This window comes from Chamaea fasciata, unplaced genomic scaffold (assembly GCF_029207755.1).
Source record: "Chamaea fasciata isolate MVZ Bird 193981 ecotype frontalis unplaced genomic scaffold, bChaFas1.0.hap1 SCAF_4, whole genome shotgun sequence".
Taxonomy (NCBI): domain Eukaryota; kingdom Metazoa; phylum Chordata; class Aves; order Passeriformes; family Sylviidae; genus Chamaea; species Chamaea fasciata.
Window position 1 is genome coordinate 47932672 of NW_027094089.1, and position 72089 is coordinate 48004760.

A 72089-nucleotide genomic window follows, 5' to 3' on the forward strand; every position below is an offset into this window, starting at 1 on the left:
ATGGCAGCAGCTGAAGAGTGATCACAAGTTCATGAAAAGCTGTAAATGTTGAGCTAGTCTATCAAGCTGTCTGTTTGGCTTTATTGACTTACTGCTAGCTCATTTTAATCTCCACAATTCTTTTGTCGTTGTTGAGACCTTTATAGATGTTGAAGAATCTGATTTTTAATTCCAACAAAAATACAGTATCCAAAATTCCTGTGTTGTTAGAGCATCATGCTTGTCTCTCTGCTGCTTTTCCATCTGTGTGTCAAAAGAAGCTTCAGCTGGATTTCATGCAGAGCATTTATATGGACTCTCAGATACGTAAACTTCTTTGTTCCTTCTCTTCAGCAAAACAAAATTACTGTAGCTGTTTTTCTACAGCTCCAAGGCCAAAGAAATATATTCCACTACATTTAGCCAGACTCCAAGTATGTATCCAAGTCTTCCTATATCCACAAAACATGTAGCACCTACCCCTTAAAAAGAGGCCCAGCAGTTATTTGTAAGCAGAAAATGGCAGCAGTTCTTCACTGAGGGATAGTTGTATATTCAGCAAGACAGCAAGGCAGTGAAGAGCAACCACCTTTGGCATTCCCTGGTGGCTTACTTGCCCGCATACTTGATCATCCAGGAACCCTGTTGTATTACCTTGCTGCCATCACTGTATGCAACTCCAGCACAAATACTACATTTGAATTTCCCAGAGCTGCATGTGACCAAGGAGCCAGTCCTACACACACTTGAACTAAGCAGTGAATAGACATAACGGTTTCTTAGGATCATGGCAGTTGCCAAGTGACATAGCCTTTCCATAAGGGAAAGTGGTTAAAATCCAAATACAGCTCAGCATTTTATTGTAGTCAGCTGGAAGGAGTGTGTCTCTTTCTGGATGGTAAGCGCAAGTCAAGTTTGTAACCACAAATGATGAAGTGTCTGGAGGCTATACAGACTCTAAGACAATTGCAAGTGACTAAGTTTCTTCAAGCACCCACAGAAATTGGTAACAATCACATCAAATGCATTTAGCAAACCTTCTGAGCTACATGTAAAGACTTCTGAATAGTGTGTGGTGTCAGTTTAGAAATACAAATAGGACTTCATGATGCTTAAATTATTCCAGATACTCATTTGTCTTTTACAGTTAAAACAAACGGTGACAAAATATGCAGGCAAACCTTGAGGATTGTGCTGCAGAAATATATTGGTGTTGGAGATGTTTCTATTTTGCTGTATATTTTTCATTCTCTGCATTTGCTTTTACTTCCACTGGGATCAGTGGCAAAATTTCCTTTAACAGGAGAGGACAACTTTGCCTTGAGGCAGTGCAGGATGTTGACTGCAGCTGTCAATGACAGCTTTATCTTAGAACAACAATGTGAGTACAATTCAACACTGCCTCATAATTTGTACGATTATTTTCACTGGAGAAAACATTTGGAATCTTTCTGCACCTCTTTTAATCGATCCTGTTCTGAAGTGTTGCAAGCAATGCTTGGTAACAGATGCTTCTGTGGCATTCCATCTTGACCTCAATATTTTTTTTCTCTGTCCTTATATTTCAGGCTTGATTATCTTGTTTGGTATGTTCAAATATTAGAGTCTTTCTAACTGATTCTGAAAAAATGTGGTTCATCAAATATTTGTTTGAATTGCTGGTTGACTGTTAAACTGTGAGTGGGTTATGGTAGGTTTGTGTCTTACAGAACCTTCTGTCTACCTAACCTAGTCAGACATTTTTATTAGATATTTTATTTCTGCTTTACTTTCATGTATTGCTGTCATGAGCATGATAAAAAAAACAGTGTGTGTTGGGATACTGAGGTTTTAAAAACTGGTGGTGGTGGTACCATTATTGCCCTTAATAACTTCACATACACACTCATTCCCAATGTGACATTCACCCAATCTTGACTTTCTTCTCTCTTTCTTGTTTTGGAAAGATTGCTGTTGATCCTGGAGAGCTGGGGTTTGATTTTGTGCTATTCTGGTGCTTGCAATTACTGATCTTGAGCGTCAGTGTCCAAATCCCCAGACACATCTGGGCACATTTTTGGGTGCATTTTCAAGGAAACTCCCCTTTTTCCTATTTTATAAACCTGCTTTTCTTCATCTAAATATATGTATAAACACATGTGAACTGCCTCTAAACTGAGGGATTTGCCTTATGGAATGGCACATGCCTTTCTTTATTGCAGGATTTAGTCACATCACTTTGGTTTAATCCAGAGTGTTTCTATGTTTTACAACAAGCCTATACAGGTTGTAGCTAGCAAATAGCAGGCCTGTGCTTGAGAATTCAGAAACTCAGTTTTGGACATTCACACCTTATGTCTGTGGTTATCTCCTGCCTGTTGATGTTAACAATCTAAGGTATTGTCCATGATAGTTTAAAATACCAATACTTAAAAGATGTAAAGAACAGAAATTATTCTATGATCTTTCAGTTTTTCTAGTCTTGAACTGAAGAATCTTATGCTTACTTTCTTGTGCATTTTTTTGGTAACCTGCTATTAATTTTTTGCTTGGATTAATCAATTCTTATCATTTGTTTAAAAGCTACTCTGCTACGTACCCTATTGAAAGGGGAATAATGTGGCCTCGTGTCATTGCCTTGTTGCAAAAAACAATTGTACTTTTAGATGATGCTGAAAATAACCAACAGTTTCAGACTAAGCTCAGATTTTTTTAAAGGCTGGTTATAGCAGTGAGGTACCACATCAAGTATAACAAATGTTTATATTTAGGAAATATAAGAAAATACTCAGAATAGAAATACCAAAGAACATATAGTATTGCTTCCTCTTCAAAAACAGAGAAACACACCTCAAAACCAGGGTCTCTGTTCTCTCTGTTTGGCAGAAATATAAAACTTCCAGAGGGAGTTTTGCCTGAGATAGTAGCTTGGATTAATAGCTAAGAATAGTAATGCATCCAGGGAGGAATAAAATTGGTGGGCTAGAAATATGGCACTAAGAGCACTTAGTGACATGAATTTGTCATTTCTACAACACTTAACTCCACAGGAATTTGTCCCATACATGCCTTAAATCTTCAAGCAAAGCATAAGATCTGTATGACTTCACTGAATGAGGTTAATAATTACTTTCTTTCCAAAATATAGGACAAAGTAGCTGGTCTCCAAGGCAGAAGTGCATAAGAGAAATATGAGATATTAGAACTAAAGCCCAGGTGCTGAAAAGTAAGCTCTTTCCAGAGAAGTAATGAGGGAAAAATGGTGTGATTTTTATTTTCGTAATGTTGAAACCTAAAAATACTGAAAGAAGCATTGAATTTGATGAAGGAAAAAGGCAATGCATTTCCACACTACTAGTCCATTTTTTTTTTCAGGATTTATAAATGGCAGAGGAAGTAAACTCAAATATTGGAAGCAAGCATTAAATTTTCCATTTTTTACTCAAAATTGGCATGTAAGATTGCAAATTTTGTTTAAAAAAATAATTTAGAAATCTTGAAAGTTGTTTTCTTGTTCACAGACAGATAAGGAATCTATCAGTCATCATGGCTACTATAGCACAACAGGAGAATTGCTCTATGTTTTTTGTCTTGTTATAATAATGCATTTTACAAGAAACTTAACACTCTGCAGCGCTGAATCTGCAATTATCATGCTATTCTAATACTTGTGAAAAACACCTTTTCATATGTTTCATATATTTTCGTATGTTTCATACTGTTTTCATACTGTGTTCTATCAAGAAGCATGCAAAAAGTGGCAAGGAACAAGCTCATCTTTTACTAAAATAAATATTTGAGATCAAAACCTGTAGGAGGAGTTAATAGTCTTTTCATGTAACATGCCTGTCACTAATGAGTTCAAAGCAGGAGTGCTGCTAAGATGATGTAAGGGAGGTGGGTAAGCCACAGCTCTTTAGGATAGTTTGTGTTGGGTTTGCAGGGCACGGGTTTGGTGCCAAAGGAGCTACAGGGGTGGCGGCTTCTGTGAGAAGATGCCTCTGTAGCCTATCATGAAGACCATGGTGAGGCAGCTGCCTGCAGCCTGTGGAGGTCTGTTGCGAAGCTGAGATCTGATTGCAGCCCATGGAGACCTCCAGGCCTGGAGCAGGTGGATGTCCAAAGAAGACCGTGACCCAGTGGAGACTCCATGCTGGAGCAGGCTCCTGGCAGGACCTGTGGCCCCATGGACAAAGGAGCCCACACTGGGGAAAGTTTTCTGGCAGGACTTGTGACCCCATGAAGGATCCAGGCAGGAGCCATCTTCCTGAGGGACTGCACTCCATAGAAGGCATCCATGACAGAGCAGTTGATGAAGGGCTGCAGCTTGTGGGAAGATCTCACACTGGAAAAGTTCACATAGTTTTCACTCCCATGGAAGGGACCCTATTCTGGAGCAAGAAAACTGTAGCAGTGTGAAATTATTAGTTTGTAATTTTATGTTGAATGGTTTGTTCTAGACTACCCTGTGTTTTAACCCCTTTGGTTTTTCCCTAGTTGTGGGTCCTGTCCATCTCCCTGCAACCCAGCCCAGATGCTGGTGAGAGGCTGGGGTGATTGGCAGAGCCTATGACTTCTCCGCCCTGTATCATGTATCAGATGTCCTGTGTATTGTCTTTCTGTCTTGGTCACTCCCTCCTTACCTGGTACTGGTTATGGTTCACCCTTGCCCCTTCCCGCAACCCCCATACAAAAGCTGAGACCAGAACCCCAAGAGACACTCTCTCTGGATGTGGCCCTGTGGGAGCGGTAAACATCTAGCTTCAACCCCCGTGAGAGTCACTCTTTCTTCTTCCACGCCCTCTCCACGCTTCAATTGGAGGTTCAGACCCACCAAACCTAAGGATCTAAACTTTCCATGTGGACTGGTGAGTGATTGAGCTGGTAAACGACTCCAGACACCTCCACAGGGAACAGTGTGAGGAGACCTCTCCCTGAGGAAGAAGTTGTGGCAGAGACAACATGTGATGAACTGACTGCAGCCCCCATACGCCATCTCCCTGTGCAGCTGGTAAGCAGGAAGTAGAGAAGGGGGGAGTGAAGAGAAAAAGGGAGAGCTGGGGGAAATGGCTTTAGGATTTACTTTTACTTCTCATTACCCTACTCCAATCTCATTAGTAACAAGTTCAATTAGTTGCCCCAAGTTGAGTCTGTTTTGCCTATAACACTAACTGGTGAGTAATCCCTCCCTGTCCTTACCTTGACCCACAAGCCTTTTGTTTATTTTCTATCATCAGTTCATCTGAGGAGTGATTGAGCAGCTTTGGTGGGTACTTGGTGTCCAGCCAGGGTCAACCCACCGTGCAGTTGCTAGCTGACATTCAAGATTTTGTTTCAAATTTTATTTTTTTAAGATTTTTAATTTGTATGCACTCTTTTGTGCCACAGCACAGCTAAGGAAACAGGGAACAGTATATTGTGACCTGTTGGTTGCAGTGTGCTTTTCACCTAGGGAAGGAAAAAACACCATCCTTTTGGATTCTTTTTTTTTTTTGCTAGCAAGCCCTAGAGCACTTCCATCATTCCTTGCTGCTAAAATTCCCTTACAATTAAGAGACACTTTTTCATTTTAAGCCTTTTTTGAATTCACGGAAGTGAAGGTGCTCACTGGTCAAGGATATATTCAGTAATATTGCCACTGTCAGTTGTTTAAATTAGTCCTTGTAATTACTGTTCAGATGCCATGGGAGCCTATATACAGCAGAAGAAATTACTTGAGAGAACTACCCCCTCTGGCACCGAAGTTCATATGTGAGCCAAAGACTTGGCACACACTGATGCCGTTATATGAAGTGAACTTGCATTTTAGCAGCTCCCATGTGCTTTAAATATCTATGACAAAAAGGTCATTTAGAAGAAACACAGTGATTTCTTTTGATATCCCCTTTATGTAATTTGATGAGCTGAAATTCCCAATCTCTGATGGAGTAGGTGGAGTACTGCTGACCTGCAGGGCTATGAGCAGAAAGGCTGTGAGTGTTCCATTTGCTGATATCTACTACTTTGATCCTATCTGGGGACAGGTTTTCATGGCCTAGCATGTGACAAAGCACAATTTTTCAGTGTCTAGATGTCAAACATCAGCACCCGTGGCCACTAGAGAAACCCTGCTGACAACCTTAAAATGTGATCCAGTTGCATGCTTCCACTCTGAGATGATACTTCAAACAATATTTAGATATGCTTATTGCTAAACCTTATCTGGAGATAAAAGTTCAGTTTCCAGAGCATCTTTTGGAATGTGCATCCAAAATAAAGACCAAGAAACCCCGACTACATTACCTAGCTTCCACTTACCTGAGAGGGAACAAAAACCCCAGTTATTTTAGTATGTTCTAAAGATCCAAGAATTTCTGCGACACAATACCATTTAGAATATTGTTGAATAAAATGGGGTAGGTCCTTCTTGACCTGTTTTCCAGTATGTTACAGCTAAAGTCTGCCAAGATGACTTCGGGTATGATATGAATGCACAAGTTCATTGATTGCCACTTGCAACTTCAGATGGAAATTGCTGTCCTGAATGTGAGTTCATTACCCTATAGTTATTTTCACACTGAGTTGAGGTATCTCTTTTTTTTATCTGAGTGTGCAAACAAGGCAGCTAGCACACAAAATCTTGACCCCCCGATTGTCTAAACTATACACTATTTATACATTTCAACAAACAAAGGCATCAGCATTCATTGGTCACAGTTTCCACAGTTTTTTCATCGGTTAGTACTCAACCCCCTATTTGCTTGTTATATCTCTCACTTCTCATGCTAATTCGTCCTCAGGTGTAGTTCTTCCCTCCATTTGAGTCTGTGGTCTATTTTGAGTTGGTGGTCAATGAGTTGGTGGTCAGGACCTGCCACCGCTGGAATTACCTTTCCCCCAGTTACTGCTCAGTCCTGATTTCACTCCTGGTGACTCTCATTCATCTAGGAATTATCTTCACTTTTTCTTGAAACAAAATGTTATCCAAGAATACAGATTCGCAGTGCAACTGCTTAATCATAAATGTCCAGCTACACTACTCATAAATAACTAAAAAAAAAAAAAAATGTAAAATTTGATTCAAATCTTGAGGGTCTCAAATCTTGAAGGGCTTGATATCAAATGAATTTTGTGTGCTATAGCTCTGAAGATTGCTCTGACAACCCTTGCTCCATAAGTTTTAACTAATGAGCAGTTTTCCAGGTATTTTCATGTAAAGCATGAATCCAATCTTGATAAGAATGTCTGAGAAAACTAATTTGTACAAAGAGGACACATGTAAAAGCCAGTTAAGCTTTTCTGCTGAAAGAATAAATGATATAAAATTGTAAACAATGCTAAAGGTACAGAGCACAAATGAGGAAGCCATACCATACTGTTATTTACATTTGGTAGTTGTTAAGCTTTCTCAAAGACTCTGGAAGAGATCAGCCAGATGAAGCGTAATGTCACCCTGCAGTGATTTAATTACAGTCATGTCTGGTTTCAGTCAAGAGCTGGCAATGAGCCACTTTCATTTTCCCATTCAAATATTTCTGTTGAGCATTTTGTCAGTGTGCAGACTATTTTAAATATTTTGCTTAACAAGTAAACACTTCACTCTGCAAAAGCATCAGCCTTAGTCACCCAGGTGGTAGGAAGAAATTTTATGAGGCACAAGTTGCATAGACAGATGGAGTGAAGGTCTTGTGGTCTAATCTCAGGACATTTCCGTGCTCAAAGAAACTAATAAAGCTGCTTATGAGCAGAAAACTCTTAATCTGGAGACTGTCTGTAATACCTGCAGCCTGAAACATAAGTAATCTAAGGATGATTATGATGCAAGTGTGTTCGGTACCCGCTCTAATAACCTCCTGCCCCAAGTCCACTTGCTAACTTTATTAAGTACATCTGTAATGATGGTATTAGAAGTTATGATGTTACTTTACCTTTCACTGGAAGTGTGTTTGAAGGATGTTTTTGACTGAGCTATATACCAGGAGAAGTATTTCTTATATGGGAGAGTGGTATGGTAAATCTGTAAACTGAAAAAATGAGCCATCTTAGCAATGTGTATAAGCCCCAGAAGATGTAGTAGGTTACAGGGCAGGCATGGCATCTGAGACCTGGTATCCCTGGGATCAGAAAAAGGAGAACCTATTAGTGTATCTGTTGTCTAACCTGGCATGTGATAAGATATGAAGAACATATGTGAATCCTCAGGGATTTAAATGATGTAGTGTTATTGCCTAGGCTTTCTTTTGTATGTTACAATACACAGGGTTGTCCAAAATCAGAGGAGGCTGTAACAAGACAGCAGTCAGGAATCCTAGTCAGTCCCACTGGGACCAAGGACCAGACAAAATGTCAAGTGTCTCTCAAAGTCACATATTAGTCATATACTAATATGTTATAGGAATTGAAAATGTACTGTACTATCAATGGAGTTTGAAATGGGACAAACACAGCCCTTTAGTCTAAGCAAGGAAGCAACTTAATCAGCTTATAAATTCAAACAATCTCACTTTTGCCTACTATTGCATAACTGGTTTATCTCCACTTCACAAAAACTTAATTTTGGGTTCTTCTATAACATCATGCAGTTTCAACCTACCAATTCACAGGTGTACTTTCAATTGAACCTTGAGTGCATTATTAAGTATGGTAAGATATTGTCAAATTCCTAGTACCTGGTGGAGTATAATTTAATTTTTAGATTTTTAAAAATGAAAATGACAAAAGCCAGTAATTGTATGCATTAGTGTTAGAGGCATGCTTGAGCAATTTTTCAGGTAACCGCACAAAAATGTAAGCCCAACATTCAGGCAGAGAAGTCTTTCAGTTGCAGCATCAGCCCACAAATGTAATAACAATGGCATCTGGTGCAGAGAAGCAGGATTCTATCCTTCTGGTGTCATACTGAGGAAGAAGTGGCATCTGACTAAAGAATATGCACATCAAATGCTTACGGCTAATGGACAGCACTACTGATTAAACACAAGGTTCCTGTAATCAGTCACTACTTTTTCTGTTTGAAGTTTATGAATAGAAGTTAAAAGAAAAATACATTCAGACAAATCACAGTGGAATGGGAAGAGGAGATGAAATTCTAGTCACTGAAGGACAGTGAGATGTGTGCATTTCCTAATATGCCAAAGACTGCTTTTGCAAAACGAGAGGTGATTAAAAATATGGCATATGTTGACAGCAGCAAAAGATTCTGTACTAGATATGTAAGCAGCAACACCTTAAAACTGGCCAACAGAAAATTAGTTGCTAGAGTTTTCAGTGAGTACATTTTGCTAGCAAGCATTTGAGAGGTGACCAAATTGCAAAATATTAACTTTGATGCATGAGATCAGCACTTCTGCTGGGTCTGATGGACTGCCATATAGCTTGCCCACTTACACCAGAGAAGGACAAGTCCTACAAACAACATGTCAGCGGTCAGATTACACTGAAAATGTATAGATTTGGTTACTACAGTGGTGATATCATAAGCCTTGGCCAGCTTTCCACTTTCTGGTCATTAAAATGCTTGCACTGCTATATGAATTACCTCTGCTTAACAATTTTCACTGAGTAAGGGGCACATGTCCTGATAGGATTCAGGCACACTACCCTCACAGCAATGATGAGTTAAATTTAATTGGAGTACCCTAGCACACAGAAAAAATAATTGTTCATATTCTTACTTTGTGATCATAAAAGCTAAAAAGAGTGTAATGTGGCAACTAAATATGTATATGCATGTAGGGAATTACAGATCCTTATGATTGGAGTTTGTGGCAGACTGATAAAGCAGGCCAATTTTTAATTCAAAAGCCTTTGTTAAATACATTCATTAACAACTCATTTTGTGCTAATGGTTAATACTTAAACAATATTAGTCGTCTTCACTATGTATGCAAAATTGTATGTCCTTGGCATAGATATCTCAAATCATTGCTGTTATGTTGTGCCGTGACACTGATGGCATGAAGTCTGATGGCAATGTCCTTGGTAGTCTTGGTTATGGAGGTGGAGGCAATAAGGCTGGATAGCTCTTCCATAGGGGAAGTCTGGTCATATGTGGGCCTGTCCTTTCTCTTGCTGCCTGATGTTAATATGCTCTTTGCCTGCCTCCTGAAAGAGGGATGTAATCTACTTCTCTTACTGCTTACCTTGGTTGTGGTCAGTCATTCTTCACTTGTATGCATCAAGATGTCCTTCCCCCCTGCAACCTTTTGCATCTATCTTTGTATTTATCTTTTTTCTTTTCTTGAATGGATGATTCCTGTGTGTTGCTGTATGCATACTTGTTTCCCCTGCTGGTGGTCACATTACTCAGATAGATAGACAAAATGTATATAAGAAGCTTATAAGCTGCTATTGGTTACACTTTTAATTATATTTATATTGGGTTCAAGGCAATTTGATGTTAAACCCTAAATAGTGCATGCGCAGTTTCTAGGTTTCACAAACCTCTGCTTTGGCTACAACGAGCTGAATCTTTCTCTTCAGCTGGAGTAGATGTCTGTCTATTTTGGCATAAGAAAAGCTGCTTTGACTTCATGCTTGTCAGTCGCTAGAGAAGAAAACAGGCTTTAAAGGCAATGCTCTTGAAAAGGTACTCTGGATTCCAGGGGTTGTCCTTACCTGCCTTGAGGCTAGATCCTGGTTTTGTTTGTACTGAGATTTGTTGAAGAAAAGTGGGGAGGGCTGCTAAAAATATAGCATAGTTCTCATATATTAAACACTTGGTGTGCCTGAAATATCTAAGGAATAAAGACATCTGAAAGAGGATGAAAAACTATGCCCACATGCAAATCAGTGCCAAGATCTGATCAATATTTCCCCAAACATATAAGAGAATGAAAAGACAAAAAAAAACCCCAAAATGTGGATGAAATATTGTATTTTTCAAAAGGCATTAGATTTAATGCAATTCAGTCATCCTTAGATATTGTTTTGAAATACTATTTTATGTGGACAAAATGCCATCTGAGGGCACTGTCATTTTGTAGTTGCATCAGTTGTGTGCCTTATTCAGGTAAGATCTGCATGCATGGCTTATTTATTTCTATGTGTTTATACCAAAGGCATGGCACTGAATATCAGTACTATTCAGTACCATTCCTATACTGCACTCTCTTTTTAATTAAGGCTCCTATATAGCTAGAAAATGCACATCCTTTCTGTTCAGGAAACTCTGAAGGAGAACTCGGCACATGTATATCTGGAAACTTCCAGTCATGGAGACTGTGATTCACAGTTCATGTGATTTACAGTGACTTAGGTTTTAATTTTAGCTAGTTCTGCAGAATGAACATGACTCTTCTGAAGCCAGTTCAAAGAACTTTAAGTGATAAGACCTCCTGAGTATTTAATTGGGCATAAGTGCTCTGGATGAGCAACATGTGAAATTAAACATCACCTTAAATAAAACACATAACTTTAATCTTCTGGTACAATAATATAATAGAGAAAAAACACATGGATTCTTTCCGGAGTGATGTGACTGACGGCAGTAACACAGTATGGTGCAGAGAAATAACCGGTTTCTCAGCATGGCAGTAAAAAAAGAAATATTTTGTTTTCTCAAAGACTGAACAAAGGTCTTCTTAATAGACCTGACTAGAGGTATAGAAAGAATACAGGATCTGCTAGTGTTATTCATCTCACAGGTGTTGTAAGGGAAGGTTATGAGTGTTATATATATTCAGTGGAAACTCCCTAGAGAAAACAAAAATGACGGGAAACAAAATCCTCTCTGCTATGTCAGCACAACTAAAATTAAAACAGATGCCAAAGCATGTCATTAAGGGAGACGTTTTCCAAGACAGCAGTAGTTCAGTGCCCAAGTTACGCCAAAAGTCATCTTTTTAGAAGCTTTTGCAACTGTTGCAGTAACTCGTCCCCTCACTCAAAGGGGAAGAAAGGTCTTTAGGACAAGTACCCTATTAGTTGCAGAAAAAAGTAGGTGGAAATAAAAGTTATTCTTGGCCATAACTTTTAAAAAGCTGAGTTTTTGTGTCACAAACTGATACCTAATTTACTCAGTGGAAAAAAGATAATTTCATCCCTTTATGGAAAGACTACAGAGACACTACTATGAAAAAATCATGGTATTGCCTGATCTATAAAATATGCACCATCAGTAGTGAAACATTGTCATGATACAGTCAGCTGGAGATTTCAGGATGAAGGAGGCAGTAATATCCTGTGTGGGAAGCAGAGGATTTTGAGGAGTGAGGGTGCTCTCTGGAGAGCTGCAGGTCACTGCCCAGGGGACTACCTCACTCTATCTATAGACGTCCAAGTCAACCAGTCTGTCTATAAGTGATCAGCATTGGAGTGCTTCCTTTATCCCTAGTGAGCAGCAGTTCTAGCAGAATCACAGCTTCCTTATTTACAGTCCTAACTCCTTAACTGCTTGCACATACAGGCTGTGAGTTAGTAGCTTCCTCAGTTATTTTCTTGCTGACCCAACTGACCTTTTTGTTGGATTTGGTGAGTATGTGCCTAGGTACAAATGACAACCATTTAAAAGTTAAGCTGGTTGCCTTTATTTTGAAATCAAAGAGGTCAGAAAACAGAGGAAAAAATAGCTGCAGCAAGAAATAGTTATTTCTACAGTGAAGGTTTCCCTTATTAATCTCACAATGGATTCATGGTGAATGGTGTTAAAAAATTATAACATGTATGTGTGTGAAATTGAACAGAATAAAGATAGCAGTGAAGGGGTTATATCTATTTTTAAAAGATATTTGGTAGAAAGATTATAATGAAACCAGTAATTTTTTAATGAAACTAGTAATGAAACCAGACACATCTTTTTGACACAACTTTAGGATTCAATACTGTGTTGAAGAGGCAAGGTACAATTTTTTTATTATACCTTCCATTTTACAGTGAAGAAAGAAAAATATGATATAGCCAACTGTGCTTTTTGTGTACCCTGTTTCCTGCATTAGATACTTTCCCTTTTTTCAGCAATGTTTGTGTACCTTAACAATAAACAGCAGCATTTTTATTTTTTTTTTAAGTAAAAGCTGTTCAATGTCCTTCCTGTCTAACCTGCTGTAATGCTTCTTGTTTTGTGGAAGCAAGCACAGAAGCATCTTTCAGAGGCCTAGGTAGACAGTGATGGGGCACAAAACAAGCCAGGAAAGGAGGTTATTGCTGACTGAGATATGAGGGAGAGAGTATCAGTGAGACCTGCTTCTTCTACTCGTGTCTTCAGATCTGGGAAGGGATGTGGCTACATTCCTTACTCCTGTTTCCCAGAAAATGATCCTCCTTGAGTAATCCCAATACTAAGTGAGCTCTAAGTGCTGCCATTCTGGTAGTGTGGAGAACTTTCTACAGAGTAATTTTACGGTACTGATGTGCCTTTTTATGTCTTCTTTCTTCTTGTTTGATTTATTCTAATGGTTTCAAATGATGCTGTTGGAGGTGAACTACTCTAAGTGAATATTTCAAGCTTAGAGTCTCAGTCAAAGCCTCGGTGTTTAAGGGTGCTCTAAACCTATGATTTTGCATATGCTGGAGGTCTGATTACACCACCCTTTTTAAAGGTTTGCCTGACATGTACAAATAATTAAAGCTGTTTTTTCATGAAGTTTTAGGTTATATCTCCTCTTTAACACAATTAAAAAAAGCACATCACTTGACAGGATGTATTTTCTCATCCAGTTTTGTTTTTTTTTTTTACTCAATATTCTATACCTGATCTATCTGTGAAAGAGATATCTCAATTTAAAAAATGAATATGGATTTTTGAACTGCAAATGCTCAGCCATAGCTATGGTTCTGTACAATCAGACATACAAATATCTTCAGCCTGAGTTCTTGTTCTTTATGAAGGTTATGAGCACCCTCCATTCACTATCTATTGCAGTCTAGACCTAAACTTACAGAGGAATGATGATGGCTAGCTAGAGGTCCACTAGCATGCACTTCACCTGTGTACTAAAACTGAGCATAACCTCTTAGAGTCACTAATATCAGCCAGCAACTGATTAGGGTGTGGGTGCTTGGGGACAGCAGGGCTGGCCCTTGTCAGAAGTAGGTTGCTGCCACGTGCCCCAGAGATGACCTGAAGTCACCTTTCTATCATAACCATGTATGACAGCACACTGCCAACCTGAAATGCGTTTACAAAGGCAGTTCATGCTCTGCTTGCAGCATTCGTTTGAAAGGGAAAATATGCATGATACTCATCTAAGAAAAGACAGAAAAAACCATCAGTGAACACATATTTCAGGTGCTTACAAAGTTCCAATACTATATGGAGCATAAAGAAAATTAGTAATCTTAGAAACACTATATTCCTCTCTCATTCTCAGCAATTGTTCTCTTTATTATATTTGTTAAGATGAAAACAGCCAGATTTGATAAAAGATAGGTAATTTTTTATAAGAATGGAGCTTAATCTATGGCAGAAGATATGAAGATGTCTGTAAATCAATACAGAAAAGTTTAATAACTTCCTTAGGAAACTAATGGAAAAGGAAATTTTTTTAAAATTTAATATTGGAAAGCATAGCTGGGGAGAGAGAAGGAGTGAGGCAGGGTGGGCTGTTTTCATGGTGCCAGATCTGAAAGCACCCTGTATGTCTGAGATTGGGAGAGGGAGAGGAAAATTTCATAATACAAATTAGGAACAAACGGAGTTATTTTTGTTAACCACAGCAAGCCTCATAGTTTTTAAACTCTAAACTACTAACAACTGTTGGCTGGTATCTGGAACAGTACTTTGTACCTGGACAGATATGAAAACATCACTTTTCTGAAGTCCAGTTTGTGATACTGACCAAGCAAAACTGAATCCCCAAACAGTCTAATGGAATCTATATATTCATATGGTGTTCTGCTGCTTTTCCTCATTAAGGGGCAAATAAGCTTCAAGGTAATATTTAATCTATATGTAAATTAGGTATTAGTAGCAAAAAGCAGCAAACAAGTAAGGACAGGGGACTTTTGCAGAGAAACAATACTAAAAGAAGACAAATTCTTGTACAACAATTAGACAGTAATGGAGAAGGTAGGTTTTATTTTTTAAAGGACTATTCTGAGTGAGCAGCGAAATAGTTTTTCAGCATTTACTGTTCTTGCTTAACAGGAGGGTGTCATTTCTCTTCACTGAGACACATATTGCAAACCTATGGGTAAATGTATGTTTATGTTTTTAATATTGTCTGTTTTGTAACATCCGGGGTGAAAAGCCCAGGAACCACCCTCACCATAACTACAGAAATCAGTGAACATTCTATGTTGCCCTGCAGAAATCTAGGAACTGCGCTTAGCTCTATTCCAATGTAGTCCTGGCCAAGCCACCCTGTTGCCCAAAGGATGGCTCAGTGGCACTAGATGTCAGCCGGAACTGGAGTTCCTTTGTATGGCACCATTTATGTGACTGCTCAGTTCAGATGTAAAATAAGCACTTTCTGTCTTCAATCCTGCTGTGACTGAGTGATTTAAAAAGTACTCAGAAGTCTTTGATTGTTTGCTTTTTGACACGGTAGTGGTAATGGACAGTTATGTGAGTAACACAGTATTTTCTAAATACTGTAAAGTTTGGGGCAGGAATGTGATGCCCATCCTAAAATAACACATATAAAAGGGGAACTAGCCTGGTAGAATGACAAATGAGCAACCTTCCCCACTGACCATGTGGGAAAGGTGGACAGTTAGGGCCACAGCAGACAGCACCCAGCTTGATTTAGGGTGTCTCTGCAAGCTCCATCCTATACTGTAGCGGGGCAATGAGAGCCATCATAAACAGCTGTTTTCTTCTACCAGTGAGTTATTCTGGAATTTATTTCCCTCTGGGTTACCCAGCCTATACCTCTCTTGTCATACCAAGATTTTAGTGTGAAGCACAAAGCCAGTTTGGCTTCCCAGAGGCACAACAGCAGTGGGAGAATAACCACTGGTGACATAAGTGTGTTACAAAATTTCATGGGTTAAAAAGATCTACACATCTGATATGCAGAATGACTCAGATTAATCATTCTATTAATTAAGCAGTTATTCTATTTGCTGCATTGGCCACCTGCTACAAAACTGCAAAGAGTACTGAAGTCATCCATTTGAGAAAAAGAAATAAAAGGAGATGGGATGATTTGTAACACCATGCTGACAAAGAAATCCTTCCAAAAGGGAAGGAATTATGAGGATCTATCGGGATGCTTTTCCATAAGTCTGCAAACAGACTGTCAGAGTAATTTGCATTATCATCCATTAGTTAAATTGTCCTTATTCTTCACTGTTTTCTGTGTTATGTTCAGAGAAAATAACATCCTTTTCTTGAAGCCATTTTTTCAGTTATTGAGACAAGCTGAGGTTGTTACTTCTCTGGCATAAAGTTAGTTCTCCATCACCAGGCTTAGAAGGTGTTAGTACAAGTTCTAAAAGTGCAAGGGAGAGCTGTAAACATGAAAATGCATGAACAAATAGTACAAGAAAGCTATGACTTCTAAAGTGATTTGATAACAGTTTTCCAGACTTTTCGGAAGGAGCAGCCCTCCTTTGAAGGGCTCCATTAGACAATCAGTATTTGTCAAAGAGCAGCATGGGTTCCCTTTACAGTTTGTGGCATAGTTCTATCCAAGACTGGTTTTATACAGGGAGGCAGGTGGGTTCAGTCTTGCATATGCATCCAGTTAAATCTGAAATCATCTCCATGGTATGGGTACTGTACTATTAGTTTGTACCGTGACCCCTGCCAGGCTGCACAAGGTGATCAGAGTGGAGCTGAGGAGGTGGAGCAGTGTCAGGGTGCAGAGGCAATGCCTCAGAGACCCATGGCTATGTGCACTATGGGGTGCTAATGCCAGGCAGGTGGGGAGAGAGAGGGCTCTTCCATCTTCAGAACATTCAGCAGACTGACTGCATACCGGTCGTAGGAAAGAAACATGCAATTTTGCAACAACACTGACAACTACACTATTGAGGGAGGGAAAATATTAGTAACATTACCAGATACCTTTTGCTGAAGGAAAAAGCTTGACCCTAAATGCTTTTAACATTGATAAAGGTTATTTATGTGGGAGTGTAGGGAACATGGCAGCTTGCAGACCAGGCCTTAAGCCCTGAAGCAGCAAATGGCTTTTCAAGATATCAGTTAAGAATGTGACAAACTTTGAAAAGTTTTTCATTCTGCCCAAACTTCAGTTGATGGACAGTTTCCAATGTGTCTGAATACACACTTAAAACCTGATTCAGCAAAGGACTTCAGTGACTTATTGTTCAATGATTTTCCTCCTTGACCCAAGTTACTCTGCTCTCACCAATTTAAGAATAATACAACTGTGACAAGTCAGTCTCCTGCTCCTTCAAAGCTCTGTAAGTACATTCTTCACCTTAGGTACCTGGATTAAACAGATTTATTTGTGAAATTGCTGGCTGCCATTGACTGGTCAGTCAACTAGAAAGATTCTTGACAGGTTCACTTGTGTTCTGTGGCAGACTGACACAGAAAAAGGAATCAAGGAGCAAGAACTCTAATGCATCTGATAACAGAGCAAATACTTGAAAAAGGGGAGAAAATATATTAACTTGTAATGTCTTAAAAATGAGGCTCCTTTGGAAGGGTTCTGTACCCTTCCAGTGGAAACAGCTCTACACCTATTCACTGCGTAAGTGCTTACTTTGTACAGGAAGGAGTGTCAGGGTTCTGGTGAAATACATTTTTATTATGTCACCCATGTTTCAGCCCTCATTTAGGTGAGTGTTTGTGGAACTGGGCACTGGAAGTTTGTCGTAAATACTTTTAAGAAGCTTTTTTTTCATGCTCACAGATCACCTTGACCTGCCAGATGTTTTAGTCATCTGGGTACTATGTCATCCTGCAGAATCAGGGGGCCTGAAATGTGGAAAAAAAATTTGTGCAGTATTAATGCTGTTTGCTTTTTAAATTTTGTGTATTTTTGCTTAAAAATTATTCACTGTCAGGGAACCTGAAGAAAAAGATTTGGAAAGCTAACTCTGGATCCAAATCACCATGAATGGGTTCACATATTTTAGTATTTTTTCTTGTGAGTATACTTCAGTACAAAAATCCTCTGGCAGTGATTGTTTTCTAGAGGTTTTCTATTAAAAATTTTTATGCTTCATCATCTAATGCAGTGACTTAAATAAGCAAACAGAACAAGGAAATCTTCATATAGCTAGCAATAAAACACAGGAAAAGTTTTAAAAATCATATTTATTCTGTATTTTTGATTGTATTCAAACTGTTCTTCTGCCTTATTGATTTATTTATATTTTTAATCAACTGTTTTACTGCCCTTTTGAAAGAAAGCAATAAAAAAAAAAGAGATCTGAACCCTAGAAGCCAGTGGACCTTAAATCCAAGAGAAGAGATTTTGGAACAGAGCTCTTGGTGCTCTGGAGGTACTATAAATGTCATAAGTGATGCTACAAGGAGCACTGCCATCTTTTCCAAATGTCAGCACACTTCACCATTTGGGAATGTTGTGGCAGAGTTACATGACCACATGACATTAAAAAGAATACACATCAGAGGATTTACCAGTATTAAATATGGTGAAGACCACTCATGCCACATGCTTTTTGTCATGAAATGAACTTCAGTGGATGGTAAAAAGGCTGTGAGGGTCTATCGTGCATGAGGAAGCCACGTAATAGTCTGGAAACTACTGAATGTTTTTAACAGGATCCTGAGAAGATGGTGTTTTTTCCTCTTTTCTAGCAGAGAAATTAGATCCTGAAACAGTCTGGATAAAATTTAATCCTGCAGCAGCTGAGAAACAGGGAACAAATAATCCTCATCTTCATACTCTCTTTTCCACAGTAAATGTAATCCGTAAGCAATGAACAGCCAGTTTACAAGAGTTTACAGCAAGTCAGTCTGATGGGGTTTCAGTGAGGAGTATCGACGGCTCTGCCTTTCCCTTCTGTCCCAGCTAGTCCCATCACTTCTCTCAAGGAGCATCATTTCAGGTTTTTCTGTCCCAGTCATAGCTCTCCCAGTTTTCCTGTCCCATCTTAGTCTCAGCCATGGCAACACTTTCCGTTGAAGGGCTTATGCAGTGTTCCTGATTAGCATCTTTCTCCTCAGTTAAAAGATCTATCCCACGCAGCTTGTCTTCATTGTTCACTGCTTACTGATCTCCCAAAAAGCTGCAATACCTTTTGGCTTCCACTGAAATCACTTGTTTGGGCTTGTAGAATTTGCTCATAGCTGTCAGCAAAGAGCAACCTTGTGCACCTTAGAGACAGGGTCTGACATCAACAGGAAAGGGGGAAAAGAAGCAAGTGGGAAAATATGCAACTTAGGAGAGACTAACCAAAATTTGAAAGATGTAGAGTTCAAAATGGGGGAGAAGCATTCATCCTTCATGTGAAATGAAGGATGAATCTTTCTAGGGAAACACTATCACAGCTTTTTCTGCAATGACCAACTCACCTCAGCTGACAGGAGGTAGCAATTGCAGCCATCCCTCTAGTGGGTTGCTTACTCTGTGTGCTTTGCTGGCTGGCTCTCTGTTTCCTAACCGGAGGTATTGTAATAATACTTCCCAGAGATCAAACCTGAAATGCAGTGATGACTATGAGGCAACTACAGTCATCTGAGTCACGTGAACCCAAGTCACTTAAAAGGTAGATGCCTCTTTTCTGCATCCATGAAGGGCAAACTTACAGGATAGCAATGTTAAGTAACAGTACAGGAGAATCTGCTGGGAAGTCAGGAGTAGTTAATGGTGCTAACCAAGCCCCAGAAGAAACCATCCTGGGGTGGTGGGCTCTTCCTTATAGGTCTGTGGGAGCCAGTTGGATGTCTACCTGTCTGTAGTGATGGTGGTGGTGCTTCGGCGTTAGGGCCTGGGAAATAACTTGATTGCAGCTCCTGGTAGATTTTATGATTTTAAAAGTATATTGCAGTGTGTATAACTAAAATAAGCTCAACAATATCAAAAGTTATGAAGTGTTCTCAGTGGAATCACATCTAATTAGATCGGCCCCTCCATATCTTGCCAAAAACCCTCACTCAAACTAGCAAAAAATGGAACAAAGTGCTAGAAGTGCACTGAGGAACAAAGCAGCACTGATGAGGAAATGTTGTCACTTCACAGAGGGATGTGACAGAATTTCTCATGCCCGTCCAGAAGAAACAACAAGGTTTTTTTCAAGGTACAAATTTCAAAGGCTTATCAAGTGAAATGAAATGGTGGCATGCCTAGTAGACAAGATAACAGTCTGCAAAAATGCAGATTGCAGCAAGTATGAATCTCCTCAAGATTTTTATGCCTGACTACGTTGTATACTATATATATTTGAAACTTCAGTTGCAGTACTGGGATTATAACCCTTTTGCTTAAAAACTACAAGTGTCTGCTTGCTAAATTAATGAAGACTGTTTCAGAGCCAGAAAAGAAACTAAAAGCACTATAACACTGATCATTATAGTAAAATGGTCTTGAAAGGCGAATCTTAAATGGCATTAGGACTCTTCAGAAAGAAAGAAGCAAAAGAGAGGAAGGGAGGAATAGATTTGTAAGAATGAAAATTCCAGTACTTCATCCTCAGAAAGAAAATTAGTTGGTTTGACAGGTATTATTGCCAGAGACCCCTACTTATAGTCTTTTCTATGTTTAGCACTGGACTGAACATTGATTCCTATTCTCTAAGTAATGCAGCTCTGCTAAGAGGCATTGATCTTGGTTAAATGACATTTCGTGTTAAAAAAAAAAGAAAAAAAAATCAAGAGTGTTCGGAGATGTCTTAGTAACACAAGGTCAGGAAGGAAGCGAGGCCTTTATGGCAGACTCCTTTTTTCCACTTATACTCCTCAAATGACGACGGGAAAGTAATAATTTTTATAAGCAAAGTATTTTATATTAGAAATGAGAGTTTCAGGGCGGTGTGTGCCGCATGGAGACTCCCCATGCGCACCAGAAGGGGTCACTGTTGAAAGCTAAATCCTCTTTCCAAAAACTGGATCAGCGAAGTAGAAATACCTGAGCCTCCACCTACAGAGCAATAAAAAACCTCATAACTGCTTTTCTCCATTTTCCTGATGTATAACGCCTTGTCATGAAATATCTCTAAAATGTCCAGGCTTAACTAAAACTTACACTACCAATATTAAGGGCAATTAACATGTGTTTAAAGAATCTAGATGAATGAAACACCCCATCTCTGCATCAGTCTGGAGTGATTGTTTAGGGGTTAGAAAGTATTAGTTCAATCTTATAAATGATGAAACTGCAGACATGATAAGTTCTAAAACATCAAACACATGCAACAATCTTGCAGCCTTGCATATGTACGTGCAAGTGTACATATGCATACATGTACGTGTATGTGATTCTTGGCTGCAAAGTAGTCAGGCAAATTTTGGGAGATTTTTCATCAGCCCCAGATAAATGTGAAACATTCACTCTGGAAAAACCTTTTGACTGCACACAACATATATATATTTCTGCAAGACTTTCAAAGGGAGTGTAGAGAAAGAGCCTTAATAAGAATCTTAATAAGTGGAGTTTCTTTGGAAACACTGTGCTTTGCAGATTTTAGTTTCCTTTAAGTCACCACAGCTACTTGACATAAAAATCATAGAATATTCTGAGTTGGAAGGAACTCACACAGATCACTGAGTCCAACTCCTGGCCCTGCACAAGTGTCCCCAGGAGTCACACCATATACCTGAAAGCATTGTCCAAGGGCTTTTTGAGCTGTCAGCCTTGGGTGCTGTGACCACTTCCCTAGGGACCCTGTTCCAGTGCCCAACCACCCTCTGGGGGAAGAATCTTTTCCTGATATCCAACCTAAACCTCTCCTGACACAGTTTCAGGCCATTCTCTCAGGTCCTGTCACTGCCACCACAGAGAAGAGATCAGTGCCTGCCCCTCTGCTTCACCTCACCAGGAAGATATAACTGCAGTGAGGTCTCCACTCAGTCCCTTCTTCAGGCTGAACAGACCAAGTGACCTCTTACTTGACTTTAGCACCAATCTTCTGAGGATAACCTGCTCTTTAAAAATCAAGGGTAAAATAAAATGCTGTAAAAGCCTTCAAGAATTTCCCCAGAGATTACATATTCAGACCCCTGAATTATGTCTTCTCTGAATATTGTAATGGAAAAAAAAATCTCTAATACATGATTTACATTTCAGTGGTTGAATGTTCAACACATTCAAGTAGGTAATTTCTCTAAGAAGAGAGAAGAAAATGTGGACAGTTTTGTGACATTTTTGGTCTTATGGAGTTAGTAGCAAGAAGTGCAAGGCCACCAGAGCCTGAGACAATGTGTTGCCTTTGCTGTGGGCCTGTCCCACATGCATTTGCACACGGCAAGGAAGGTCTGTGTTGGGCTCCCGCTAGAGGAAGAACACACTCAGCAGCAACTTTGTTGTCTAGAGGTAGGGAAATGGGATGCTGGGACTGAAGTTTGCAGTTTGAAATAATAGAGTTGGAAAAGCAAGGAAAATGAGATTTTAGAAGGACAGGTGAATTTGGAGGGGTGAAGAACTTCAGCATGAGTCATTTGATGGAGAAAGGGTGGTTTTCTTAATTTTATTAAACTTTTGAGAAGATGGGGTCAAATTTTGTGCAAACTGCCTGTTCCTCTAACTCTCTGTTTTGTACAGTGATATTGGTTGCTTGTTTAACACCCTCATGAACCATATGTGGAACAGGAAAATCACTACTCACATCTTCAGACATGAAGAAATCACCTGGAGTTTATCTCAAACACAGAACAAGAGTGTTTTACCAAACATGCCTGTTTTAATTGCATTATTATTGTTACTACTACCGATTTTTAAAATTCTGTGTCTGATAGGAATTGCCTAGTTCTGCATATAGGTCTAGTTCCTGTATAAAGAGCCTGCCCTTAGGAATTACTTTTATCATCAGCAGTCACTCTAATTGTGATATATTTGTGTTCACAAAGTAACTGATGGCTACAATGAAGTAAACAGAAAATAGATTTTTTTTTTTTGTAATAAAAAGGATTAATATTTAAGTTTCCAGTTAGCATTGTTAGGTAATCTTCTGCATGACTAGTTTTGTGCTTGTGTGCTGGTGCCAGTTCCTTCATCTTGGCACATTTTAAATTTCTACAGCACCATGTGCTGCTTGCCTCATTACACAGGAGTGATCTATGACAAGTAGACGTGTTTATACACGCAACCATTTCTAGGCCCCTGAATCTGACAGCAAAAAATAGCATCTTGTGCACAGTCTGTTTCTCCAATTCATGTGTACTAGCTTGATCAATCCAGTTGTTTCCCTTCGATTTTTGAGATAAAGAAATAGATTGTTAAAATATGTTCATCTGATCTGAAGATAAGCCAAGTTCCCGGCAAAAAGGAGCAGCATTCATTTCACATTTTACATCATACTCATGATAGTGCATAACAAATAACTGCATATCATTTGACATTTTGAAATCAAGATTGTCTCTCCCAGAGAGATGCTGCAGCACAAAGGTTAAGTCTGGTACAGAAATTGTTAGGTGAAGAGCTGTGATCTGTGTTAGGTAAAAAGCACACTATCTAGACCTGTACTTACCTTAAAATTTAAGTAAAAAATTGTGTCCATGAGGCCCGGGAAGTACAGCAAATGAGAAACTGAATATTAGAGGAAAACTGGCAGCAGATCTTACCTCCACCTGTAGAGCACTAGAAGATCTGTGATCTGGTACCACTTCAAGCTATTGCAGTTTTGGCGTACAAACATCTTCAGACCATCGTGATCTGACTACAACCTAAGGCCAAGATAAGACTTCTGAAATGAACATACAAGAAGCACAAGTAGATATTTTCAAATTAATTCAGGAACCAAGCATTAAAGTTAGTATTCTATGCATCTTGCTAAGGGAAAACACCCTACCTATTCCAAAATATGTACATAGGTGCTACATTATGGCTGCTGCATAATTACTGTATATACTTTTTAAAAATTTATTTGTGCTTAGAATGCCGCCTTTTTCAAAGCTGGCCATTTTTGAAACTGAACTTGTAATTTAATTTTTCATGATTCTCAGATTTTGTTTGTTGACATTAGTGTTAACCACAACCAAATGTCTGGATTTCTAGAAGCATGCTTTCATTATGATGCATTTTTAACTCTTTGTCAGTGTTCACCTATAGTTCAGTGTATATTTTTGTACTTATATTACTTGTGTAGATATATGTGTGCCTGTGCTGATGCATATAGTTACATAGAACAAATGCCTGATTATATGAGTAATAATGGGATATTTCTTTGCAGATTCTTTCAGTTCTAATTTAGAACTTTTTGCCACTGGTTTTCCATAAATTGAAATAATCCAATGTATTTCTGGGTATTAGCTTCTGATCTTTTCCTGGGAGTGGTTAGGAGTACAAGAAGCATTTTTGCATGTCAGTGCTTGTGTCAGCATGTTAAGCTGATCTGGCCTGAGGTCAGCTTGGTAAGCAGACTATAGTTCATCTCTGTGATGGCATTGCAGGACATGCCCTGAAACAGGCAACCATAGGAACACACCATCTCTCCTATCCTGGCACATTCAAATGGAGTGTGTGTTGTGACAACAGCATGATATGTGCTTGCCTGACATCACAAAGGGACAAATGACAAAAAAAGGCAAAACTTTTCTCATGGGACACGGCCTGTGCCTTAGCACTCCTCTTAGCAGAAGTGCTCTGAAGCAAATAAATCTATTGGAGAAATATTTTACTTTGTTGCAAAGTCTCTAGTGTGACAGTGGTGAGGGAAAGTTTTAACATAGATGTTTTAACAGAGCTAGAGGATGATTGTCCAACACATCTTCCTACTCTGACCCAAATTAAGTTGCAGTTCTCTCCCAGTACAGATGCAAGACACTCAGTAATCCTGCCTCATTGGGCAGGCATCCAATGGGACAATCTGTGTGCTGGAAAGTACTTCTGCAATTTCTTCAGGGCCAACTACAATCAGTAAATGCAGATTTACCAGTTTAACTGTGGATTGCATCAGGTTATGAATAAATCTGCATTGCATTGCATGTCAGGGACACTGTGCATTAGTATACTCTGTATCTTCTCCCTGAGACAGACTTCACCTATATTGAAAATGAAGCTTTGATCTTTTTTTCTTTTGTAGAAAAAATTAATCCCATCAAAAGTACTCAAGATCACTGAAGGAAACATACCCCAACTGGGTAACTGTTCCTGCCTGTGGGCAGAAAAAGATTTACTTTTCATTTTCACAGCAGTTTTGTCAGTAAAGGCAAGCAAGAACTTTTTTGCTCTACCACCAAAAAGACTACCTTTAAAGGAAACATACTGACTTGCTCTTTGAAATCTCTCTTCTGTCATGTTTATGTTTTCTATCCATTCTCAAAAGAATGTCACTGTTCTAACATATCTATATCTATCTATATCTATATCTATATCTATATCTATATCTAATCTATATCTATATCTATATATCTATATCTATATCTATATCTATATCTATATCTATATCTATATCTATATCTATATCTATCTGAATAAGAGAATATCAGGAGTTGCTGTTTTCAATGGCAGTATGTCATGGCTGCATCCTTCATTGCAAACAAGACACTCTCTGAGCATTCTGAAGATAGCTGCAGAGAGGAACTCCTTCATAATGGATTTAAACTTGAATATTAACAATGCCTTTTCCCCCAGTTAGCTAAGTGCTTCTAGTTGGATCTTCAGGCTTATTACAAAGATGGCAATGCAAGATGTTCCCAAGAGAAAAAAATGATGTCTTTTTGCTCATAGTCATGCCATTTATGTAGTTTATGTTATGTTATATGTCTGAAATTCAGATACGATCAAGCTCATTTAAGAGATAATGAGACAGCTAAGTATCAGACAGCCCTATATGTAAAACTGTCAAGATCTCCATGTCAAAAATAGGCAAACATCTGCTCACCTACGTTACACAAAGAACTCATTTTTGTTCTGGTTAATTCCTAGTTGAGGAATTAAGTGGTAAAGAATCAGTAGTTGTTCTGCCAGAACACCTTGTAATTATCTATGTAAGATGTCAGATGTACATGAGTAGTTTTAAGTAGTGCCTGATATCTGTGGTCTTTATGTTAAAAAGGGCTTTTTGTAAGATGCTTTTTTTTTTTTTTGCATGTTTGGTTTTTCTTTTATTTCTCTTCCACAGTGCTCTAATAATTAAAGACAGAAACACTTTAATAAAGCAGGGCTTGTATGTATGGCCTCACTCATGCAAAACTCTTCTTAAAACACCTCATATAAAACTCATGATGAAAAATTCTAGGCAGGTTTATGAGGCACTTAAGTGACCATCCACACTCTTGACCTGAACCTATGCATACAAAAGGGATGGAGTTTGCAGCAGACAAGAGATTTTATTATGCAAAGAGCTATCAAATCCCAATTTATTCCTCCCAGAAAGCCCACCTGCTTGTAAAGTGAGTCTCTTGGCTCTCTATACAAGTAAGTATAAATAAACCTGGTTTTCTGTGTTCTTCACTAGGGTGAAATGGAGTACAGCTCATAAAACCTGTGATGTGTTATGTTCAGAGTCAACTCACCTGGCATCTGTATGGCGCACAGTGGTTTTGCATGAGTGAGTAGAAAGAATGGAGGAAAAACAGTGGGAGCACATAAGAATGGAAATAAATTCTGCTATGGTCTCCTTACACCAAAGGTAAAATAAGAGGTTAGGGCAGGGCACTGAAGGTACTGACCTCTCATCTGCATCAGTGGTTTTACATTTCTCACCTGCCTGTTGACAGAAGGTAGGAAACTAGAGGTTTTAGGACATACCACATGAAATTGAGGATGTAATTCTTTCCTTTGTAGATAACATCTGCTTCTGAACAGACCTTTCTAATGAGATTAAAAGAACATGATCTATTTGGGAGCACAAGCTAAATATAAATCCTAACTGTTCATATGACTGACAAGAGATGTCTGAAAAAACAAGACATAAGGAATTTTCCAAGGAAATACCAGAGGAAGATATGAAATAAAATAGTTACCTGTTAGGATTTTAGTGCTCATGCCAATTTTAGAAGGTTTTTAGAGAGCTGTCATGCTACGAATAATGTGAGTATCCCTTAGAAAGAGTAACTCCTTAGTATCATGGTATCACAGAAGAGTTTGAGTTGGCATGGACCTTAAAGATCATCTAGCACCATGCCTGCTGCCCTAGGCAGGGACACCTTCTACTTGACCTGATTGCTCAAAGTCCCATCCAACTTGGCCTTGGGTTGCCTACCAGAGATGGGGCATCCACAGCTTCTTTGGGTAACCTGTATCAGTGTCTCAACACCTCAGTGAAGAAGCTCCTCCTAGAATCTAATTTGAATCTCTCCTCTTTTTGTTTTAAATTATTCCCCTTTATCCTATTGCTGTCTACCTGGGTTAAAAGCCACTCTCTATCTCTTTTGCAAGCCATCTTTAAGTGCTTTAATAAGGCCTCCCCAGAGCCTTCTTTTCTCCAGGCTGAGCAATATCTGCCCTCTCAACCTGTCTTCAAGCCTTGGATAGTACACCAGCAGTACAAGATGAGCTGGAAAGAGCTGGATGACAGAAAATGAGCAAAATTTCTGCTTTGAAATTAAAGTTTGAAAAATATTGCAGATGGGATGAGAGTCTAAACACTTATCATTACCAACACGAGGTATTATGGTTTTGGTTCAGTGCTGTGTACCAACCCATTTTCCACCAACTGTTCTCTCTCTCATTCTGGTTGGGAAACTGCATCTTGTCCAACACTCAGGGCTAGCTCTCCACACAGTCATATCAGGCTGTTGCACTTGGTCCAGAAAACACATTGCTGTATGTTCAACTCCAAAAGACAATTGAGACAAAAAAGACAAATTTACCAGAGATCCTTCCACTATACAAACCTTGTTACTCAGAGGTTTGCATTACTTCCTACTGGACTCTTCCCACTGCCTAATAAAGGGGTGTTTCACAGCTTTTTGTTCTTCATGGCATTGGTGCTTTTTATTTTATTAGCTACTGTAATTTCTGCAATTGCTGCTAAACAAAGATTTATATTAGCATGTGCATATAGGCAATATTTTCTTAGCTACCTCCTTACTTACAACTGTAAGAGCAAATTAGGCACATCTGAAGATGTAGTGCTACAAATGCATACCACAATTGGTTTCAAGAGTTCCCAACACTGTATTTCAACTATCTCACAGTCATGGCACTGCTTCAAAACTGAAAAGAAGCATGATGACTGTTTCTTTATTTAGCAAATTGTCTATGCTTTTTATGCTGTAAATAGCTCCACACGACTTCACATCTTAAATATTTCCCCCTTTCCCCACCCAAAGGGTCTCTAAAAGCAATGCATAAATACATTTGACTTATCCGAAAGTCAGTTTATACTTTAGATACATGTTCTGTCCATTTAGAAGCTGTTTTCTCTGACTACCTGTAATATGACATAAATGGGTTGTAAGGGACCCATGGATATCCTTAGAGCCCAGCCTCTCACTCAAGGCAAGGGTATATTCAGAGCTCAGTCAGGCTGCTCAGGAATATTGTGATATTGTGTTTTAGGATAGAGTGAACACAAAATGACAGGAATAGCAAGTTAGATATGAAACAGATATTGTGCTGTGGTGTAGGACTTAGATCACAATGTCCTAGAATTGGCCTGGAACTTCCTAAAGGAGAATTCTCAGATAAAATTGAGAAAACTGAGTATCTGACTTATGAAAAATGCACAAAATTTCTGGATATGATAAAAAAACCCCCGAGGCAAATATGTAAATATTTAAGTTACAAATCATTTAGGAATTTTATATGAAATAAGACTATATTAAATGATTTTCAAAAAAATAGGCAAACTGTTATCAAGAAGCAATAGCTACAAAGGCCAAGGAAATTTTAGGGCCATTTTTTTAGAAAGATTAGTGGTCTCATGACAAGGACAATGTAAAAAACACCTATGGGGAGAGAATGACTTACTTTTTCTGGGTTACTCCTGTTCTTTCCCTGCAGATGTCAACAGCAGCACCTATGAAGGAAATACAGTAAGGTGCTAAAGTGAGAAAAGTTTTTTCAGTGTAACAGTGGGAAAGCATCGTTTGCTATAAGAACATCTTGAGGAAAATAAATTGTAAGTTAGACAAGGTCAGTTCTATTTGATACCTTCCCTGTGTTCATCTCACTCATGTAAAAAATAAAAAAGAATGATAAAACTAGGAAATGAGGTATAAATCACAAACACAAATTATTTCTAGCAGGGTTATACCATTACATATCTGTCAGGACCAAAAGATTGCTTCTTTAGCATAGCGTAACAGAGCTGCTACCTGCACCTCAAGAATGTTTTTATTTTCATCCACGCGTTAGAGTCAGTTCACCTACACAGGTACATCAAATCTCACAATTACATACCTGCATGTGTGGAATTGCACTTGACTTTTCAGATGGTCTGAAAACCACTGGCATGTAGAAATAATGAAAATGTGGAAGTATCGTAAAAGTATCCCATAAAATGTTCTTGACTTGCAGTCTACTCAAGCTTCCATTCTATTCAGAAACAATCATAAAAGCTTTCTAGCATGCACAGACACTTTTATTTAACCACTACAATGAACCAATTACATGATTTTATCTGATGTCTTGCACCCAGAGGTTCTGTTCCAAGTGCTTTTATACCATCTGAAAGGAGAACAAGCCTCAGGTGGCCACTTTTAGAAGTCAGAGATATAATAAGTTTAATAATGTCAAAAAGGAGACTAAAGTGATGAGACAGGCAGTTAGGCAGGTGGTGCCTTACCGAGGCAGGTGTGGAAGCTGATATTACTAAAGGTATTGAATCTGATGCTGGAAGACAGCGGAGACAGCTCATTTACAACAAATACAAGATTTGTGGAATCATAGTGCCTGACTGTTAAAAAATTTAGCAACAAACACACATAAAATGTGGTGTTGCACTCCTTGACCTCAGGCTGGTGTCACTCTACATCCCTTCTGCAAGTCTAAACTTCATGATTAAAACCAGAAAAAGCTGCAAAACCCCCCAATACAGATAGGTTGTGTTTCTGGGGAATGCTAAGGTTTAGGAATCCACTCTCCCAGTTTTTATTCACAGTAACATTCATCTAAGTGCATGTCTGAACTTATCTGTGCCAAACATGAGAAACGGCATGAGACAGTCTTGTAAGGAGCACTGCCACTTGAACATATCCTTCCTGAACAATAAGTTGAGGAAGTGGTTGCAGAAGTATTACTCATAAACCCGACTGATACACACCATTAGAAAAACAACTCTGTGCCAATTCACCGAGTTCACAAGATATTGTCCGAACAGTCCCAAGGTCAAACCTCCTTGGTTTCAGAAGGGTAAAACTATACTTTCTCAGAAGTATAATTCTGCTTATTGCTCAAGTAATTGAAAATAAATGGCTGATGTTTGGGGAAGAATACAGAATTTGCATGTAGCACAGTAATTGTGAAAAAATTAAATCTATTGTGGTGCTGGAAAAAAAAAAATAACCCCAGTGCTGTTGAATATAGGGAAATCATAAACCTTTTAGGAGGCTGTAGGTCCAAAAGAACACCTCTGATTTTTCTTGCATTGTTCATATCAGTTTGCATAAACATACAAAGCCAAAACATCTTCTACAAGCAGAGAAGACCCTCCCTGTTACCTCTCAGCCACACAGCATCCAGCCAGAAATACCCAAAAATATCTTCATGTTCACAATCATCACAACCAAACAATACCCTTACTAATCGCCAAGCTTACTGCCCTGCAGCATTTCAGCTTCAGAGTGAACACAGGGTGTGGTTTTAGATTAGCAATATGAAAAAAACAGACCATGGTGCAGTGGTTCTTCATTCCCCTTCACACACTGCTGGGTGACATGGGCTCCTTGCCATGAGGACATCTGCCTGACAACGTGCTTGGGGATGCCCCAGCCCCAGAACTCTCTCTGTGCTCCTTAGATAAGTGAGTCCTGGGACAGCAGGGTCAGCAGAGCTGGGCATCATGACACTTTCTCAGCTGAAGGGACAGGTTGAAGACAGTTTGAGACTTCTCCTTCCCACTTTGTTTCTGGCCTAATAAGCTGTAATGTCCTTTCTGTCCATCTCCAGAAAGAAAAGAAAAAGAAGAAAAAAAATGAAAAAGGGACCCTCCCCCCACCCACAAAAGTATCAACAAGGTAGGACAGGGGAGCCAGCCCACCCTGCATGCACCTGAAACTCATGGATTGAAAGTGATTCTAGTAAAATAGCAGTTTATAAAAGAGACACCATAGGATATTCACAGCAACAGATAAATGGCCTGCTCTGATCTCTTAGGACCACTGTGCATTTTTGAAATTGATTTGCTTTGAATGCTCGATTTGTAAAATTCTGTAAGACTGCATACTCCTAACCATAGGCTGAAGAAGAAAGCAATGTGTGAAGAAACTGCCTGTATGTTGACAGTGCTCATATTCAAATACTCAGGGTAGCCAGCCATACATGGTATCTGTCTATTCTGACTTTACTTGGAGGCCATCAAAGACAGTCCTACAGGCTGCAGGAGAGTTTTCCGCTGTGCATGAAAAGCATGCCTGGCTGTCATCCTGCATTTAGGAGCACTCAACTTTGTTCCTGTGAAGTACTTTTATGCTTACCATTTCAGCACTTGCCCATAGCTTAAACATTACGGGACATTTTCTTTCTGATGGATATTTTGATAAAGGCATTCTTAACAGAAGAGCTCTTTGATTTTAATAACCATTTTAAAAACTCTTTTTCTGATTAGGAGGCAGAGTATTTTCTTACGCAGGCCTTTTCAGCTGAGGCTTTCTGTTTTAGTTACTTTCACAAGTTCACCTTCTTGTCATACAGCTTCTTCAGGTCTCATTCATTTTATTCAATACTTGCTGACAGCGTCTGGGCTTCTCATTTCAGCATCGCTCTTCAGAAATGCAATTGACTTTAAATACTACTCTATTCTTCAGGTCATTTAATTGCAGTGCATTGAGCCCTTTTGAAGGTGACAGCTCTGCAAATTCAAAGAGCTCTGATCAGTTCAGAAAAACTGCTTTCAAGTGTAACTTTTCCTGACATTACAGAGCCTTCTGTTAAAACTTTTTCCATTTTCCAGACTATCATTTTGTTTCTGAACAGAGATTTCTTTTCTTTGAGTTACAGCAACAACTTCCAACTTCCCTATTTTTCACCCATCTTTCCTCATCTCTCAAACTGCTTTACTAAATTTCATATCATCATAAGTACACTTTTCTGCCTTCCTCCTCGGTTCAGCCCTGTGGAGTGATGTGGCCTTTTGTAATTACTTTTCTGCAGTGCTTTGCACAGAGGAAGGCTCTACCTTTCACCCAACGCTATAACAAAAATATGGCATCATAAATTAGATGGAATGCACCCCAGTGTGGTGCAAAGCCTGGGAAGAGCTCAGTGCAGAAGAAGGATCCAGCTGAGAGGCTACTGCTGTGCAGAACCTCAGCCCCCCTCCATGCTAGCCTCTCACCATCCCTGAAGGGCAGGGGTCTCTGAGCAGAGCTGTGATCCCTCCCTGCTGCAACTCGTGGGGCTTTGCCCTGCTCAGCGGCTGCCCGTCCTGACAGCAGTGAGTGCTCTTCCTGAAGGGAGGGCAGCTGGCAGGCTGCTGCTGAATGTGGACATCTACCCCTGCTCTTCTCTCCCCTTTTGTTCTCTGCCTGTGAAAAAGTTAGGACTGGGAGGCCAGCTATGGCTTCAAGAGTAAGAAATGAAGCGGCTTAGCAGTGACTGCTTCTTTTATGGATGAAAAGATCTGGAGAACAAGATTTTCTTTACTAATGAAAAATTGTGTTAAGATTTTTCTTCTATTGTTGCTCCTCTATTATCAATATTCATAGTTACAGATTTCCTGCTACTCTGAGCTCTTCTTGCTAACTCAAAAGAAAAAAAGAAAAGGTGTATACACCTTGAATACAAGTAAGGACTCACAGCTCTGGCAGCAGCTGGAAGTTTGGGGTTCCCAGAAGTGCAGCATCTAGCATCTTGAAAGGCATATGCATATGACATAATGTAATCATAGCAACAGCAGGATTTTGAAATGGACAATTTCTGTTGTTCTCTCATGTTCTTCCCCATTCCCTTTCTGTACTCTTTCAGATCAAGATTTTAAAGTTTGCTTTCAGATTTTTGTTTTTTCCAATATTTGCTAACAGAGTTATTGGTGTGGTTTTTTCCCTAGTGGTGTTTGCAGTCAGATGGGTAATAGGAAATGTCATAATTAGCAAACCAGTCTGCATTAAACCTGACTTACCTCTTTACATGCAATATCTTAGCCATATGTCAGGAGACCCTTGGGGAATTGAGACCCAGACAATATTTATTTTTTGAACACTACTGCCATACAACTGCAGTTGGATAAGGAAACTTCCCAGTACATCTAGGAAGTCAAACTGCAAAACCTTCCTTAAAGGAACGTTACCTTCAGTTCTGGTTTCTCAAGTCACACTCTGGACTGTTTTTTGCCCTCCACTGTCAATCTCTGCCATTTTTGGTGTGGCTTTGCACATGTGACTTTTGCTCTGGTGTGGCTTTGCACCTTTGGCTTTGCCTTTACAGAATGCATTCTCAGCTGGTATCTCACTCCTCTTCAGTGCACAGTAAAAAAAAACCCAAACTTTACTTTATATCACAAAGGCCATAACTCCTTTTTTTTTGCAACCATGAAAATTATCAATAATAGGAGCAATGCATCTGAAAGGGTTACTGAAACCAATATGTTTCAAAAGCCCTGAAAAAAAAAATAAATAAAGCACAGCACTACTGAGTAATTAGCAAAGGTGCTAAGCTAACTTGCTGAGCATTTTTCACTATTAGACACAACTGACATGGGAAGAAATGGAAAGAACACAAATTAGTAATTAAGTAGGGTTGCTTGAATCCAAAATCAGGGGGATGCCTCTGTAGCAGAGCAGGGAAGAATTAATCTTTTTTTAGAGAACTGGTGTTTACTCAGGCGACTGAATCCAGGTTACATAGGAAAATACAAAAGAATTGAAGAGCAATGAAGGATGTTCTTTATTGCATTTCTGTATTTTTAAATCTGAAATGAATAATAGATGAAACCATTCTATAAAAACAGGTACCAAGCAGCAGCAAATACCAGAACACAGGGCAGCCCAGTAACTGCAGCCTTGGCTTCATGGGATGATCATCAGAGATGTTCCTCCCAGCCAGATCCTGTTGATGCTTCACGAATTTCTATGTGCTTGGCATAAAAGAGAGAAGAAATCATACAGTCTTTTAAAATCACAGTTCCTAAAACAATGGTCTCTATAAATATGTGGTTTTGTAAAATAAAATAAAAGCCAGACAAAGAACTCAGTAATTTTTGTTTCTCTCTTGCTACAGTGTCTGAGCTAGAGTAGTCAAGTAAGTTAAGTGTATGAGTGAAAATGTAAAAAGGTATCTTAGGGTTTCAGAGAGGTGTCAGGAATCAGACTGACTATCCCCTGCTGGCTTGTTTCCACACAGGAGTTTCAGATCTGCAGACGTGGCAGATGTGTGTGCTGAATGTGGCGAGCAGGGCATGCAGCTCCTCTGGAGTGGAATCTGCATGGCAACACTATAATAACAGCTTCTTTAAGTATCTTGAACCCAGTGTTATGCATTTCAGTGGGGACATGCCAGATGTAGCCTAACATGGGGAGCAAGCTGACCATTTCAGTAATAATAAGAATTGAGGGGATTCTCTCTCTCTCTTTTTTTTTTTTTTTTTGTGATATTTTGCACTGTACGTGCAGCCTGGAATGTGAACAGTGTTAATGTCTAAAACTAAATCTGTGGGAGATCTCTGCACTCACACTTGTTTAAATAAATAATATGTAGTGCAGAAGTGCTTATTCCCTGAGTTGCATGCATTCATGAAATGAAAGATGACTTACAGAAGAGGTCACTGTAAAGCAATATTATCTGAGCTTTTATTAGAACCTGGTGCTCTAATACTAGACAACAGCATCATTCACAAGGGAATAAAAGCTTGTGGGCATATGAATAGGGAGTGTTGTACAATTACAGAAACACCTGCACTAAATAACCTTGTACTCATCCCCTAGGAAAATCTGCATGCTCAACAGTCCCAAAATTTCTCTTGTGTATGTTAAGTCACAGCATAAAAGCATGGAATGATTAAACAGGCTAAAAAAATATTCTTCAAGGGCATATATATAAAACCTATGGGTTTTACCTTCTTTTTTTTTTTTCCCTCCTAAGCACTATCTGCAGTGTTAAGCCATATTTTACTTCTGAGACAGCAGAGACCTCCCTCTGCATAAAGAAACATTGCTTTTCATCATGCCATGCTGGCAAGGATATCCTTTCTGATTTTTAGCATCTTAGTCTCCAGCCTTCTTGTTCTGAAAGCCTGTTCAAAGCTTGCCAGAACAATGGTAGTCCTGATACAGCTTTCTTTGCATAAAAAAGGTGTATCTTCACCCTCTAATTTTTCATGCCCCCCTGCATTTGTGAGCTTCTGGAATACTACCTGCCAGAATGACTAATACTGCAGAGAGGTTACTGGTAGCCCCCAAGGCAAAAGACTTTTGATTAGGGATCTGACAATCTTTCAGGCACTCATGTATCATACAGACACAGATATTTCAGTCTTAAATGATGCTTAGGAATTATCTCAGCTTGTGCTCACACACATCCAAGTGTGCACATAAGGACTGTTGTGAGTTTCTCTGTAACAGTGCAGACACAGCTTGGTTGGATGCCAAATTAAAAACAGAGCATTCTTCATGGGTCACTGTTTGGCCTAGAGGATGTTATAAATCTCACTATGGCTACAAGCTGTACTATTAAGCACAGGAGATTGCTATAGGGGTGAGCATTTATAAGGGCAGGTCTTCTGTGTCTGAAAACTTCTAATCTGTGCCTGTCCCGTTTCAAACATAGAATGACCCTCTCTCAAAGGTACATAATGTGCAGAAGGAGATTTGCTGTCACTCTGCCACAAATCAGTTGAATTGACCACAGTTACCTGCATTCCCCTCTTTTACTCTCCCTTCAAGCCAAAGAAAAATTAGTCCTTAGCAGAGGGTTCGACCAGATAGAAAGCAGAATGATCAGATCACTAAGTCTGGTCAGCAGGCAGGGTAGAATATAAATTCTTGAAAAATAGAATCATAGACTGATTTGAGTTGGACAGGATCTTAAATGCCATCTAGATCCAATTCCCTTGCAATGGGAAGGGATACCTTCCACTAGACCAGGTTGCTAAGAGCCCTATCCAGTTTGGACCTGAACACTTCCAGGAATGGAGTTTTCACAAATTCTCTGGGCAATACGTTTGAGCATTTTACCACCCTCATCAAAGGTGAAGAATTTCTTCCTAATATCTAATCTAAATCTATCTAATACAGGACTTTATACAGAGTAAAAAGGTAGGAAATTAGGATTTTCCAGCTGATTCACAGACATGGCTACAATACAAGGACTGAATTTGCAGTCAGATCTGTAGCAAGAATAAGTGTTAGAGGGGAATGGGCAGCGCTAGTGACATCTCCTATACCCAGAGAAAGAAGAGTCTCTTCTGTCCTCTGAAGTATGAAAGAAGGGGAAAGGATACCATGGTTGTGAAGCTGCTTTGAGGCCAAGAAGCTTGCTCTAATTATGACTTGGAGCAGCTTACTTGGTCTTCACCTGCACACCTTAATTTCTGAACTCCAAATGTCATTACTGTCTGTGCTAGGAGATTTTATGAATAGGTATGTCCTTTATCAAATGCTGACATTGCAGTTCTGTGGCAGTGCTGTGGATCACAGGCATTGGCAATGCTAACAAGCTAACTGAAAATTCGTAGTCAGACTTTTGGGATGACAACTGGAGCAACACTTCCACTAATTTTACCAGATGAGTTGTGGCACAAAGAGCCTGAATTCTCCCTATACATTTTTGAGTAACCCATGCTAACCCTTACCCATTACTTTTCAGGACCCCAGGCTAAAACGCAGTGGTAGTGAAAGGATGAAAAAAGTTTAAATAGCCACCTGTATCAATATTAGGTGCTCTTAGAAATTATTCTAAAAATAATTATCATCCCTGAAGCAAAAACTCATGCTGGAAAATGGAGCAGGTCTTACCATCAAAACTAGTCAGCACTTTGCTTTATATGAGCTTTATGCACCCTCCTAGTTTACAAAGCCAAATCTTCCAGATGAATATCACCTTCCAGAGGGAAATCAGGAGAGAACTGCAATTTAGAATTTCACTTTGCAATGGGCAAATACCAAGTGAATGCTTGGATAGCTCATCTTCTATTACAGCAGTGTGACCTGCCCATACAAAAATAAACCTTGTAAAGGCAGCTTTTTTACTTTTTCTTTTCCACATTGTAAATCAAATACCCAGCTTTTGCAAGGAATAGAAAGGCAACATATTGCTGAGGTAATAGAAAAACTAAAATGACCTTGCATTTAGAGAAAACTAAGGGGAAGACAACACAGTTTATCTGGCAGCTTTTCTATCTTCACTTTCATTAAAAAAAAAAAAAAAAAAAAAGATTGTAGGACGAAAAATTTGAAGTGTAGGCACAAATAATCTATCCAGATTCTAGGTGCAAAGTAAGGGCGGGTAGGTTTTTTTGTGGGGGAGATTTAAGAGAGAAGAAGCTGCATGTTATATTATTCAAACAAACATCTTTACTTTGGTGCACTAGGATGCAGAGTCAGAAGGAGGCTTGCAGAAAAAGTGAATACAAGGCAGTCTGTGATCACACATTTCCTCAGCTGGATTTTTAATCTGACTTAAACTTCCATCAACTTTCTTCTCACATTAGCCAAAGGGAGTGCATAATATATATGTCTATGAGGCCACCTCCTGCTCCGTACTTGCACCCAATTATCTACCACAGTGAATCTGCTTTGAGTCCCTGCTGCACTTACAGCTTGAGGTTCCAACTCCAAAACAGCTTTCCAGCACTGATGTCATGCAACAAGCAGGGCTAGTATGACGATGTGTCCTGCTATTCCATCTATAATTGTCACTCTCCCCTAAAGTGTTATCTCATGCAGAGCTTCAGAAAGTGTGAGAAAACAACCATTAACTTTATTAAGTAAAGGACATAACCTAATGAAAACTTCTGGGGTTTTTTTCAGGGGGAGGGAAAATATTCCCTGAAAATATTCCCTATTGAATATTGAGACTGTATAGCCAGCCTTACAAAACATTCTGATTAAGGAGAAAATGCTGATTCATTTCTATTATCTGTCAGATTTATTATTTCCAGAGAATGGTTTATAACACAGTTGGCACCAATACTCACAATCATATACAACACATCAACACAATGGCTGTATCATTTTGACTGGCCCTTGCGTGAGTTATAGTAATGCCTGCTGGCATTGTCTTGTTACAGGAGGCTTGTCTCAGCAGCTCTGATTCTGCATAAACCCATTTGTTTAGCAGATTAAAATCACTTAGCCATAAACATTTTTTTTTCTGGTCTTGAATTATTATTATTAGCAGAAATAATGCTAATAATATCTTAAGTTTATATTTTGTCTTTCATCCCAAGAATCTCCAGGCACTTCCAGGAATGAAGAGAATACCATTACTTTAGTAAACCCTCAGCATTGGTACTTTTCAGGATAAAACAAGACATACTGAATTACATCAGCGTTTTTTCATGGGGGAGGAAATGAGTTTAACACTTTCTTATGAGCAAGAAGTCAGGTGTAATCTGTACGTTCATCTCCTCTACATATGCAGTGAGACCAGGATTGCATACAATGAATTCTTACTCATGAGTGCTTCTTAATTTCAACTTTTATATTAATGTTTTTAATAGTATTTGATGCATTAAGGTTTGTGTTTTTAACAAAACTTGTAATCCAAATAATTACCATATTATGGATAGGTGAAATTAAACAAGGAATACTAATTTGTTTGCCTGAGTGGATGGGCAGGTGAGAAACTGAGTGAGGGAGACATGTGAATTTGGCTTAAACAAGTCTGTCAAAATGAGAAGAAGAATTAAGAATCAAAGAAGCTTCTACACTTCAGCTGTGAACTCCCTAAGGAGCTATGTCAGATAGCCTGGATACATAAACTGCTTTCTCTAGACAGGATTCGACTTAAAGCCATGTCCTGGGTTGTAGTATAGGATGTGTACAAAGTATTCTATCACCATCTTCATGAACTGTTGAATCCAGGTGGGGCAGTGCTCTTCCCAGGCCCCCTCCCTCAGGGCTATCTTCTGCTAATGGCCCATCAAATGCCTTGCCCATGACTCATAGATAACTCCCTCCAGGAGCTATCTCTCTTCAATGGGTCATCAAGGACCCCCTGCATGACTCATCATTCCATTGTGAGATGCTCTGCCCGGGGGAAGGAATCAAGGATTCTCACCTGGATATAATCAGGGATTTGGGACAGTACAAGGAGCCCTTACCCACTGGATTCCCAGAGGATCAGAGCTACCAGACCTTTCTACAGGATCAATGCTTCAGGAAGACCACCTCATCTGGACTGCTTCCATCACCCTGCTCAGGTAGTATTCTGACTCTGTCAGTGGTCTCTTGTATTATGGCATCCTTTTTTTTTTTTTTTTTTTTTTTTTTTTTTTTTTTTTTTTTTTTTTTTCCTTTCTTCGTATTAAATTGTATCTCTGACTTGGAGCCTCTCATTTGTTTTGCTTTCAAACCCCCACAGCCATTAAGATAAATTAAGCAATTCCTACAAAACCCCTAAGGACAGAAAGTCTCACATTAAAGACTGTCTGCCTTGCCTGAATGCAAGGGCGAATGTTTGGCATACAGAAACATGTACCACCAGTAATCTGAGAAGTTAAGACAAGACTGGCAATGAAGAAGATTTTAGCAGGGTAGATTGTTGCAGTGTGTTGTGCTGGACTTTTCCTTAAACAAGACAGGTACAGTATTCTCCAGGCATGACAGTCTACCTTGAAGTAACAGTAGAGATCTTGCTCAGAAAGATCTGGGCTCAGGACAATGAATCACCACCTGTGATGGAGACATGACCTCAAAATCATAAAATCAGAGTGGCTTGGGTTGAAAATGACTTTGAAGATCATCAAGTTGCAAACCCCCATGACCCGGGAACATTTTCTCTGGGAATTCACAAGTTGTATGGGCCTCTGCCTCATGGAGTAGCAGACTCAGTCCAAATTGCAGTAGGGAGCATTTCATCCAGATAGTACTCCTTAGGGATCCAAGAAGACATCGCATTAACAGGATCCTTCAGACAGATATCTTGTTCCTGAATACTGTCCCCCAAAATGAGAAATATAGAGATCCAGATTTAAAATGCCCAGACTCATCTGAAATCATATCCATTATGGAAAACTGGATGATAGAAATTTCTAAAAAAATTTACTGCTGAAAGAAGATTACTGAGCTAATACGTTTTTTTTTTCACTATTGAAATAATGAGAGAAGATTTAGGAGGTAGAATTGTTAGTCTAGCTTGAATCTATAGTCTAGTTTTTCTTCTTGATGCCAACAATCTGTGGGCATAATTTCATAGTTGATGATAGTCATGAAATTAAACTAGATAACCATAATGAATCTCTCTGATCTTGAGCTGTGTTCATCAATTTTGAAAGCATACAGGATTATTTCGATGACAGTGCTGAATTATTCAATGCACATGGACAAATTATTTGCTGCAATCTGGTCAGCACTAGAAACCAGTGTTAACATAAGGTTAAAAAAAACCTTCCCTGCTCCATAAGTTTGTGTGGTTTTTAAAATTTGAATTATTCTTAGCAAAATAACAGAATGAAAGAAGAAAAGCAAAGATATGATAGCGCAACTGTCCCATTCCTATATTGTCAGTTTCACATACCACTTTTAAATCCACAGATGGGAGGTTTAGCAGCCAGGTTATGTGCTATTTTTGAAATATGTTTCAGACCAGAATTTTTATAAATCAAGACTGAATTTTGTGTCTCTTTTCTGAAAAATTTAATGAGATAATCCAAAGTCATCAGACAATCAGGTGTTCGTTTTGTAGTTCCTGTTTATGGAATAAACTGTTCTGGGTTTCCCAACAGGCTCATCTTAAACATCTGTTTCCATTTGAATTTTTCAAATAGCTGAATTACCAGCTATATAAAAGTAATGCTCAAGATCTCTTACCAACAGAGAGCAATAAACCATATTATAAGTTCTTTGCCAGGCTAAGACATTGGTATTTTCTCAAGGCACACACCACCATCCCCATGTCACCACCAAAGCTCAGTTACAGTGCACAGATCCACTTTCTCAGACTAAGACTTTCTCAGAACTTGTCTTGCCAAGTGTTACAATGCATCAGCACCATATGGCTGGTGGCAAATAAACTAGCTATTATTCGCATATCTGCTGAGTAATAATACATTAAAAAATTACATGTGCAATTATGTTCAATTATATTAAACAAATCTACATGTTTTAAATAAATAAATAGATAAATAAATGTATATTAAACAAATTCACTTAGTGCTGAATTTCCAGGGCTTTAGTTAGAGGAAGTTTAGTGCGGGGTAGCAGATGTTGCTGATTTATTAATTGGCTATAATATGTTTAAAATGTCAAGTGCACAACAATAATTTCATAATGGATATTCATTTAAAGTGAATAAATAAAAGTCAAAGTTTTTCAAAGACATCAGAGGAGTTGCACAAAATTTATCATGCCAACAAATAGTCTTCAACATATGTGAAAAAAATGGCATTTTTCAGACTGCAGACATGGAAACAATGTTTACACTTCCACTTTGAAATTATTCCCAAACTTGTTTGCAATATGACTTGAATATGCTAGGTTCCTTTCTTACCTTTACCTTCTAATGCTTTTGTTTTATCTGTTCTTGCTTTTTACTTTGCTTGGCACTTCCTTTGTCACAGATTTTACTTATGCATTTTCTTTTGCCCAGTCTGTTTATGAAGGGATATTTGTCCAGACTACAAATTAACAACCATAGTGAGACTGGGTCAGTCGAACACGCACTTTGTGAAGTACAAAATTGCTTTCTTTTCTTCTCCCAGTACTCACCCCCAACTTGCAAATGCTATCCTGTCTGGCCAAATTGTGTTAATAGTCTGGTCAGCACAATACACAACATCATATCCAAAGGTTTTCATTAGAAAGAATGTGGTATGTAGATAATAGCATGCTAGGGCTGAATAGGGGATCTATGATTAGTGAATTGTGATACTTCTTTAGAATTTAATCCTAGCAGGTATTTAAAAGCCCTATTTCATCAGCTGCTGTAGATGCACAACAGTATATTTCACAATTCAACTTTGTCATATCAGCTACTAGAAAGTACTATGACTTCCCCATTCCATGCATTTATAATCTTTGCAACACCTGTGGGGTATTTTCTCCTGGCTTTTCCTTGTGAACCACAGATAGGAGTTTGGGCTGGAATAAAAGCTTCAGCATTGCCACAGTTACAAGTGAACCCAGACTGGACACGTCCATATGCATATTGACATCTGATATTGCACAATATATTTGTTAGTATTTTATATATGTATGGAAGAAAAAAATGCTTTTTCAATAAAAATACTGCCTTTTTTTGAATATACTCATTTCAGAATACAATGATCATCTGTGGTTTTCAGTACCTCAGAGGCTCAAAAAGCCCAAGTGGGAGGAAAGGCATCCTCTGCAAGACTGTAGGCTCTCTGAAAGTAAAAGTTAAGATGTCCAAGAAAGAGCTCTTTCAGTCCACAAAGGATCAAAAGCCAGATGGAGAAATTAAAGAATAGATGCACTTATCCTTTACCCACCTCAATAAAGAATTAATCCAGTAAATGATAAACACCTGAGTCAAAGGAGATGAAAAATGGTGTGCTCTTGTGCTACAAAAAATTTGTCGTCCAAAAAAATACTGAAAGAGCAGATTCCAAGGGTTTATTTTTGTTATTCTGCAGGTGGCAGAGAAAAGATGTTTTCTTTTGAGACTGCAGCGCAAAGTAGAGCTTTGCAAACTGTAATATGCCCTTTCTGGATAGTCTCTGTTACATATTGTTTTGCCATACTTCTTGAAAAAACGTAAGACAATAAAGCATTTTTGGAAATTCTCTGCATGTGAATCTGGCCACTTGAGTAAGCATCTGGCAAATAAACAGAGCTGACAGAAGGACTCCCAACCCTCTCTATCCCCATCTTTCAGTTTCTAATAGATTTATTTCAGTTTGCTCCAGCTCTGTGATTTACCACAGAAATCCTTAGTTTACTGTTTAGGCAGTTTTCTATTTTCCTGAGCAGGAAGCATGCTGAGGGTTGTACTGGCTGGATACCAAAAGATAGCCTTAGCAGGAGGATGAATGAATGTCTTGGTAAGGAGGGTTAATTGTAGAAATACCACTGTGATGTGAAAAAATCTTCTGTTCCCAAGCTGGTCATGGTCCAGTATCCACCACACACAACAAAGTTCATGGTTAAGTTCTGTTGAGTCTAAGTCTCAATAATTTCAACCACTTGTAGTGCTAGGCCATGCAAAGGTAGCAAAACACTGACTTGACTTGTCCTCTGAAGTTGTACCTATTGCCTGTGAGTTGGTTCACAGGTGCCTGCTGATGAGTTACAAATAAGTGACAGAACACTTATTTGCAACTCATATATAACTCAATACCATAGCACAGAGAGGGGAAATCTGCATTTCAAACATACAATAAAGCACAAACACCTTTCCCATAAGTCTCCTTATATGTGGGCAGCTCCACTGTTCTTTTGAGGCTCTACTGTCCTGGCTGCCCTCCTGCTCCAGAAAAGACCAGCTGCTGCAACAGCTACTCCCCATCTCATCTCCTGTTGCAGACCTGTGGTTCCACGCCAGTATTGGAGGGATTTCCAGGGGAAAATACAGCTCAGTACAGTGACTCCCAGCAAAACTGGTTTTGTCCTTTTAATCACACTATGTCTTCCTGCTTACAAACCCAACCTATCTCCTGCAACTGCTAAAACAACATACATTTCTTTACTTCTGCATTTAATGAAAATAAGGCTGTGTCTTCTAGGGTGTCTCTCTGCCCCTGAACTGCAGTGAGAAAAAGCCAACAGTTTGTAGCAGGGATTGAGCCTCTGATTTTCAGTACTGTGAATAAATCTCATTTATCTTTCTCACTTGGGAAGCCAGCAAACAGAAATACACATTTGAAAAAGGAGACCAGCTTTCTCTGTACCTTAGGAACAGTAGCTAGGGAAAAGGAAAACAGAAGACTATTGAGGGAGATAATTGACCTAGATTATTTCTACTGATAAACTGAAGTATCTTCTTCCAAAACTTTACAAGTACCAAATGCGTTTTGATGAGGAGGAATTCTACTCATAATCAACAAAAATTTTTAACTTTAAGGTGACACCTGAGTCTTAAAGAGCAAGTTTTTTATGCGATATTTTCATGAGCATAAACAATATTTGAAGTGTTGGACTGCTCTTTTTCAGTGAGTAATTAACCCCGGGATTCATTAAGAGACTGAAAAGAATAATCTGTTTTTGTAGTGTGGGAGCACATTTTATTCCTGATCTAGTTCTCTTAGTTGAAAAGAGTAATTTGACTACTGACTAATATCAAAGTATCCTTCATCTCAAAACCCTGAAGCTACAGAAAAAAATTAGATAAGTGCTCAAGAGCAGTGGCAAGTCCAAGATGGAACACCTGAGTGAGTAGTATACCAATGGAAGTGTCTTGGAAGTAGTCATATGGTTGAAAATCTTTTCATGTGGGGCATTGTGGTCAGGCACTTCAGGTTGTAGAGTTGTTATGAATACAGCATGGTGGACGGGTACTCAGTTTGACCGGGTTGGCACTCATGCAAATGCTGCAGAATTTCAAGGTGAATGCAAGCCTTCTGCTTCCTGCCCCAGCTGGGGCTAGGGAGAGAGAGGGAATTACTAACAAACTGAGTGTGATTCTGCCACTTTGTATCAGATTATGGTAGTATACAGCAGGGAAGGACAAGTCTTTCTTTGTATGCGAGGCACAGTTTAGATAACCTTCTGCAAAGGAATGACTCTTTTTTAAAGTCTACCATTAGTGGGAAGAAAGTACAATTCATAACCACCACCATGGTTAGTTCCCGCATTGAAACCATTGTGGAGATATTTACCTTAGGGAAGTAAATATGAAAGCCTTGAGATTCTTCCTTCTTAAATGAGAAACAGCCTCACTGACCTCTTACTTGACAAAGCCTGGGGCTTTCTCGTAATGAAGAAAGAAGGAAGCTGAATAGATTTATGATTTGTGGAACAATGCAGGAAAGAGCTATCATGATAACCCCAAATCCTGAACTTCGCTGCTGAAGCAGAATGCCAATATTGTTTAAACAAAATTTTACCAGCTCTACATAAACATTCTGCAGGGACTCTCTGTGTGAGTTTTAAACTGTTTTCCTCAGTGATCCCTCATTAACAAGGACTGGTTCATAGACCAGCCAAAGCCCAAGTATACCTTTCAGCTTTGTGACCCCCTTGTGGATGACCATGGCTCCGTAATACTGTTTTTGCACAATGTGTTGCAGAAATGAGTTAGTCGTCTGCATGCAGGACAAGCCTCCATATGTTGGATAAATTTGGCAGGCCACACAGCGTACACAAAATCCAGCTACAGCCATATGCTTTTGTGCCACGAATGATCCCCAGAATGCAAATAATGCCACCTTCCGCCCACAAGTCACACATCAGCCTATAAAAACAGACTAAACCTGAAAAAATACTTTGACTTTATAAAGTGCAATCCTTTCTCCATACATTCTAGTCTCAGAGGTAGGACTTCAGAAGTCCTAGCCACTTGATTTTCCTCCCACTCTTCTGTCTTTGCACAGTGCAATGCACAGCTCATTGGCTCACTGTGAAGATCATGGAACCAAAATACAGACACCTGGAGTGAAGGGGTAGATCTGACCCTGTAGTCTGCCTTTGAAGCACTCAAGAGGAGAGCTCTGAAGACTGGAAGAGTAAAAATGGAAACAGTGTGGCAGCAGACAGTTACCAGGGGAAGTATGAAATAAATGGGTCCATAGTATACAAAAGCTTATAACCATCCAAGACTGCAAAAGGGAAGACAGGGAAAAGAAAAACATGTGAAGAGAGGAAATAGTAAGACAAAGTGAACTGTCTGTTCTAAAGAGATGCCATAGGCATCCGCATGAAAAAGAAGTAGAGGCAAACCTTCATCCCTTCTCCAAACACTCTCCTAATCATTTTACGTGGGAAGCTAAGTGATGTCTACCCCTAAATGCTTAGCTCTTCCTTCAGTTGTCTGAATCTCAGCCTGCTGCACAATGGCCATGGTTCATATGTGCACTGATGAGCAGGGCTTGCCTCAAAATCTGAAGGGTGTAGGAGGGTCAAAGTCTAGGCAAAACCCCTCTCTTTTTATGGATCAGGGATGTGCTACTCCCAGGTTGAGGCACTGTAGCTGCAGGAGGCACTGCCTCAGGACATTTGGACAGCAATGGTGATGCTCTGCTGGGAGGCACCAGTTCTTTGTGCAGCAGCACAGAGAGGAGAAATCTGCATTTCAAACACACAATAAAGAGAATTATAGATGCATGTCGATAACTTGAGAGAAAGAACAAGGCACAATGTCAGTCAGAAACCCACACTACATGGCAAAAACTTAGCTTGGGTGACCTTGACATCCAAGTTATACATGACAAGAAAAAAAGTTAGACAGGGGAGGGTGAAAAAGCTGGGTTTGCAGCTCTTTGCATAGTGAAATAACTGGACAAAATGCAGGGATTGAAGGCACAGAGTAAGGCATACTACAGCCACATATTTTAGCACCCAAAAATAATTGTTTTAAAATACTCTAAAGAGCTTGTGAAATCACTCTGAATATTATTTCAGTTTACTGTGCTCTTTTTATACACAAGAGAGAAAATATCTTCCCTTTTCCCATGAGATTTAAAATTTCTAAGGGCAGCACATGTTACTGTACCAGATTAGACAGCAGAGAAAATTATACCCCCATGTTACTGCCATTAGTTTTAAGATAGTATCAGCATTTCTTTTATACATTTCTATTCATTTAGGGTTTATGAGGCTGACACAGCCATAAAAATTCACTCTAACATCACCTACAGGACCATGCCCTGAGACCAAGAGGTCACTTTACTTCAGTGTCTCCTCTCAGTTTTTATTGAAAGCTCTTTTGTTTCATTTTTATAAAAGTCGCAGATAGAGGTAACTCATGTGTCCCCATTTTTGAGAAAAACGACCACAATGTTAATGTTTTAAAAGATTCATGAACTGAACATATGTTCAGTAATTCTTTCAAAATTAAAAGGTCATAAAACTTTGGAGTGTCTTGTTTTAATGATACTACATTGTAATTGGACTAATGGAGTACACAGATAGCTCCTATTAAGCCCAGGGTGTGTGTCCCATCCACTAAAAGAAAGCCTTGTGATGGAAAGCTCTTTTGTCAAAGACTTATTAAGTCCTTTTTAACCAATCTGTTTGCTTGGCTATGGGTCAGAGAAGCAGTTTACTTCTTCATATCTCTCTCGTCATCTGGTTTTGCAATGCTGTAGTGATCAATAACATTGAACTTGCCAGAGTTTTGCATATGTGATCAGGCCCATAGGACACATGCTTTGGCCCCCTCTTGATCCTTGAACCTGAACAGTCAGATTAGAGGTGAAAGAAAAACCTTTTGGTAGGGTCATGGAGACAGAGAGAAGCCTGGCTCTATGCTGGTGGTGCATTTTTTTGCTTGTGCACTAGCAGCATAGTAACAAGGATTCCCCAGGATGAAGTATGACATCTGACAGGCCCAATCCCAAGAAAATCCTCAGGCAAGGGCTATAGGTTGGATTTGCATCTGCTGTCAGCTGCTGCAGTTTTTCTTATTTGCATGCTAGTAAAAGCTGAGTAAAGGAGCTTTTGCTGAAGTGCTGGCCCATAGTGTGAAGTGATTCTAAATTCTCTGCACATGTCCGATGTTTTAAAAACATCCTTGGACTCACCTGCCTCTGCTTGCACAGAAGGTGGTTGGTACTTTTCTCCACTGATTTTAATCTTCAGATACAAGTTCCTTCTGGGACCCTTTCTTTATTGTAGTAAAACCAAGTCATATCTCCAGGCCAGACAGTATCTTCATCAGTTGTTGAGGCATTTCTTCTAAAGAATGGCAGGAGCTTGTCTCCCATCTTTTGCTTCAGGATCTGCTGCAAGTGTCTCTGTTCTTCAGAACTGTCTTCGCAGCTTCTTTCAAGAGGGAATGTTCCATATGGGGATTTAGTTTCATACTTGGTGTTGTCCAGCACTGAATCAGTGGGTAATAAAGAAGTGGATGACTTTCTTTTCCAATCACAGAAGACAAGTCTCTAAAAATACTACACTTCTCTGTTTTTGTTTTAATTCCAACAAACATATACACATAGATACCCTCCTGACTACAGCCTAAAATAAAGGAGATACATATATCTGAAGGTTATTTGGGTTATACATCATCCAGCACAGGACACTAGTGCCACATCCTTCACTTAAACTACCATGTGACCAAACTTCCATCCAAGAATTTCCATTTTCAATTTTATTTGCATAAGTTATGTTGTTTTGGTGTGATCAGGCACTTATAGTTTGCTGGGTACACACCAAATAAAACCAACCTATATCCTAGTCCCGAAGAAGCAATAACATGGTTTGTTTTACAGTAAACAGATCTCATAACTCACCTTCATGGATTGATACTTAATGGTCGATGGGGTTTTTTTTTTCACTGGGACAATTAAAGACAGAAATGGAGACCCTGTTTGCTGGCAGTGGTGTCCTTTGAAGGAACTGCATTGTTTATATTATGACTGATGTGTGAAAACATTCCTGTTGAGGTCCGAGGCAATTAGTGCACAAGAAATTCATTTCTGGAAGACAAGCATCTCCCTACAATGTTCAGATAAGTATCAAAAAGTCTTGCTTAAGAATGCCTCAAAAAAATTCTGTAACTCTGTAGTATAACAAACCATAGCAATTCTACAACTGAAACCTTTGTGCAGATAAGAATCTTAAAGAGGTGATGCAGGAGGAAAAGGTATTGGCAGATTTTGGTAAGTTTCAGTTCTTCTCATGTGGTTATTACAGCAGATGATACCACAACTCATGATAGAAAAGAGAGAAGAAAATGCCCTCCTCAATGGAAAATTCCATTTGTTTAAAAAAGTTACAATATATTGTGTAAGAAAAATAAAAGCACATACAAATTCTCCTCAGAGATTTGTCACAGCTATGGCTCTACAGATTAATGGAAACAGAAAAAAAGCCAGTGTTTTTCACAGAGCCCTCTCCAGATTAACTTCTCGATTGCTGGTTTCTGTTCAACAGGTCAGAATCCTCCTTTTGTATGTTACATGCACTTACCTATGAATGGGGAGCATTAAGTACTGAAACAGTGTTATGGTACCAATTTATGAAGCTTTCTCCCTCTCTGACACTTACGCTAATGGTCTAAAACATTATATTCAGGTGGGACCCTGAGATTTTTTTTTCCTCTGGAAATTAGCTCTAGTTATTTTATTTCTTAAATGGCTTGAATTGCTCATGCAATGGATTTCTACCATTTTACAACATTTGAGCATCACCAGAAAATTAGTCTCTTTTTTTTTAAACATAATAAGCATTCTGTTGACCAGAACTTCACACCCTATAAACTCATTCAATCTTAAAAAATATGCCAGCACCAATGGGACACTTTTGATTGACCAATACTTCCGAATACCGAACCGCAATACAGTAATATACAAACATAGAAAAAATTTCTACATTCACAGAAAACTGTAATAATAGTGCCACAGATGCTCTATTTCTTGGTACATTTCTAGATATTCATTGAGCGTGCATCCAGGCGTTTGCCACAGCTGTTAAACTGCCAAGAAATAAAAATCTTCTTTAATAACAGCCACCCGGGGTTCATCTTGCAGTTTTTCATCTCAGATTTTCCATGTACTGAAAACAAGAAGATGAAAACATTGGTCTTCTGAAGCATTGTGTTTTGAGCAGACTGATGAGTTGCTGGATGCTGTGCCAATAGGCAAAATGCTCATAGACAGGCTGGATCTTGGAAATAAGTTAACGTAAATATGTGAACATATTAGAGCTAGAGTTAACCTGGTCATAAAGCTGACAGTAGTGGCAATGAGGCAACAGGAAACACCAGTCTGAGATGTACTGACTAGCAAACCCTCCAGTAACCCAGCATAAGTAGCCTGCAGTCCTGCATCACTTTGCCTTCATTGCCCTTATATGTTCTTGCCCTTATCCCAAAAATAAGGCATCCAGAAATGCAAATTATACAGACACAATTCACTTTCTACAACTTTAATTTCTCCAGGTGCATTCAATGGTATTATGTTTAATATGCTTTGTGGTCTCTTTAGCTTTGCAGTGCCTCCTGCCTCTAATGACACTCTGAGTTGTGTTGGTTTTTTTCTTTTTTTTTTTTTTTCAGTTTTCATTAAGTTTTCAGGTAAGAGTTCTGTGGGTTTAATATCAGGATTACTGTGCATCAAAATGAAAAGTCTGTGTATTACTCACACATAACATTGCCTTTCTCCATTATGCAACATTCATAATTTCATTTCTTATTGCAAATAAATAGCTTTTGTTATTTAGAAGCTAATAGAAGCTTTTTCTTTAATAATACTTGGAAATAAGGAAAATGTAATTACAAAGGCTATGCTCCCCATTAACTTGTTTGTATACTAGACTGTGTCCAATATTAGCAGTAATGTCATCAAAATTTTCCAATGAAGTAAAGATAGAGGGAGAAATGAGCACAGATCCAATTTTAGCCTTTGCCTGAGTAAGGGATTAGCCTTTAATCCACAAAGATAGGGCTGTTCCCAGCCCTCCTTGAAGTTTTTGGTTTCTCAGTGTTTAGATACTCTCTTATCACTCAGAGTATTTGCAGGTGCCTCCCTCAGTAAAGCAAATCTCACATTACAGGAATGGAGGAAAGGGACAGTGCTTAAACAGAGGTTAGCTAAACTTTTAGTTAGTATAACTAGTGTTCATACTACTTCATATTTATTTACTGGCAGCATAGACTGATCACTCCTTGGAAACCACCACCTTTCTCCTGAGTCAGGACAGTTTTTCCACCTGACTCCTTTACTCAGGATCACTGGGGTATGAAGGACACTGATGGATTTCCTTCTCTTCCGCTAAAGATGTTTGTGACAAGAGAGATTTATTTCTCACTGATTTCCTCTTGTCTTTCAACGGTTAAAACAAGTTGGGTCAAAACAGCAGAAGGGAGCAGGGCTTCCAGCAACCCCATGAACTCTCCTAAATATAGAAACCACCTTGATGAGAGAAGCGGCAGAACAGCTTGCACTGTTAATAGCTTCCCTGTCTGAAAGGTGAACATTCACGCATCCGCTGTGAATCCCAGCAGGCCAGAGCTAGTAGAAGGGTCATATAGATTTTTCTATACTTAATAAGGTCTTTAGGATTCTAAACACTTGGACTGTGGCAGAAATAGGCAGCTTTGGACGACTTACAACTCTGAAGCAATCAAGATATCATCCAAGTAAACAGGCACTTTCACTCCCAGGGGCCTTAGGAAACTAATAACTCATTCCATAACCATGACTATTCTTGGAGCAATGCACAGGCCAAACACCCTTGTGTACAGCTGATGTGTAGTGCCTCTCTCTGTTGTGTGTTTTGAGTTTTGCCAAGTTATGCATGTTTTTGTTCCTCACTTTAAAATGCCTCTTCCCTGTACCCCCGTGTTAAGCCCTTTGGTCTTTCCCAAATTATGAGTCCTGTCCATCACTCTGCAGCCACCCCCCCCCCCCCCCCCCGAGAACTAGAAAGTTCTAGTGAGACTGTAGAGTGGTTCAGCAGCTTCTCAGTTCCCCCACTCCCCCTTTTATGCATCTAATTGTCCTGCTGATGGTCCCTTTGTCCTGAGCCACTCTCCCCCCTTCCAGATTGGTTCAAAGCTGTAGCCTTCCTCTGTCCTCACCCTGGGACTTTAGGTGAGAACAGAAGGGAAAAGGGGTTTTTGATAGGTACCCAAGCTGATGAATAAACCCCTGTTCAAACCCACAAGAGTCCGCTCCTGATTCCTTGCTGTCGCCATGCTCCTGCCCAAGCCAAAGACCCACTGGATCAGAAGGTATCCTATCTTCCTGAACGATATCTTTAATGCGGACTTGGTGCAAAAGTTAGCCGGAGAATGGGATGCGAGTTCCCCGACGGCAGCACCGAACCACCACATCTCTCCAAAGACCTTCAAAGTTGCTCCAAGTGACTTCAATACAAACGGATCAGGATGCTAAATGAGGTTTTACCTGAAATGCATTTATATCAGAAAAGCTTTGTTTTTGAGATGTGGAGTTTATATCTGAAAATTGACATGAACAACCTATTTGTAGTCACAGAACAGTCTGATGTGAAGAGTTTAGCATGATGAAACTATGTTAATTCAGTACCAATTTACATGTAAAACTGGGTTAGATTTCGTATAGCATGTATTAAGTTCAGATGTGAATTCTAGATTTTCAGGCTGACCCAGATCTGAATTTTTTTTTTTTTTTTTTTTTTTTTTTTTTTTTTTTTTTTTTTTTTTTTTTTTTTTTTTTTTTTTTGGTGAAAAAGAATGAAAATTTTTATCAGTATTAATATAACATATATGGTAGAACTGTAAAATCTAGGTACACCCTCATCTTTCTTTTCCGGTGTGCTTGACCCTCACATAATCATGAAGTGACTGGTTTTGTCGAGCTAGAGATTCATTTACAATTCGTGAACTAGCTGCTGTTCATTTGTGCAAATGTACGTTTGCTGAAAGAGGAGCTACATCTGACTAAAAGATACATTACATTGAAACAAGTACACAAAAAGCATAGAAGTGAAAATATCAGTCTTCCTTAATGTTAGGTTATATTTTGATGGCCTGAATCTATCCTTAATTGTATATTTAACAATCTTTTCTAAGCCACTAAAATTTAGCTTAACCTCACATTAATGAGGATATGCTAAGTAATATCCACTGTGAATCCACACTGAAAATCTGAGCTGAAAAAAGCAGAAAATGACCCTTTAAAGCTGGAAGGTAAGGGTGAAAATGAATCTGCTTTTGTATAGGAGAATTGGCAGCTTAACCTTATGCAGCTGGGCCTGTGATTTTCCGCCTTAGGATAGAGGAACACAAGATAAGCAGTTTCTTCTTAGAAGGCTGAAAATACATGGTTACAAAATCCAGTGGGTCTGTATCGCCAGAATATTTGCTATTTTCTCTTTTTTCAGCTCCTTGTCTCAAGACTTCTCCTTTTATGGAAGCAAATAGACAAATTGTTGTATGGCAATAATTACCTAGAATAACTTTTGCAATCTTGTACAATAAAACAATTTAAATTATCATGAAAAACGCTAACCAGGTTTTTCTGCAGACTTCCAAACTATCCTGGGCACCTTTTCTAAACACTTACTCCCTCTCACGGAAAGGGAGTACTGAAATAGTACTAGCTCCAAGAGGTGATAAAAATATTTTTAAGAAACACCAACTATTACTATATTATTTCCTTATTCAGGATACTTAAGGCTTGTCTTCTAACAGAATAGTTAACATATTTAGCTGTTTTAAACTTATGCTATGAATTGGAAAACTTTCGGCTTCTCTGTGATTCTTTTGGTTTACAACTTACAAAGGATTTCAGCATATGAATCTGCAAAACCCTTTCTGAGGAAATAGATGCTGTCTGAAATAATAATGTGTCATTATGCAGGGATGAGTTCTGTCTCTTCTTATCTCACGATTGCTCTGCATGGGTTTTTGCTACTGCTTCACTTAAATTACTCTTTCTAAAAGCTGATGTCTTAAGAATCTAATTTTATACCTGCACGACAGGAAGTTGAATTGTCTGTCTTAACACTAGGGACACTTTAGTAACTTCAAAGTTCTGTAGTGCTAATTTTTTTATTCTGAAAAACAAAAATTTCAAACACATGGGAATACACTGGAGTCTTATGAGCAGACTTACAGAGTCTTCGAGCAGTGAGCTGGAAAATGTTTTTTGTTTCATGAGCATAGTCCTTTGCATTGTGTTAAAACTATCTTCTCTCTCTCGAAATATAGTGAGAAAATGCAGTTGTCTATGAGATACACTGAAGTGTTATTGTCAAGAATGTTTATACTCAGTACTGGGTTTGGTACAGCTTATTTTTCATCTACAAACCATGTATATCTGTTGTTTTATTACAAACATCTTTGCATTACACAGAAAAGACGAGATCAGTTCTGGTGAAAGAGGACGTACGTTTGTTAAAAATTATTTTAATTTCATTATTTTTTTCTGAGGATGATATGAAGCTGCTGAAGAATTCTCAGATTTCTTACAGTTAGTCTTAATAAAAGATGTATTCTACTTCTGTAGGGTTCTTGTATTATTAATTCAAACAAATGCAATAGTGAGTCCCCTAGAAGGAACACTTGTGAAATAGTTTAATATTATCTATTCTGAAGCTTTCAGTTGAATCCAATTAATACTGGAGTGTGACAGTGGAGGACCTTCAGCTGATGGTTTTCAAATTCATCAAAAATTGTAATGAATACTTGTATCCATATCCTGTCTAATACAAGTCCATCTTTCAGAAATGCAGGAGAATAGTCATAAAAGCCTGGATTTACATTTAAGTTGTTAATCCTGTGCTATCATTCATTACATGTAATTGGTTTCCTAATTGCATCTCCTCAAAATCCTATCTGTTCAAAGTTCATCAATCTCTTGCTGTTGAGACCAGCAGAGTCCAATCTTCACTTAAATGTATTCACCTTTTCCAGGTGTTATCAGAATTTCAGTAATGAACTCACTGAGACATACCTAACACAGTGTCACTAAGTGAAGAATGTGATGGCTCATCTTGTGCAACATTAATCATGCTTAAAGGAAACCAGTGACACTTTATTCACACACACACACAAAAAAATATTAACTTAGGTGGTCTTCAAAATCTTCTTCTGCCTTCTGGTAGAGATGTGCATCTCTCTACAGTGAACAGGCAGACTGGCAACAGTCTATTTCCTTAGTTACTTTTTAAGAATCCCTGTGTCTGTTTCATTCTTAATATCAGAGATATGCTTGACAAAATCCATTGAATTAGCAAATAAATGAAGAAGACAGGATGTCTGATTAGAAATCTTGCAAAGAAAAAGAATGTACATATTGTCTAATGAATTTATTTCAGCCTCATTTTTCTGCTACAAACTGTACCCAAGTCAGCAAACCCCAAATGTAAAGCATATGTAGAGATAAAGCTGCAAACAGATGATGACTTTTTAAGGCCTTGAAAAATCCCTTGAAAACCTGTCTATCTCTGCATTTGCACTTTTTGGATAGAAAGATAACTCATCCCTTAAAAAAAAAAATAAAGACACTGAATATCAACGCATGAAACTTGTGAATAATAGAACAATAGGTTTCAGTTCATGAATGTGTTGTAAGTTGTAAGTAAGTATATACCTTGCTTGCCATGAAGTAGGCTCTGCTGTGGAAATTACTGATTCTTATAACCAGCTGTTACTAGCTTTACTACTCACTTGAGAGTCATCTTGGTGAGCTTTGCCACTTCCCTCAGAAGCTGGCTATCACTCGAGGACACAAAAAAACCTACATTCACCCATCAGGATGTAAGATGAGAAAAGAAGGCACTTTATTTTTGGGTTTAGGGTTTAAATAGGGTTTGGACTTTGACCAGTGATTGGGGGACAAGGTTAACACCCCTTTGACTTCACTGGTCAAGCCAGAAGTCCATCACAGAGAGGAATGCTAAAACAATCTACTTTGTTTATGTTATAAGCGTGAGAAACCTCCAGTCCAAGAATGAAAAACATCAGAAGGCTGAAAAATCAGGGCGACAGTTGGTTATCATTGTTCATACTAAAATCAGTGCAAACTCCATGAGGATGTTTAAAAGGACCCTAAAACAGATTGCATTTAAAGCAGTAGCTTAGTCTTTGTAGGATTTTGTTTTTCTGCATACTTCTAGAACAAACGCTTTTTGCAGTACCGGTGACTATGAATGCTGTTTGTGTGTTCTGCGCTTACAGCACACATTGCGTGCAATTTGCAAATATAGTTTTTTAAAAAGCAATTCTGTGATCATTCTTTTCTTACTGTCAAAGTGTAGTTGCATATCAATACACAGATATGAGTGTGTAATTGTGTTACAGATGCCTGTCATTTCAAAGTTTTATCAAGATGAACCCTCCGTTCATCATCTGTCCACTCAGTTGCCTCTGTTAGTTATCAAAGGATTTGTTATATGACAGTGAAACTTATGTTACTTTGGAGGAAGGAGAGGGACAGAGAAAGAAAATTGTCTTAGGAAGAACAATGCAGAGTAAATGATTTATGTAATATTGTGGTTGCTAAGTAACCATAAGCAAATGGCCTCATTTAATAGGCGTTGTTTTCTTGATCAAAACATGTCTTCTTTATGTGTAATATTTGTATGTATTCCTTAGTATGATTTATAGCAGAGTTTTCATTCCTGCTGCACTTCCATATCCAGAGAAAATTGCTCATATGCTGATCTATCATTTTAATGCAGTGGAAAAGTGTCATCTTGCAGAACTGGTGAGTGAAGATTTTGAGGAGGGTGCCTCTGCTGAACTGAGAAGCAGACACTTCAGTGAACAGTTACTTGCAATTCTATTTGAGGTACCTTGGTAGTTTTGAAAGCATCCTCTTAATGACAGTGACTGAATGAAAGCAAAATGTTGAAGAGCTACTTATGGGACTTGTCTGTGAATGACAGAGTAAAACCTTATTAAAACCGGAACTGGAGCTCTTTTGCCCAGGTCAGGCCCAAGCTGGGATGGATGTGCTTCTCCCAGAGGAGACAGACAGTTAGCCTTTAGAAAATCAGAAATGGGACTGGAAGTATACACAGTGTTTGTTCAGTCAAGACATGGAAACAGATAAAAGGTCTGCAATTCCAGTTTTTCTGGACAGAAATAGGTGCTGCAACTTTGGAGAAAATCTCCATCAGACAGCATTTTGAAGACCTTGCTAAAGGGCATTTTCTTCTGTGGCATGCAATGTGTTGTGTAAAAGTATCAATTTCTCTAATTATGTCAAATATTTATCTCAAATTATTTTTTATTCTTTTTATGTGACAGTAAAACTTCATTTGGCATGTAAAAAAAAGTCAGAAGACTTTTCAAACACGTTTATTTTCCTATTTCTATAATGAAATGCAATTCCAACAATAGCATCTTTTATGGTTTTTTAAATACTTTTGTTGGCTAAGAGTAGGATAAATTTGACATGATTGGACAAATGACATTTTCTAAAGCATCGTTTTATTATTTCTATCATCCTTTTCCCTAGTATGCATAAAATAGAGTCTCGGGTTATCTCAAAGATTTAAAGTGAAGTTGTGAGTTGTGATAGTTGAATGCAAAATTTCACAAATTAATTTCAGTGTTTGCTATTCTCAGACATTTTATCAAGTCCCAGTTACTTATAAGCACTGCTCTACAAAAAATATGTTGTCAAATTATTATAAAAGTAATGCAAATATAGAAATTTCCTACTTTTTCATTTTATTCACAAGAGAAAAAGTGAACGGATATGCAATATTAATTTAAAAAAAACAATTTTTTTTTACAGAAACATAATGTAGCGAGGAATAGAAGATATTTGTAGGAAAAAAAATCAAACTTGAATGAAGAGTGATCTACTTTTAGAAGAACTTGTGCAGGAATAGATGGGGTGATGCTGTGTTTTGTGGTTTAGTGAACAGTGATAGATTTCAATACCAAACAAAATAGTAAATCAGTAAAAAGGTCTCAGAGACATCCTGTATTAAAAAAATTACTGTTGTGCTTGAACGACTTATACTGCTGTTCGAGGATGTTCTTAGTCAGAGTTCCTAAGGATACAATTACGCATTCTTACCCTGTTTCCCTACAGGTAAGTATTATTCCTTCTCTAGGCTAAAGGTTTTTATTCTAAAATCAAAATTTATAAGGACAGAGAATAAAGCAATTTGGGGTAACATGGCAAGATCCATACTTTATTATTTCTCTTCCTTACTTAATGGTTTCTGCTTTTCTGGCAGGGAAATTAGGAATTTGCCTTTCACTTTAGCCAGACTGGACAGCATTTACTGTCACTCAGTTCATGAGATATCAGTTTTACTGATGCAATATAGTAAGATCTTTACTTGCTGAGTTTAGCATATTATGTAGACACATAACCCACCTAAAATAGCTTATCAGGCAGTGTCCTTTGCTTTGCCTCTTTGTTTTACAGGTGTAAATTGCTTTCCAGAATGCACAGGAGTACCAGACAAAATGAATATATATCAAAGATGCACAGCATCATAATGTAAAGAACATAATGCATGCAACAAACACCCATTTAAATCAAGAATGTGAAAATGTGTACAGGACACTTCCGTTTCACTGAAGTCCTTCAAAAATCCTGGCTTTGAAGAATTAAGAGGCTATTATTAAATATGCCCTGCATCATTTTAGTTCTGGTCCTCTGAAGCAATAGTTAAAATTTTAACCAAGTACAGAGACTTTATCAGGGTATATTAGAATGCTGAAAACACAACCTAGAAAATCGGGTCAGCACATGAAGGACTGCTGAGATAGCTAAAAATGAGGCCTAATTCTCTATAAACCAAAAGACTTCAATGGACAGTGAATGATGTCTCTCAGTTTCCTGCAGCAGAGCCTTTCATGGCCTTCCAGCATTTTGCTGACACTTTCTAGATTGAAGTTTAACAATGAATTATATAAAAATTATGTTATTTAACTCAGTGTTGGAAATGGATAGTTAGCTCTCTAATCTGTGTAAAATCAGAATTGTAAAGTTCAAAATCAACAATCAACATGTAAATTATTGAAAGAATCAACATGTAAATTGACTGAAATTCTCAAATTTCAACTGGAACCTCGTCTTTAATTTGAGAGGGGGTGGATAGAATTCCGTGCATTTTTTCAAATTTTTTCTTCTGAGTTGGGTGTGAGAGTCTGAAATGTTCATGATTAATGCTTCAAACAATTGGCCTTTTCAAAAGGCAGAGGCTGCTTTGCTGATGACTAGGGTTAACAGCCCAGGGCTGATGGGGTGAGCACCAGAGGATGACCATCACAAAAACTGTTGTTTAGCAACAAGCTAGGGTTTAATCCAGATAAGGGAGAAAGCTGATAAGAAGCAGGTAGAGGGTGAGAAACTCCTCCCTCCCACCCAGGGTTGGATTGGGACAGTTACTTGTGGATATGAATGCCCTTCTGATGGGGCATAACTGGCTCAACTAAGCTGATGTGAGAGGCAGCTGTCATTACTTAGAAGGTGCCTAGGTGTTCTCATAAACCTGAAGGTGCGTTAACCCACTGAACTCTGTTTCATGGGCTTCCTCTGCCCCTGATGGATCCAGACTGTGACCAACACTTCAACCAGTGGACACTGAAATTGCAACAATCAGGTCGAATTGCTGACCCATGGGTGGTGACATCTTTTTACTCATATTCTTTCTCTCTTATCCTTTCTCTCTTTCTTCTCCTTACTTCTCAAAACATATTGTAAGCCTAACTAAAAAATCCAGGTTAGTATGTCAGTTAGTGCCTTGTGTCTGGATAAATTAAAGTTGGCAAAGCTAAAGTCTGCTAAGTTTAAATTTGTGAAATGCTTTCCTCTGTTTGGATGTTGTTTTAAATTTGTCAAGTACCTTTTTCTAGCTTAATATTCTAAAGTTTGCAAAACTAAATTTGCCACTGAATATTCTGAGATTTTTGTTCTCTCTCCTCTGCACTGCCCAGAGTGAATCAAACAACCTACTCTGAAACCATCTCAGCAGACCAGGCCATAACATGGAAAAAATTTAAAATCATAAACTCAGAACTCCTTTTGCTGTGTTGAGTCTAGCAAAAAGACATAAAAATAAACAAAAAAAAAGGAATTGAAAGTCTAAACATCACAAGTACTGCAGAGCTGACAAAACCAAAGAAATCCATCTGTGATGTTGCAAATCTTTACTACCCAAGTGGTTCTAATGTTTTTAGCATGACTTGATCTTCAATAGACTGATAAACCTCTCAAATGCAGTGTGTCCTTGTGTACTGGGAGTAGGCTATCCAAGCGTCCAAGTGCTTTGTGGCTGCTTTTTCTCTTCAGCAGAGGGCTGCTCAGGAAAGGCAATCTTTGAATCTTGGAAAATTTAGTGGAGGCAGCAATAGGAACCATTTAGAACTTGATTGGCCCTGTCATTTTTTCCTCACACTAAAATTACATAAATTGAATATCAAAGAGTTTAAAACTCCACAGGTGAAAGCGTCAGAGTTTGTCCAAATACCAAGGCTTGGGGTTAGTATCTTGATTTCTGTGCAACAGAACTAAACTGTCAGGACGAGACTCTTATGTCATCAGGGGTGATGTCCAGTTGACCACTATCCTGTTCAGAGGAGACAGGCTTGTCCTATTTTCTGGTAATTGCTGGGAGAGAAGGGAAAAGTAGAAAGAAATATGAGAGACTGTTAAGTATAAAAGAAGGACAAAGTAGTACTATTTCACTTGGATAATTAAACTCAAAATATGGACGAGACTAACAGAAGCTATCACCTCTAGTCTTTTTTCTTTCTGGATTCAAGTTCAGCCTTTTGTCAATAAATCATATGGAATAATTTTTAATTACAACACAGCTGTACAAGCCTAAGATTATTGCTATTAACACCTTTCATTAATTTAACTCCAAATATAAACTCATCCACTCAAAGAATTTGTGATGTGTTAGAGAGATTCTGGCTCTAGAAAAGGCATTAAATGGCAGGAGCAGGTGAGTTTCTTGGACACACAGAAATTGTTTTCATGAAAATACATTAAAAAAAAAACAGTAGTAGTGCTCACACTATATCTCTCTTTCCCATGCGTATTCTTGAGAGACAAATGGCAAGGTGCTCTAGAAAAACACTTTTCAGTGGTAACAGATAAGTCAACCTGTATTTATATAAGAAATACTTCAAGAGTTTTGATCATCTTTAAAATGCGAAAGGACCTCTGTTCTTACTTTGTCTGAATCAAAGTTCCCAAATGCTTGTTCATGTAGGTGTTATAGATGAGTAATGAAATGATTGGCTCTCACAATTAAGGGATGAATATTATGTGTATGTTAAGAGAAGTTTTATAGATGTATAGTTATGTTATTGTGATATGTCCCCCCATAGTTCTCTTTCCCCTCCCCCTTGTATTGTTGTCACAGGATGGCCATGGTAGTCAGGGCATTTGGGGAGGGCTGGCTTGTTACTAGGAGGCGCAGCATGGCAACACCTGACCTCCAATCAAACTGCAAGAAAGTGATCTCCACCAATGAACAGCAAAAAGAAGTTGATTGACAGGCTTTGAGAGTGGCCAAGGTTGGCTGATGTAACAGCAGGAGTGCAAAAAGGCAGTTCAGCCATTTTGTAGACAAGCACATGGTCATTTAGTTCCATGCTCCCAGCGCTGTTCTTTCTCCTTATTCAGTCTTTTGTTGTATTTTGTTAAGGCTTAGTTAACCTTTGAAATTTTATAAGTGAGTGTCGTTTCTCACTTAGGTTTCAATACACTGATCTCCATGGTCACTTCTCATTGCCACTCTATTTTGATCTTTTAGCAGTCAAAGGGTACCTAGATATGAAGGGATCCTTCTCACTTATGCAATAGAATTGTCATGAGTTTGTACTAATTTTTAGTGATCTTTCCCTTCAAATTCAGACTCTTGGTTAAAAAATATCTCAAACCAGCCTAATGCTGGCACAACTGCACCTATTTTTGCTTTGTATTCTTTTGATGAAGAAGGAAAAACCAGAATTTTTATGTACTCCATCTGTGATTAAGTAGACAATGATGGCTTAAAATAGTTAGAAAAATGGCTACCATACCAAAGCTGCAGAAACAGGCTATGGATGTGGATCAGATGGGGTTAAGAACATAATATCAAAGTTATTTCACAGAAGTTTGGTAATTCTTCACAGTTTAGGCCATGTCTAAATTTCATTAATATCTAGAATTTTCATGCATTACAAGTGATGTCTCAATTTTTCTCTTTTATTCTGTGGTTAAAATGCTGTTGTGTTTTGCTTTTAAATTAATCTAAGGTATTCCAGGTAAAAGTGATTGTCTAAGATCATCTTTCAGGGTTTTCCTCAATGATACATGTATCTGTATGTCTTTTATGGAGAAGGGGTGACATAATATTGATAAGTATGGAGGTTTCACAGAGTTGGAGTTTAAGAGAAATTAAACCTACAAACCTTCAAATTTCTCCAAGTCTTCATAACGACTAAATGTGGTTACACAAATATTTTCCCAGAAAAAACACATAAATCAATCATAATTCATTCAGAAGTGTCAATAAGTTCTGCTACACTATTTGGTTATTATTCACCTGAATTAATCATCACAGAGATCCAGTGGATTTTTTTTTTCTGAGTTAAACTCTGGCAATCAAAACAGACTGTGTACTCTCACCTCAGAAAGGTAAATGACAAAATGCTGAGAATAAAGTGATAGTCACAGTTTGCTCTTCCACACAAACCAGTATCTAGACTTTTGTGGACACTAAGAGATATGATTGGACACCTCATGCCCAATAAATATCATGCCACAGAACTCTGCCTGAAATGCAGCTGTGGCAGATGTTGAAGATGTCCTTCCAGGTCAAAGTTCATTTTGAGTCCAGTCTATTTTTTTATTAGAGAAGATCAGGGGAATCTTCTCAAAGCCTTTTTCATGCAATCAGAGTTACAAGCTATGCTTTTTGGCTCAAGTAACTCATTAATGACATGAAAAGGAACAGCGAGCCAGCTCTTCTTTGAGGAAATTATGTGGTAATGATAAGCTGCCTAATCCTTCAGGAGAACGTTTTACAGAACGGATGATTTACACATGGTTGAAAGAACACCATGAAAGCCCCTGGAAGACTGGCAGCTGACTGCCATACAGAGGGATGGGTTTTGTTTGTGTTTGCCAGCCAGTCTAGGCTATTCACCTAATAACCCTCTCTCAGTGCCTTATAAAGAGCTCTGTGTAGACCCATTCAGAGCCCTTCATCACACCAGAAAGAGAACAAAGAGGCCTCCATACTCATGCAAGGAGGAAAGAAACCAAAGCATCTGGTTCTGTGAAAGCAAATCTGGGTAGCTGCTAATGACTCTTTACAGCAGCCCCACAGATGACATGAATAACAGAAGTTTGAATGCCTTTTTTCATTACTCAGCAATGGAATAGCTTCATGTAAGCTGCAGCTGTTTTGGGTTGGGGAAAAGAGTAGATAGCTGTCACACTGCTGAAGTCCAGGGTGGGACAAAAAGCTCAGAAAAAATGTAATTTTCATGTAAATGTGTTGAAAAACTAGGTTTGTTGCAACCTAGACACAGAGTTAGGTTTATAGTTCTGCTGTGAAAAGTGCAAGCATTAAAATAGTGAGAATGAAGAGCAGGCCATCTTCATCCAAAACTGTGATTTCCCTTCCAAGCAAGGCAAGATCGAGCAGTGAAAGAGAAAAACATCTCTGAATAGCAGAGGAAAAAGGAAGCTGTGACATAACCTTCCACAACTTCCCAGGCACCCACCTTGCTGTACTGGCAAAACTTGTGCATGGAGAGCACAAGCAGAGCTCTTCAAAGGTGTGTGATATGTCTGTATTAGATCTCTGTGGAGTGACTTGAGACGAAACAGGTTAGGAGATGCTGGACTCACCTGTAAGTGAAGTCCAAGAGAAGGAAAAGCCATTGACCATTAAATCACAGTTTTTTTGTAGTCCTGCATTGTTAAATGGACTTGGTAAAGGATAATAAACTCCCATCTGGTTTACTAAGGAAGTGTGTGCAACTGTGGCTGAACTCATACCAAAGAGCTCCAAAGGGGAGTGGCTCTCATTGAACTTCTCCCAGACCTGTTAGTTACAGTTAGTATTCCCTGCAGTTACACTAATGGAATGCACAATATTCCCCATGCCAAACCTTTCACCCCTCCAAGGACACTGCAACCAGGCAGGAAACCAGCAGCCTTCATCCCTGACCTAGAGGGATACATCACGTTCATCCACACTTGGAGGAATACCATCAGTGAGTTGTGACTGAACAAACACATCTGGTCTGCCATCTCTTACAGGAATATGATGCCTTATGAAACACTGTAGTCAGTGTTTTCCAGATACTTCTTGTGCTCTTGGGTTACCTGATTTGTCTGTGTGTTCCTCCACACCTCACCACTCATCAGTGACTCTAAGGAAAGACTGATCTTCACTGGCATCACAGTGAGAACAAGTGAGCAATGGTGACTGGGTATGCTACCTTCTCATTTCTGACAGCAGCCAGTAACATTGTGTGCACCAGTGTTTTTGATAAAGAAAACCCCAAACACACAAAAACAAACAAGACCAAAAAATCCCAGTCCAGTCAGAAGCCATGCAATGAGTATAAATTCTCAAAATGTTATAGTCTAATAGAAAGGTTTCCTGGCCATTCCACTCCGTAAAAAAGCATACAATAGTTCATGAGTTCAGACCTAGGTTTTCAAATAAATGCTATATAATTTCACATGTCATTCGCACTAACAGTTTCATCATACATGGTGAGCAAATCTGACTCTACTGAAAATCTCTTTGCAGCAAAGGTACTAACACCGTCAGGAATACCACTGGAGAGAGAACTTAGGCCTGCTGATAAAATTCTAAAATTAAATATAAATGTATTGGTAAGCACATGATGGTTATATTTCATGTCCTTTACTTATTAGTTTGGATCAATGGAAGCAAGGGAGGGGCTGAACTCTGATGAGCAAAAACACATGGTCTTGTGCCATGCTGTGTATTGCAGCAGAGCACACAGTTTCACACTGTGTTGAGAGTGAGGAAAGCTTAGCGTAAGTTAAACTTCCTTATGTTTTCCGGCATCTAATCCAAGAATGAATGTCAAAGGCAATACGAAAACAACAGGCATTGTTTTCCAGAGAGTGAACGGTTTCTTGGTGGGTTGTGTTTTTGCCATGCAGATGAATCTGTTTTTCCTTCTAGTTAATATATCACTTGATGAAAGAACCTCCGAAAATCAGAGATGAATGACTCCTTAGCTGTTTCTCTTATACTCTCACTGAGCATATTTTATGTTGTGGGTCCTGGATGAGATACAATTTCCTGTGCCTTGTTCAAGAGGTTCAGCGGTATGCACAGCATCCCAGCAGTCAGTGTGAAAATGCACACACTCTCCTGCAGCATAGGGACAGAAAAATCTGATGAGGGCAGCTTTGGGTAAAGGTTTTAAAGGGGTTGTTTTGTGAAGGGAAGTTCCTGTGCATTTCGCTCAGGAATAAGTGAATCAGATAAGTACCCTGGTGTTGGGGAAGTTATTGCCACTCATGCAGAAGCTCCTGGAAAACTATGGCACTGTGCTTGGAAAACTTGCATCTTATACCTCACATCTCTTTCCAGTGCATGACTGTGATGTCAGCTGGCCAGAAAAGGACTAGTGAAGGATGGGAAAGAACCCATGAGATCAGCCTGATGGCCGTGCCTCTTAGCCCAAAGGATTAGGACTAGGCAAGACTTCTCTTCAGTTTAAGGCCCAGTTTGTGATTGCCAGACCTGTATTTTGTACAAACTTTGTACAAACTTGTACTTTTTTTTTTTTTTTTCCTACTTAGGTTTTCCATCAAAAATCACATGTACTGCAGTTCAGATTATACACAAGTCCCATAGCCAGTCTTTTGAATCTGGAAAACATCCATAATGGAATTCAAAAGAAAAAGAATTTTTAAACAGTGACAGAAATGCAAGAGAGAAGGTTCTCCATAGATATTTTCCAAATTTCTCTCTGGGACATTCATTCTGATGTTACAAATTCCCTGTGAATCTGCCATTTGCCATAGAATTCAGTTTTACCATGTCACAGAAAAATAAGTGGCATTGCTGTAAAAATAAAACTAAGCCATTCTGATGTGAGTATGATGTCTATAGTATTAGGGCTTCAATTTAACATAGTACATTTGACACTGCTATTTTTTATTCCCAATCCGTGCGATTTTGGAACACAGTTTACTCTCAGTGATTTACTTTATACAGGAGACCAGCTGTAGTTTTTTTTTCTGTATTGTGCCTGCTTTAACTCATAATTGAAGGTAGAAGAAAATTAACATGACTATATTGAAAGGACTCAGTTGTGAGATCAAAGAGAAGTTATGGAAGCCATGTTTACCTGGTAGCATTATCTCTAAGGTGCAATACAGTGCAAGACTTATGGTTCACTAAACCACTCTTCCTTATATTCCTGGATAAATGGGGAGGTCTCAGATGATAGGTTTGGTTGGCCAATTGTAGTGGTTTGAAAGCAAAACAAATGAGAGGCTCCAAGTCAGAGATACAATTTAATAGGAAGAAAGGAAAAAAGTAAAATAAAACGGATACAATAATACAAAAGACCACTGACAGAGTCAGAATACAACCTGAGCAGGGTGATGGAAGTAGTCCAGATGAGGTGGTCTTCCTGGAGCAGTGATCTTGTAGAAAGGTCTGGTAGCTCTGGTCCTCTGGGAATCCAGTGGGTAAGGGCTCCTTGTACTGTCCCAAACCCCAGATTATATCCAGGTGGGAATGCTTGATTCCTTCCCCTGGGCGGAGCATCTCACAATGGGATGATGAGTCATGCAGTGGGTCCTTGATGGCCCATTGAGGAGAGATAGCTCCTGGAGGGAGTTATCTATGAGTCATGGGCAAGGTATTTGATGGGTCATTAGCAGATGATAACCCTGAGGGAGGGGGCCTGGGAAGAGCACTGCTCCAACAATTGGATTGAACAGTTCATGAAGATGGTGATAGAATACTTTGTGCACATCCTATACCACAACCCAGGACACCAGTGTGACACGAATCTTCACGAAGGGCCACGAGGAGGATCCACGGAGCTACACACGTCAGCTTGATCTTGGCACCTGGCAAGGTTTTGGAGCAGATCATCTTGAGTTGTGGTCATGTGGCACATGACAACCAGTGGATCAGGGGCAGCCAACAGGTGTTTTGGAAGAACAGATCCTGACTGACAAAATCCCTGATCTCCCTTTACGTTTTAAAAAATAATATTATTTCACGGATCATTATGAGTTGGAAGAGACTCACAAGTATTGAGTCCAACTCTTTTTACAACTAGGTGACTTGCCTAGTGGATGTGGGAAAGGCTTTGGATGTTGTCTGCCTTGACTTCAGATATGCCTTTGACACTGTCTCCTGACAGCATTCTCCTGGAAAAGCTGGCAGCCCATGGCTTGAACAGGTGCCCTCTTCATTGGGTTAAGAGCTGGCTGCACAGCTTGGTCCAGACGGTGGAGATGAACGGTGCTGCATCCAGTTGGTGGCTGGTCACTTAGTGGTGTTCCCCAGGGATCAGTGTTGGGCCCAGTCATGTTTATTCATGGTCTGAATGAGAGGATTGAGTCTACCATTAACAAATTTGTGGATGACACCAAACTGGAGGAGAGTGTGGATCTGCTGGAGGGCAGGAAGCCTCTGCAGAGGAATCTGGACAGGCTGGATCGATGGGCCAAAGCCAGGTATGAGGTTAGATAAGGCCAGGTGCTGGCTCCTGCCCTTGGGTCACAAAAAACCCATGCAGAGATACCGGCTGGGGAAAGAGTATCTAGAAAGTGGTCCAGCAAAAGAGTGGGGATTGGGGTGCTGGTCAGCAGCAGCTGACCATGAGCCAGTGTGTGCCCAGGTAGATAAGAAAGTCAATGGCATGCTGGCCTATATCTGAAATTATGTGGCCAGAAGGACCACGGAAGTGATTCATCTGTTGTACACAGCACTGGTGAGGCCACAGCTTGAGTTCTGTATCCAGTTCTGGGCCCCTCAGTTCAGGAAGGACTTTTATTCCAAATGATGATTCTAAATGAAACAAACCTCAAGCATATTGCAAACAATGGAAGCACCAGTTCCCACATCTGATATCTTGCTGCAAAAAGGAATGTGGATCAAAATGAAGAACTAATAGCTATATGAAAAAATGGGTGAAAATTGAGTTTGAGGAGTGGTGATTTCAGTAGCCACTGACTAGTGGATTTCCCCAGGGTATAGAAACATAGAAGTACTACCTGTTTGGCTATTGCAGAATCAGAAAACCAGCTGATCCTGGGGTAAAAAGTCTACAGGACAGTGTAGTACTGATCAGAAGTAAAATGACATTCAGGAGCCTAAATGAAAGACCTCTGTAGTATATTCTGAGTTCAAAACACCCTGCAAATCTGGCATGTCTGATTTGGAAATCAATAGTTCTTTACTTTAATCACCTCAGTAACAGAGTAATTACAAACTGTTACTTCTGAAGGAACATTAAGAATATCAAAGCAATTAAAGGAAGTGTGAAATAAGCAAACTGTACAGAAAAGCAGCCATTCTTATTTACTTACTAGTTATGTAGGTGTTCAGGGAATACCTGCTATTCAGAATTACATGCTGATTTTTTCTGTTCAGTTACATTTTGCAATGTGTTTTGTTTTTATGGGAAACCAAAGACTAAATTGAAGGAAACAAATATGCAACAGTATGTTTTTGGACCAGAAATTAAGTCTTTTCAAAGGGAATTTCTAAAAGAGACACTTCTAGAAATTCTGAAGCCGTAGCTGAACACATGAATACAGACACAATTTAGTGGCAGAATGTCAGGAAGCCGAATTAAAGTGCTTTGGTTTCAGACCTTTGTAAAAAAGATGGAGGCTTAAATGATTCAATACATGAGAAACTATGCTTATCCTTAATACAGAATATTTTAAAAGATGCTCTATGTCTTGTATTTCGTACACTTTTGAAAAACTCAAGATTTTTCCATTTTGCAATGAAATAATCGGTGATTGATTGGATCAGTCAGATGGAACACTGAGTGAACTTGAAGTAATAATGCATGCACATACGAAAGAATTCAGCAAATTTTCAGTGAACAGTTCAGTGTGGACCTGGAGATGTTTTCATCTGTAGACTTGTTTGCTTGTTCAATATTTTGCTCTAGTAAAACAGTGGAATGAGTGCAGTTGAGGAAAGCAGAGTATGGAAAATAATGAGTAGGAAGATGGTTTGAATAGGAGGATGGTTTGAGTATCTACTCCTGTGTTTGTAACATAAAGAGAATCTTTCAAGATATTTAACTGTAGCAAACAGCTAAATAATATCCAAAGAGTTCTTTTTTATTTACCATGCTGTCAGACTGTGGAAATCATTGTCCAAGAAGTTATTAAAGATCGGATCATACCAAGATTAAAAAATTCTAAAACATTTAATGTTTGATGTGTTTGGGCAGACCTCATGTACGAAATATGCCTTATATTGCTACCTTCTTAGTCATTCACTTGAGTCGCTCTCAAAAGATCAGGCACCTGACAGACCAAACTAAAAATATCTGCTTTGTCTCTATAGGCTGGAAAAGAGGTAAGATTTAAAGGATCAGAAACTATAATGATTGAATCAGGAGGTATTTTGGGGGGTCCCAATTCTCAGTAGTCTCATGTTCTTTGTTACAATTGTTTCTTTAACTTTATGCAATTTTCCTCTCAGACCTCTGATTAGTCTAATCATCAATTTCTGCACCTTTCTGATTTTTTTCAGGTCTTTTGTGAGTGCAAATAATTAGAATTGGATATTACTTTCTAGGTGTGATTTGGTATAATACCTTTAATATTCCACTCCATCTGCTGGAATTATCCTCTCTTTTTTCATTAGTGCTTTAAAGCACATTCACCACTGCCTGTGAATGAGATTGCAGGAGAAGATTTGATAGAATTTATGCTTTATAATGTAGTGATCCTTTGACTTGGCAGGAAAGCCATCACTGGTATAGTCTTGGGTAAATTAAGGACAATATTATTCTATGTACATAGAGCAAACTAACCTCATCTGCTTGCAGAGCTACTTTATCAGACCCATAAAGAAGGAATGAACAGAGACTAGAGTTTGAAATTTACTTGTTTTACCCTGATGACTGTGTCAGGGTCCACAAATATATGCAGGGAACCTGATGGTTCATTTTAGGTATCTCAAAACACAAAAGACACAGCGGGGGACAACTCAGTTTGCTCAATGAAAAATGCACCTTTATTTAGTGCCAACAAGTGCGATAGTGGGGATTTGAAGGGAAATAAAGGATAGCGAGAAAAGAGAAAGAGGGGGTGGGTTATAGCTACCAACGGAGAGACAAAATCCTCGTGGTCCAGCCAATAGATCCGTCTTCTTCCATGGGGAGATCTCAAAGTCTGTGGTTAACTCAGGGGTCCTTATAGTCCCCTCCGAAGCAACAGGCAGTTGGCCAAACAGGTGGGGGAAATCATTGCAGTGTGTTCATTTTGAGAACTCAGAACAGGTCGGTCATCAGCAGGTACAGTGTCAACCAGTACAAGTCAGCAGGCACAGTCACTTCACCGTGTCTTGCCCATTGTTTCTGCTCAGGTTCTGACATCCCTATATGCATACTGGGTTTTTCCATCAAACACACCTGCAGGCAGCACTTGGCCAACATCCCACCTCAGCCAGGCCAGAACTCCTGTATTGAGATTTTCATGTCCCTTTTAGGGGTTTCAGTCCCTGTCCTTGATGATGGTCGTGAGGCAGATGAGGGATTTTTGGGCCGCCTCTTACAGACTGTTACCGAGAGAGAGTCTGAAATTCCTTGGGAATCGCTGATTACTTCTCTAGTAAATTTCAACTTTTGTGTTTATTTCAGTGCTCAGGACTGGAAATATAATAAGAAAGATCCATCTTTCTTATTGCTGAACTCCAAGCAACATTAATTTGTAATCACAGACTTCACAGTTCAGAACAACTGCCCATGTAGCAGTCATTATTTATATTGGGACACAGAGATGGGTGAAACAAAGATTACAGAGTTGTACCAGCCCTTGCCAGCTTCTAATAATACAAAAGTAGCCCACATTAATATTATTTCTGCAACTGTTGACAATCAAAGAATCACTTCTTGAAGTTCTTCCAGACACCATTTTTTGCCCTTAGATCATCTCCCCTCAGCCCTATATCATCTGCTGTTTTGGAGTAGCCCAAAGAAATAATCCAAGAGAAAGAGGCCAGTTTTCAAAAAGGATTTAGTTTTCCTCATGTTGTGGTTTTCTAAAAGAACTTGAATCAATGGTCAGTCACCAAAGAGTGAACAAAAAGTTGTTTTTTACACAACTGGGACTGAACTTTTAATAAAAAAATTGCAGGGATTACCAAAGCCTTGTAAAGGATGTCAATTGGACTTGATGAGAACATGGTTGAGTCCTCATACCTAAAAGGCAGAATTTCCCACTTGTGTCCAACAATACACCAACTCACAGCTTCTCTGGCAGAAGTGGATTCAAAACCACAAGGACTAAAAGGAGGGTTTGCCCAGCTACACCTGAGGGCGACCTGGGCAGGAGCTGTTAGCAGTAATGGTCAGATGTACACAATTGTCAATCTCAAATGCTTCCTGCTAAATGGCCCCTCCCATGATTACTCAGGGACCACAATACTTTGATGACTGAAGGGTGGCAATGTATGATCCTGTAATCTCCTTCCAGACATGATACATCCATCTCCTACCATGAACATCTCCCATTTTTGGATAATCCTGCACTGGGTGGGATTTCCAAGCTAATGGTGTCCAGCACCTGTTTTTTTATTCCCAGCAGAAGAAGCCTCCTACCCCTCCCCTGATACACCAGGACAAACAGTAACCCTATAGTCTTTGCTGATATTACTCCAAATAGGAGTTTTGGGTTAAGAGTCTCTTTTTGTTAACCCAGGCAGATCTTAAAACCTTCTGCAACAATCAGTATAAGCTTTAAATGGAAGTATGAGTTCTGCACCAGCAACAGCAGAGAGAAGTAGAGACGAATAAGAAAGAAAGGAAAGCAAGTAGGTCAATACCCAACACCAGGGTTCTGTTCATCATTAAACTTAAGGACAGGCTCAATCCTCCCCATTTCACTTGTATGAGAAAGTGAAACAATCTCTCACACACACTTGGATGCTCTTTCACCCTCCTCTTTTCCTAACATTGTCAGAGACATCTATCTTTAGTCATCCTTCTTTAAATTCTTTAAATTCTTTAAATTCTTTAAATTTAAATTTGATAATTTTCCAGATTTGGAAATTAGTGTGTATGTGCACTTTGTCAGATTAATTCCTAGTTAGTACAGCTCCATTTGATGAAAAAGGGAGTTGCTGAATTAGCAAGTGACAAAGATAAGGTTCTTCCTTTATAATAAAATCCCATTTTACCAACAAC